At 39.8% G+C, this 63,685-nt stretch overlaps 3 protein-coding genes across 10 annotated transcripts; 2 read left to right on the top strand and 1 right to left on the bottom strand.

The window, feature by feature from the left end:
* Positions 1-7,233: 7,233 nt before the first annotated feature.
* Positions 7,234-9,357, bottom strand: LOC130557144 (inhibin beta B chain). The gene is made up of 2 exons (XM_057338699.1): positions 8,836-9,357; positions 7,234-7,997 (listed from the first exon to the last, which is right to left on the bottom strand). Exons 1-2 carry the CDS (start codon positions 9,251-9,253, stop codon positions 7,234-7,236), a joined length of 1,182 nt encoding a protein of 393 aa, XP_057194682.1. The 5' UTR covers positions 9,254-9,357.
* Positions 9,358-13,800: 4,443 nt separating this feature from the next.
* Positions 13,801-49,463, top strand: LOC130556580 (R3H domain-containing protein 2). Of its 8 annotated transcripts, none has more exons than XM_057337710.1 (26): positions 13,801-14,164; positions 35,477-35,616; positions 36,091-36,282; positions 36,622-36,663; positions 37,153-37,242; positions 37,337-37,460; positions 37,685-37,763; positions 38,153-38,212; positions 38,933-39,073; positions 39,163-39,271; positions 39,417-39,512; positions 39,678-39,709; positions 40,965-41,018; positions 43,242-43,474; positions 43,578-43,792; positions 43,911-44,003; positions 44,143-44,421; positions 44,529-44,658; positions 44,770-44,930; positions 45,008-45,165; positions 45,248-45,348; positions 45,484-45,629; positions 46,704-46,848; positions 47,091-47,185; positions 47,427-47,511; positions 48,269-49,463. In XM_057337710.1, the coding sequence occupies exons 3-26, from the start codon at positions 36,139-36,141 to the stop codon at positions 48,592-48,594; spliced, it is 3,138 nt and encodes a 1,045-aa protein (XP_057193693.1). In that variant the 5' UTR covers positions 13,801-14,164; positions 35,477-35,616; positions 36,091-36,138; the 3' UTR covers positions 48,595-49,463. The 8 variants fall into 8 exon arrangements, with proteins under 8 accessions (XP_057193693.1, XP_057193694.1, XP_057193698.1 ...); XM_057337711.1 differs by having other exon boundaries at positions 35,480-35,616; XM_057337712.1 differs by lacking the exon at positions 13,801-14,164 and adding an exon at positions 22,845-23,100 and having other exon boundaries at positions 35,477-35,625.
* Positions 49,464-51,751: 2,288 nt separating this feature from the next.
* On the top strand, positions 51,752-57,009 carry LOC130556614 (SH3 and cysteine-rich domain-containing protein 3-like). The gene is made up of 12 exons (XM_057337797.1): positions 51,752-51,768; positions 53,634-53,712; positions 53,824-53,980; positions 54,067-54,164; positions 54,397-54,478; positions 55,288-55,385; positions 55,462-55,525; positions 55,620-55,663; positions 55,902-56,005; positions 56,105-56,156; positions 56,389-56,526; positions 56,646-57,009. The coding sequence occupies exons 1-12, from the start codon at positions 51,752-51,754 to the stop codon at positions 56,742-56,744; spliced, it is 1,032 nt and encodes a 343-aa protein (XP_057193780.1). The 3' UTR covers positions 56,745-57,009.
* The last annotated feature ends 6,676 nt before the right edge of the window (positions 57,010-63,685 follow it).

Genomic DNA, 63,685 nt, shown 5'->3' on the forward strand with positions numbered 1-63,685 from the left:
TTTGTTTTGAGTACTTCTACCTAAAAACTATCGACTGTATAGTTTGCAAAACATAAAGCCCTTGGAGACGTACAGAATATTGTGTTGGTTTTTCTGTCCAGGGTCGAAGCTGAGGGCCGGCAGAAGTGTGCATGAGAAGACCGAAGGCCGTTGAAGAAACATACTGGTTTAAAGACGTATAAACAGTGACAATGATGACAGACAAATGCTTGTGTAGCTCTATTCATCAGGTTGTAATGTCAGACCTTGCTTTAGTTCCATGAACTCTGAAATGCACACAAAATGTTGTGTTGTTTCAACCCATGTTTGGGTAAAATATGTACAAACCCAAACGTTGGTTTACGTTAGCCTAGAAAATGTCCATGTTTGACCCAAGTATGTACGGCAGAAGTGAAGTTTTCTTTCTGATCCGAGACCTTGATTGATCGTTCTTGAACATTCTATTGACCAGATGCTTCAGAAATCATTGAGTGATCAACGGGACCACAAGTGTTCAAATGAAATTGAGGTTTTTGACTACAGAAGAGTAGCTGAAGTAGAATTCAACCACACTATATAGATTTTAAGTACTGACGTTTCTCCGGTTTGTCTTCAGTCTCTTTGGCTTGTTTGTATTGGCTCAGAGAGGAGATGATGGTCATGTGTTTCTGTTGTGTAAACACATGTGGACATGCACATCAGAGGTGTGAATATGCTCCTCTAGTGGCAGAAAGTGAGAATTACACGTTTGAAACAGTGCCTCCTTGTGGCAAATGCACTGCACTGAGAGATGCAGGTGTTGTGTTTAAACACTTGCCTACACTGTTCTGTATGTACAAGTAGATGTTTTATCACACCATTTCACGTTCCTGTAGCTTGACTGGTAAAAGGTTGTGCTTGCAAAACCGGAGTCATGATTTTAAGGAATGTATGAACTGATGAAATGTACAGTATATCTTACATGCACTGTACATAGGCTATCTTTCTTTAGATGAAAGCGTCTGCAAAGTGAAATGTGTAAAATATGTAAAGTTTAATATGCTCTTGAAAGCTACACATATATATATATTATATAATATTTATAATATAATTTTTTTTACTTCCAGCCAGGTTTTTCCCTCAAACTTCAAGCATTCAAAAACAATTTATATAGCGTATTGATTGACGACTAACTATCATCAGATGAGTCAAATAATACAGTATTTGTGTCTATTATCCAGCGTCAGAATGATGTTTGTCCTTCTGCAAGTGTCTCCCATCTCCATATATGATCATGGAGCTCAACCAGGGTGATCATCAGCTTCTTGGTCACCGCTCTAACCAAGACCCTTCTCCATCGATGGCTCAGTTTGGACAGGAGGTCAGCTCAAGTAAGAGATCTGGTGGTTCCAAACCTCTTTCATTAAGGATTAATGGAGGCTACATGCTTCTGTGAACCTTCAATACAGCAGATTGTTTTTCAGAAGTCTTCCCCAGATCTGTGCCTTGATACAATCCTGTCTCATAGCTCTACTGGCAGTTCTTTTGACCTCACGTCTTGGTTTTTACTTTGATATGTATTTTCAGCGGTTGCACCTTTATTTGAGAGGTATGTGCCGCTCCAAATCATCCTTATTCAATTGAATTTGCCACAGATTGACTCCACTCGAAGTGTAGAAACATCAACAAGCAAAACGAATGCTCCTGAGCTACATTTCAAGTCCCAGAAAAGCGTATGAATACTTATGCAATGTACTTATTTTATTTTTTTATTTTTAATACATTTGCGAAGCTGTCACAAATCTGTTTTTTGTCATTGTTGTGCATGGAGTGTAGATTACTGTAAAAAAAGTGTTTTTAAGTAGTTTAAGATAAGGCAGCAGCATAACAAAATGTGAATAAAATGAAGATGAATACTTTTTCAAGGCACTGTATGCTGCAGTAGCTGCACCTGATTTGGCATTTATATTTTTTATTTGATAAGCATTTACCTTTATCTTAAATTTGTAGTGGGCACTTGTGTTCATCTTGGTAGCATGTTTGCCCCAGCCCCTGTTCATCTCCAACCCTGATATTATCTGCCTATATGTGTTTGTAATATGTATATGCTTCATAACTTGGTATAAAGGACAAAGTCGTTTGAGGACCAGGATTGAGAACCGCTGACCTAATAAATGTAGTACAGTTAGTTAACAAAAGTAATACATGAAAAAGGTGCAGACTATACTCTTGAAAGGTTTTTCACAGGGATGCCATAGAAGAACCATTTTGGGTTCCACAAAGAGCCACAAATGATCTCTTTTTAAATCTGTTTCTTACCTTTTTATAATCTTTTTTTTTTCACCACAAAGAACGTTTTGGGAATAAGAAAGATTTGTCGGATGTTAAAAGTTTATGGAACCATTTAGACAATAAAGGTTCTTCTGTGGCATCGTGAAGCACCTTTATGTAGGAGTGTATAGAAAACAGTTAAACAAGGCAAAATGTTTGCAGTACAGCTCTTGCACAACACAAATGAAGCCACATTTCATGGTGAAGGGTGCAAAGTCACAGTGAAATTACATCAGTTTTTAAATAAATCTATTAATGTTTCAAACAAAACACATAGTATAGATCAGTTGTACTGTACTGTTCTTAACTCACTTAGAGTTAAATAATACTGAAACTAACGAAACGATCGAAGCATTCATAAGTAAAAAAAAGAAACATTCGAAAATAAACTAAGAGTATTGAACAGAATTTGGCTTCTTTTGCATTGGGCATGTACAGTAGTGGCCAAAAGTTATGTCCGACTTAGAAAAACTGGTGTCGTCCAAACACGTTATTGAATACTTAAATGTATTGAAGTGTAACCTGAAGCCCAGCTTTGAAGAACTTAAGGAGGCTTGGCCAAAAAATATCACGACATCAGGGTTTTTTCCTGGCTCAAAATGAGGCGGAGGTGGTGCCATCCTTATCTTGCACACACACGCACGTGTAGGCCTACCGTACCTTTAAGTGGCTTAAGCAAAAACATAAAAATGAGATGAAAATGACAATTATTAAGTTATATAAAACATTACTTTTCTTCAACCAAACAGTAATGTTTTTAAATCAAATAAAGCTATTTATGCTATCCAACTAACTTTTCAGCCAACTGAATTCACCTGTCGTACTAAATTTGCAAAGCTCATTCACATCCTGCGTTCTCTTGTGGTTTGCAGTTGCAGTAACTGCAGTGTAACTGCAGTTACAAATGTCTCTTGACGAATACACCCAGTTTTTTGTGAAGATCATTTTGGGCGAGAGACTGAGGCGGCACGAAATTTGACAGAGGCGGCCACCTCACATTTTTCTATGCAGGAAAAACCTTGAACACATGAGCAAAGATTGTCATGTCGTAGTCGAAAACAAGACAGGAATGACAAAATATTAAATATTAATAACTGTAAAAACTGTAGTGAATTATTGCTTTATTAACTATGAGTTTTTTCTTAGAAAAAAAACATATTCCTTGATACGATATACACTAGTTTTCATTTTTTACCAAATCATTTTGTTCATAGAGTACTATAACCGATTTTAGTGTTTTCTCCTCTTTATACCTTATATTTGAATGGTTTTAACCTGTAGGGTCTTAAAAAGCAAATATTCAACAAATTTCTCTTTTGGACGTCACTTTTTGTAATATACAGCATTTATTTAGTTTCACATTAATGAAGTAAGCTTAATCTTTGTTGAGTTATGTTCATAGATCAAATAGCCTACAATCACTCTTTGTTTTGAAATGTTATATATCATGAACATCAGACGAATGAAGTTTATTTTGAAGTGTTCTTTAGTGACCGCCGGTCAAGGCTTACAGAAGCATGTGTTCTGAATGTGATGTAACTGAAAGTGTATTTCAGGTAACCGGGGCTACAGTAATAGGATCAGCTTGTGGATTTACAAGTTATTTGAAGTGTTTGACGCAGTGCATTGTGGGAAGGCACACATGCACATAAACATTTTGCATGTGACCTCTTGATACTTTACAAACATTGTTGCCATGCAAAGTATTATCATAGTGCTGTCTTTCCTTTAAATAGGTGGCATGTTTTAATATTTTGTGTAGACATTTTCAAGCGTATATTAAGACTTCTTCAGATGTGCACTAAACACTAAACAGTTGGCTCTGAACTACAGTTGGCTCAGTTTAGTAATGTTGTTGACTGAGAAGGACAAAGCATCTGTCGTTTGGTTTGTCAGGTCTTGAGCCGCTGAGGAATAATGTAGATGCTGTTAAATGCATTAAATCACATCCAGGTCACACTGCGAGTTTTCTTTCGTGAATGAATATTGGGTGAGAAAAACACGCCCGGTGTCCCGTGTGGGTCTTACAGGGTTCATGAAGATGCATCCCGATGAGTTGGGATTACCAGCGCGTGTGTGTGTGTGTGCGTGTTTGTCTCTTCTGGATTACAGTAATTCAGTGTGTCTGTGGGTTAGTGTGTCAGTGGATCAGTAAGTCAGCGTGTCCCCGGAACATACACTTCTTTCCATTAAACACATAAAGTAGCAACTTCCTGTTGTGTGCACATACACACATTTGTGTCACCCATTCATGTTAGGATGTTGTGTATAGTTGCACACGGAAAGGCGAATGTAAAGCTCTGTATATTATTACACTGAAAACATAAACTTGATGTATATTTAGAGAGTATTTAAAGGGACAGTTCACCCAAAAATGCAAATAGTTTCATCGTTTATTCATCCTTGTGTCATTTCAAACCTGTATGACTTACTTTCTTCTGCAGAACACAAAATAAAATATTTTGAAGAATGTTGGTAACCAAACAACACAGAGCCCCTTTCACTTCCATTGAATCGATACAAAACCACGGAGACATTTTTCATTCTCAATATATCTTTATTCGTGTTCGGCAGAAGAAAGAGTCATAAACCCATTTTAAACCACACGAGGGTGAAGAAATGATGACACCATTTTTATTGGGGTGAACTATTCCTTTAAACATCTTGGAGGTATACACCAATGTACCAAGTCTTATCATGAATGAATGGAAGTAATAATTGAAATGTGTTTAGATATCCAGAATGAGAAGTCAGTGAGAGACTGAAATTCTATTTCTGCAATCAGTATCATTTCTTTCATCATTTCAAGTGTTTTTCATGTATTTCATGGGTTAGATATCGCTCTTTTGTGAGTGCACTTTCTGCGAAGTTACTTGTAAAAATCTTTAGAAGTGAAAATTGCTTTAGAGGTCCACGTGGCGATTGAAACGTTTGAAATGGCGAAGTCTGTACAGACGGACAGATGTAATCTCTGTTACATGTTGAGTCACGCATCACAGGTGCACGGACAGTCAGTCAGGGACAAAAATCAACTTTTCTGTTCACAAACTCATGAGATGTTTATATAGTTCTCAACCGGTTGCATCAAGTTATGTCTCTGTCTCTGTACCTGTCAAATGGTCAAATCGTTCCGTTACAATGAGTAAGGCACGTTTGCGTTTGATACGTTGTGATGTTCATGCCAATATCATGCTTGCAGCTACACCTAACAAATGCGCATTTATCACGTGCAGGTCATTCTGTAGTCTTTGTACAGTAAATTCAAATCGTGCCAGATTAACCTGAGGGTTGTTTACTCGACAAATATGGACGTCTATAAAAACCACTTCAATTATTTGCCCAAGAAAAACACGCTCTTTGCCTTTTAGACATTATCGATTGCCTTCATTGAATTCATAGAATTCTGCTGGTTTACTGACTACTGTAATCAATTATTCGACTAACTGATAAGACATTTTCTAGCAATCTCCTATGTACATGATTTTACATTAATGGACTTTTGTAAATATCAGTTGTCATTTAGTTCATTGATGTTGTGTTTGATGCGTTTAAAATGTGTGTCTGGGAATATAATTGAAAGCATCATGACTTGGAAAGAAAGTAAGATGTTTATTTAAAAAAATTACAATGTGTAGATTTCTGAGCCATCGCACATACAGTATAAGAAAATAATCTCTTCATACAAAATTATAGAAATTACTCTGGGTGCGAGCAGATACTCATGTAAAACGCTTTACTGTACAGTGATAATACTGTGGCGTACGTTACTGTATGACTCCTATGACAAAAATAAAAGCAAAATATGACACTTTTAATATATAACAAATAAAGTGCAGCAGCAGATAAACGACTGTCAGGTGACAGCAGCAATGTTTTCAGTTCTAAAAGTTTCAAAACAATGGAAAATAAAGCACAAGAGAATGCTTTCATGAGTCAGAATTTCCATAACTGTAAACGTGCGGAAAAATAGTCATAGCCTGAACATGCAGAAACAAAAGTGGCTGTTATCAAAAGCATGTCTACAGAAGGAAGTGCTTAAAACACAATGAAATAAACAACACAAGACAAAGCTACATCAAGATATGGTTCACGTAGTGAAGAGTAGATTTTCGTACATCACAACACCTTTGAGCATTTGGAAAGGGTTCTAAATAAATATAAATTATTATTTATTATTAAAAAAGTAATCTTTTAAAAGAAGGTTGCATTTGATAGTGCTTAGCATAAACAAACGTTTGAAAGCTTTGAGAACTATGACATATTTTTTCTGCTTAAATACATGAACAGATTCATCTGATTTCTGTTACCTGACAACATTCATTCGTGCCAGTGGACCTTTGTTGGGACGTGTGGCAATATCTAAATGTTTACTGTGGCGTTGGGTAAGCGGTTCAGATCAGTGGCCTCGGCACAGATGACATTAATCGGTACAGTGTGCACGTACAGTGCCTCTGAATTCCCTGAGTATTTCATCATTTACCATGTGGATGCATAGGAGCCTATGGAAAGCCTGGATGAAGTAATATTTGGTGTCTTTTTGACTGCTCACTAAGTTTGGTCATATTTGGTACAAATGCGATGGGGTTCCAAAAGTCCGACAGTATCTAGTGAAATTTAGCACATGTAGCAAAAATGATCTTTTTTGCATTACAACTGAAAAGAGAATTTCAAAATGTCTCTGTATTCGATTTGTCCCCCTCTTTCTATAGGGAACATCGGACCTTCTGTATTAAGCAGATCAGATGCTCAATTTCACACATTTGATGCTCAATTTTTCTTCTTTATTTGACAACTTACATTTTGAAATGTAATGTTCTTTTTATTAATTAGATACTGAATCTCAGATGTGCATGTGGTTTCAGACTTTTGGATCCCACTGTAGGTTTAGGAAATGTTGTATACTGCCAATGTAAAGAAAGTACTGAAACATCTCATGGCTGTCGTTTACGTGCACCCGCAGGACTCCACGATCATGTCCGGGACGTCCATCTTAACAATGATGTGTTGGGAGTCGAAGTACACCATGGAGAGCGGGCGTCTCTGGATGGGCACGCAGCAGGACGAGACCGCCGAGTGAATTCCGTTGGCCTTCAGCTGGCTGAAGACGGTGGCGTGGAAGGACGAGGCGATGCCTGGAGAACCCGACAGGTGCTGCGGACACTGACCCATGCAGTAGTTCATGTGGTAACCCTCGGGTGCAATGATCCAGTCCTGCCAATGTATGTCACGAAACTTGACGTAGAAGTCTTTCTTGCAGCAGACGCTGGCATCCTCGCCACACCTCAGCGAGCGCTTGCTTATGGTGTGCTCGGAGCCGTCGTCACGCTGGCGCACTTGGGCCACCAGGAACGGCTGCTGGGAGGAGTCGCTGAATGCACCGTGGCCGCACAGGTTGCGACCGTCCTCCTCGCAGTGCACGTCTAGGCGGAAACTCGTTTTGTCCTCATCGAGGAAGTGCTGCAGGGAGGTGGTAATGGGAAACGTGTGCCAGCCGCCCCGTGTGGCCTCCATGCTCTTCTGGAGCAGCAGTGTGCGGTTGCCACTGTCCTTCTCTAACAGGTAGATTTCAGCCGTCACGCCGTGGTGAGAACCGTTGGCCGGCTGCACGTACATCCACAGAGACGACTGCAGGACCTGCACGCTGCGACCTTTCTCCTGCAGGAACTGGAATGACAGATGGGTGCTGATACCAGCGGAGACGTCGTCTTCTGAAAGGAAGCCATAAAGAAATGCTCACACTTAGAGGAGGGTGGATGGGTGGCCACAGATGCTGCGTAAGTTCTGTTTGTACTTCTCTAGAATTTAGGTTTTAAAATTTTTTGGACTGTTGGAGAAACAATAGAGGATGTCATGCGAAGCCAATGGAGACTAGAGGTCCAGTACAGATATATACAGCTCTGGAAAATTTTAAGAGACTTTTGCATTTAATTAGGATTTCTGCATGTACCGTGTCCATTTCAGTCAAATGTATATTGAATTCCAACAAAGTCATCCAACAGCAATGTAAAAGACTGACAACATGAAAAGAAGCATGTAAGTTGTGATTTAAAAATCAGGATAATTCCAACAAATATTATGTAAAAACATGAGTATTGTCTCGTTTGAAAAAGTTTTTTTTTTCATTTTCATCAAATATATATATATTTTTTGATAAATGTGGTCAGTAATTCACACACAGAATAAAACAAAATGAATTGTTTACCTAAACACACCTATAAATAAAAATAAATTATAAATTTTGGAGTGGTGTATTCATTTTTCCAGAGCTGTATATACTGTATATTCATTATATTACACAGTATTTTCTCGATATAAAAAAATTGCTTATTATTCATAGAGCAGTTGGTTGCTTTCCAATCATCCTTAAAGGACACTTGATGGGCCTGTCCCATCTGTATTTCTATATAGAAAGCAACTTTCAATAGAATGCAACTCAAAGCAATTTACAGTTAATTCTCAGTTTGTATGGATGCAGTGAGCCTCTCTGACATTAGAAGAGCCGTCAGCTCGTTTCATGAATGAGGACACATTAGTCTGGATACTCACCGACATCAGCAAAACTGACTATCTCGTATGCTTGGTTACCCGCTTGTGGGTTTATAAAGTTATTTTCCAGGTCCAGAGTTCCGTCCTGCCGGACGCGGCCCGCGTGTAACTTGCGCAGCGCAGTCATGAGCGCGGCGCGCGGTAACGGCTGCGTGATGTTCGGCCTCTCCCGCAGTTGAAGCTTGCTTAGGATCTGCTGTTTGGCGATCTCGATCAGGTAACGCTCCTCCTCGCCCTTCTCTATTGCTGGCCGACCGCACGTAGGGCAGGCAGTGGATGCTGCATCCACCGTCAGCGCGCTCAGCATCACCAGCGCGGACACGCACCCGACGCGGCCCCGTTTGGGACACAGGCACACCCAGAGGGTCGAGGAGAGAGACACCCACGAGAATGAAAGAGAGAACATCTTGTCTTGCATGTCTTTCCACGCAAGTTTGTGGTGTCGGCGTTCACTTGGAGACGGTTGGAGAGATGCGCACTAGTGAGTGGACTGAGAGATGTAAGTCGCACCTGAGGACTCAGAAGTGGGGTAATCCATCAAAAGTTGCGACACGTTTAAAAGGTCGCACCGATGATCGCATCAAGTACGCGCGCACTCTTTCTTTAACGCGAGGGGAGGGAGGACGCGAGCGCGCAGGTAAGCGAGTTACTGCGGTGATGCACGTGTTCCCGTCTCAATTAGTCATATAGAGGCGATCTAGGGTTAATCATTAGCGCGAATAAATAAACATATGACACTTTACAGTGCCACGTCGAGTCGCCCTGCCGCGCGCGCCAGAGGTTCAGTGTGCGCATCGCCAAGAGCGGAAAGGGGCGAAGTTCATCGTCTCACCTCTATCCCAGTGACCACAAACACTCTCAAACTAAATCATCCAAACCAAACATGCACTTTACAGATCAAAAGACAACACTGGACTTGTAAATATGATGCAATGGCAGAATTTCTTTAGGGAGAAACCGGTTTGGATCTAAGACCCGCAATATGGTTACTGTAGTGTTTTTTTTTTCTATGGTATGTTGCAAATTAACTGATGGTGTTTACTACAAAAACAATAAATTAATCATGGTATTTGTAGTAAAACCGTAGTTATCACATGTTTTTTACTTTAATAAAATCGTCTGTAGGCTGTACCTAAAGTGTTTCAGAATTACATAAGGACATATTTAGATTAAAAATGTATATTGTGATAGGAAACTCCCTTACACCCCGTTACGCACGTTAACTTCACCCCAAACCCAAGCCATATCTGGCCATTTACTACAATATTCGATTTTAGGCCTATACAGTATACTTATTTTAACAAACAAACAAAACGCAACACAACACAAGCGATTTATAGTCGGTCCAACATTGTGCTGTAACTCAAGTTAAAGAGCTGCTCAGGGATGAACGTGATATTGAAATAGTTGTGTGAATAGTTAAAATTATGTAAGGATAACACCTCTACACTTAGGTTTAATGTATTTTTAAGTTTAAATTAAGTTTAAAAAAATCATTAATTAAAACAAATATGTTTGGCAAGATGAAGCTGCACTGGATGCTGGTGCTCAGTGTCCAGTCGCCGCCTACAGGTGAGGTCTTAATACTGCATCATACACAATGACGTCAGTGTCACAGGTGCACATGCACTGGTCCATATAGATGTGAACTTTGGACCCAACTGCGCGATGCTTAGGCACGTGATGCTGATATGTGTTTTATGATGAACGTAGTTTAAATCCTGACTTCATTATGACATCACCTCCGGCTGCATGAGCTAGATAGTAAACTAGATCGTTTTGCTGTTTAATGAGCTGAAGTCACTTTGTTAGTAGAATTAAAAGCATTCATTTGAATGTGTGAACATTTTCTATGTTTTGTGTTTCTTTTTCATCAGCTTTGACTTAAGTTATTCATTTTGTGCTTTTGTTTTTTGCTGTTTAATTGCTACTGTCTAATCACAACAACCATCATTTCTAAATCACACAACTCTTGAGATGTCAGGTGTACAAATGTGTTGTTTGTCAGAACGGTACAAGATGTGCTGTGATTTGGTTTAATTTAGTTGGGTTTCGTTTACTATCTAGGTTGTTTCGTTTTCTTGTATCTCAAGTAGATTTAAACATGCCATTTGTGTGCATTGATTGATGAAATCTACTAATCTAGACATGTGATGTTTATGTCACAGACCACAGGGCAGTTGTAGACACATTCTGAAAACCATATTGTGATATTTTCACAGGGTACAGAGATAAGAATCCATTATAAATTCTGATCCATCAGATGTAGCCACATCAATACATCTTCAAAAAAGAGATGCACACGTGGTTTGTTTACTTTTTTAATAATACATTATTGAGGTAAATAATTATAATTGTCCTTTTTTTGTTTTAATAGCTTTATTTTGACCTTAATCGGCAATTCTTATACAATATACACGTTTCAAAATACAGTTTGATCTAGTGTGGTCAGTAAGTAGGGTAAAGGTAAAAGTAAACTGAGTTCATGATGTGCCTAATTTGGAATGTTCTTACTCCGACCTTAGAAAATCAACAAGTGATAGGTAGTACACACATTGAAACCAGGCCAATTTAATGTATCTGACCTGCAAGAGGGTATAGTCTAAGATCACACGCAAACACCTGTGCTTCAAAGCTTTAGTCCTCTTTTAAAAACACTGAAATGTTAAAGTAACCCAAAATATATATTTGTTTGTATAAGTGGATGTGATGTGTCATAAAGATTGCTTTTAGATTTTTAGGAGAAAAATATTGGATTCCAAGAGTGAACTTGACAAATAAAGGGAAAATAAAAACAGTGTGACAAAGAGCATGTTTGTATCAAGTATTAAAGCCACTGCAAGTAGCACACATGAATTTAATTCCAACAATTATTGTAAATGAACAGTGGTCAAGTAGGCTACATTAATGTGCAATAGTCTTACATTTACATTTAATCATTTAGCAGACGCTTTTATCCAAAGCGACTTACAGATGAGGGAAACAATGGAAGCAATTGGAACAACATAAGGACAACAAAAAGCATAAGTGCAATAAAAGAAAATTGGTCTCATATAGCCTATCACAGTGTACAGAGCCAAGTTTTTTTTTTTTTTTGAAAGAGTAGGAAAGAGATAGAGGTCAGAGCTGATCAGTCAGGTGCTGATGGAAGAGATGTGTTTTCAGACGGTTCTTAAAGATGGCCACAGAATCTGCTGATCTTGTAGCAGCGGCCAGATCATTCCATAAATGTGGAACCGATCCCGAGAAGGTACGTGAGAGAGATCTTTTACCTTTTTGGGATGGCACCACAAGACGTCGTTCGTTTGCAGAGCGTAGGGATCTGGCGGGTATATAAGTCTGCATTAGCGAGTGAAGGTAAGGGGGTGCCAAATCAGTGGTGGTCTTGTAGGCCAGGAGCAGAGTCTTGAATTTGATTCGGGCGACTATAGGGAGCCAATGAAACTTAGTGAAGAGAGGAGTGACGTGCGCTCTCTTTGGTTCATTAAAGACCACAGAAGTCTTGTGTGTGATGTTGGCATTTCAGATAAAGGCAAAACTATTTAAAACGTTGTAGTGCTGTAATCTAAGTTTATTATAATTTAGTTCTTAATGTTTAAAGGAAATAAGAACGAAGAAGGTTTTGCTGACTTGAAAATTATTCTAAAATTGGAAAATAATAATAAAGAATAAGCAGGTGTGCTCACACTTTTGGCTGGTTGTGTATGATTTGGCAATTAGTTTAAAATCTTGTAACTGGTTTACGTTTTTAGGATTCCCTGCACTGCAAAATATAAGTGTAAAATAACACTGGTTTTAAAGGGATAGTTCACCCAAACATGAAAATTCTGTTATCATTTACTCACCTTCGAGTTGTTTCAAATATAAAGTTCTTTATACAGAGAAAGATATTTGGAAGAATGCTTAAAACCAAACAGATCTTGCCTCCCATATTAGGAAAAAATGTTCTGTTGAACACAAAAGAAGACAATTTGAAGAATGTAGGACAGCAAACAGTTCTGGGGCACTTTTGACCACTGTATTTTTCCCTACCATGATGGGCAACAGGGGCAAAATCTGTCTAGTTAAAAGCATTCTTCCAAATATCTTTCTCTGTGTTCATCAGAACAAAGACACGTATACAGATTTCTCGAAGGTGAGTAAATGATGACAGAATTTGTATTTTTGGGTAAAGTATCCCTTTAAGTCTCAATGCTGTATATGAAAGAGCGACATCTTCTGTTCACTTAAAAGAGAACACGTTGAACAGTGACGTAAAAGAGGTTTTATTGTATCGTTTGAAATATGTATGTTTTCCCTGTTTGTGTTTCTATGTATATTTTATACTGCAATAAATTTTGAAGAGAACAAAAAGAATGTAAGTATAGTCTAGTTGAGATCTCTTTTATTTTGAAGGGAATAGAGAGTAGAAGTGTTGCTTTTAGATTCTCACTGCTTCTGTATATTTTATTTGACAATATAAAGAAAAGAAACAAAAAAGAGGTACCCAGATTCATATAATAATTTATATTGGGTTTAAAGTTCGAGTCGTATTAATAACAACCTAAATAAACCAAATGTATGCAACAAATAAAAGCATTCTCAATTTCCATTCTCCAGTTACAATTAGAATATAGTCTACATTTATGTAAGCCAATATAAAGCTCACAACAAAATATAAACAACATAAAATGAAGTGATGAGAACGAAATAAGAATATGAAAAAGGGAAAACAGGGATTACAAAACAAACTGATTGGCAAATTACGTGTCCGTGGATTAAGGAAAGTATGGCAAACCGATAATGTGTTCAAATCTTTATTAGACAATGTTAGGTATTACTCAAATTTTCTTATTGAAAAAATAAAGGTCTAGAGTTTGAATGTGGCTCTATGACTGTGAAAATAAGTTGCTTCACTGTCTTTATATACGCTTTGCCTGTGACGCCACGGTCCCCGCCCACTTGAGTTCTTGTTTGATCGCCGCGCGCTGTTGACAGTCGTCGGAGTGACGAGAGCTGCGCGCGCACTCGTACTCTGTGGTGATTTAACGGCATTAAGCGGCAGCGGGCTGTCGTTTTTCGGCTACCGGGTGGTCAGTATGTTTGTCCGTTTAAAACATGTTTACACAACCCACCCTGAGCACCAGTAATGCAGTTACGAGCTCGTGAGGCGGCCGTTTGTCATTCTGACTGAGCTCGTGCTCGCCTAGCCGCCACAGGCTAACGTTAGTTCATGAAGCGATATTGTGTCATAAATATTCAGCGTTAATATTCAAGTAAAATCAACGAAAAAACGCCGCGACGCGCGGACAGACGCCCTCCGGATTGAACGAACTCTGAGGATTAAACGGTAAGTGACTCGCGTTTTAAACCCCTCAGGTATCGGTGTTTTTATGTTGGTGTTGAACGCGGCAGAAATGACGCGTCAATTGCAGAATGACGCTCAATGTTCTTTACTTTAAATCCTGATTGAGCGGATGCGATGAAAGCAGAATGCTACTGTCTGTAACCAACGCCATTCGAAGCGTTGAAGTTGGTCGCGTCGCGTGCGGGTTTAAACATCGCGCTTGTTAAAGAGCCTCGCGCTGTTAGCCGACCAGAGCTGCGCTTAGCACAGCCACACAGCAGCGTTTTTACCTGTTTTACTGTCACGGTTGTCGTGAGGTGTTTTAGAGTAAACTCACAGAGAAGTGTCAATATTTATCCAGATAGCAGGTGCTCTAGCCGGGCTGCTAGCTGTGTTTTTACCCATGAACACAAGTGGTATCGTGATGATACCGTAGTGTTTTGACAGGGCAACACCTTTGATCATACTCTGTGGTATTAACAGCCTCAAGCTCGTGTCTGTACTGCGAATCGCGGTATATGTTGACCATATATCACGTGAGGGAAGAAATTAATCTGTCAGTAAAAATTTGCCAGTTTATTCTGTTTTAATGAACGTAATGGATTAACAGTGTTAGCACTTGTTGATGCCATTGCCATTTTTGAAAGAACTCACGTGTAGTGTTGATAACTTAGTAGGCACATTTATAGTTCAAATAAACTTTGACACTGTTTTCTTATGCCAATGTAGGGTTGCACAAAATATTGTGAATGTGTATATCGCAGAGTTTTGCGATATTGTCATATTAGCTTTTATAGCTGTTATACATGGCTGTTCACTTTTAGAAGTTGTATAATGCTTGATTTTCCAAGAAATAATACAGTTATATTATTTTCAGATTTGAATATAATTTGTTTTTTCACAAACTCACCCTCTTGTAATTTCAAACCTGTATGACTTTCTTTGTCAGAAAAAGACTAGAGGATTTTGAGGAATTTTGTTAACCTCTCCCCCAGTGGTTTTGTGTCCATACATTAGAAGTGAATTGGGGCCAGTGCTGTTCGGTTACCAACTTTCTTCACAATATCTTCTTTTGTGTTCTGCGGAAGAAAGTCTGTCATAAAGGTTTGAAATGATAAGAGGATGAGTGAATGATGAGAGAATTTTCACTTTTGGGTGAACTATCACTTTAAATGCCTTGCGGTCAAATAGGCTTCATTTAAATGCTACATTGAGATTCGACTTCTCATTCTACATTTGCCAGTTGAGTGGATAGGTTTGGATAGGTTGTGTTTGAATTATTTCCTTGCCTTATTAGGAGTTTATCTAAATTCAAATAAACTTGTTTATGAAAGTTTGACACATTCTCTGACCCTGGCCTTTTATACGTTCTATTAAATATTGTTTATTTAATATTTTGACCTGTTTGGTCATGCTTTTAGCGACAAAAAATAAAAAAGAGTATAGGATGTGGTTCAAGGACCACAATGGAAATAAGTTGTTGTAACTTTTTTGTGTTATCTTTGACAAGAGTGTGATGCAGATGTATTGCTACGTTATCTCTAATAAATCAATAAAAAAATGCGCTTAAAAACATTTTACTCTTTGTAAATTAATTCTTCAGATTTTTCTTCATGATCATCACAAAATTGTAATTGTATTTATGTGGCAGAAGCTTTTGTCCATAGAAACTTACAAGACATTCAGCCTATACATTTTGTTAGAATGTGCATTCTCTGGGAATCAAACCCATGACCTCGGCCTGGCTAGCACCATCTTACCGGTTGCTCTACAGGTGTCAAATAGAACACTGTACGTTTAACACATGGTAAATGTACTGGTTATACATTACTGCCACTGCTGTAGCAAGACTAGTTAAAATGTTATGCTATTGAATGCAGATGCAGTGCAGATTTTGTGTGGAGAGAGTAGGTTGTTAGATTGTGTTGTTTTATCACACAACATCTATAATGTAGCCATATTTAACAGAAAAAAAGAGTTTGTGTGTTCGAGTATAAAAATGTATCTGATAAAAATTGGCTTTGGATAAAAGCAGTACATAGATGTCAACAACGGGGCCAGATTCACAAAACTGTTCTTAATACAAAATATAAGATTGTTCTTACGATGAATTATATGGCGTTCGAAAGAATGATCCTTCTTACGGAGTTCTTGAATATTTTCTTAAGAACATCTTCATTTTTTTGCATCAGAATAAAATGACTAGGGGTGTAACGATACAACAATGCCACGGTTCGGTTCATACGACGGTTTTGGGACCACGGTTCGGTTCGATTCGATGTGAGGGCAGGGTTCATGCCATGGCAAAAGCAATGCTACAGAACACTAGAATCATTTTAGCTTAATAATAACAGCAACAACAACAACAACAACAATTTAACTTGTTTTCTTGAAGTTTATTGACTTTAGTTTTATATATTTTTTAGAGCAGTAAGCCTCAGTAAACAAAAATGAAATAAATAGTTTTATAATAGATATTGTCTTAAAGTGCACACTCTCAGCTTTATTTAGAGTGTATTCACATCCAGATTAGTTGAAGGATTTAGGAATTACAGCTCTTTAATATGAAGCGCCCCCCTTTTTCAAGGGACCAAAAGTAATTGGACAGTTGAATCAAAAGCGGTTTTATTCACATGTATGGGCTTTTCCTTAAATAATTTTGTCATAAATGAAGCATGTTAAAGGTCTGGAGTTGATTCTACATGTGGTGTTTGCATTTGGAAGCTGTTGCTGTGAACCCACATCATGGGGTTCAGGGAGATCGCCATGCAAGTGAAACAGACCATAGTTAGATGCCAGGAACATTAAGAGAGGCCAAATCAACAATTTGGTACATTCTAAGAAAAAAAAACACACCGCTGAGCTCAGTAACAAAACAATCCTAGGCGTCCATATGAGATAAAAGTGGTGGATGATGACATTATCCTCTCCATGATGAAGAAAAACATCTTCACAACTTCCAGACAGGAAGTTGTAAATCAGGATGTTCTTCCCTGAACCCTCCCCTTAAGCGTAATCATTGTGTTTGTATAGTAATATTATTGGTTCGAAGCAAAAGCGCATTTATGAATATGTTTGGCGCATTCCGCCCACATGTAACGGTGCGTGTAAGATATCAGGCTCACTCGTGTTCAGCTGCAAGGGGTGAAAAATGTGATATTCGTAAGAGTCTTATCCCACTGTCTTTGTGATAACCATGGATGTGGAAATCATGTTTAGCTCTACAAACACACAAAGTTATTCTGCATGTTATGATTGTATTATGATGTGTGCTGTGTGGATTTCGGTCTTCTGGTGTGACTGCAGCAGTGCAGGCAGTATGCTGTGTGTGTTTTTTCTTGAGAGATTTGAAGAGCTATTTATAGACGCCTCCCTCGCGCTTTCGCTCGCTTGCTCAACTCTGCCTCCCAGATCCATGATGCTGTGCGATTTTCTCCTCCTCATCTCACACCTTTCTTCTCATCTCTTCCTCTAATTCCCACTTTTCTCTTCATATGTTGTGTGCTGTTTCTCTCTCATTCGTCCTCATTTGGCGTTGCCGCTACGTGGTTCCTTTTGCTCTGTTTTCTTCCCTTCCCTTTGCATAACCACTCTCCCTCTCTCTCTCTCTCTCAGATCTCTCTCTCTCTCCCTCTCTCTCGCTCTCTCCCTCTCTCTCTCTCTCACATCTCTCTCTCTCTCTCTCTCTCTCGCTCTCTGTCTGTCTCTCTCTCTCCTCTCTCTCTCTCTCCTCTCTCTCTTCTTCTCTCGCTCTCTCTCTTCTGCTCTCTCCTCTCTCTCTTCTTCTCTCTCTCTCTTCTTCTCTCTCTCTCTCTCTCTCTCTCTCCTCTCTCTCTCTCTCTTCTCGTCTCTCTCTCTCTTCTGTCTCTCTCTCTCTCGTCTCGCTCTCTCTCTCTCTCTCTCTCTCGCTCTCTCTCTCTCTCTCTCTCTCTCTCTCTCTCTCTCTCTCTCTCTCTCTCTCTCTCTCTCTCTCTCTCTCTCTCTCTACTCTCTCCTCTCTCTCTCTCTCTCTCTCTCCTCTCTCTCTCTCTCTCTACTCTCTCTCTCCTCTCTCTCTCTCTCTCTCTCTCTCTCTCTCTCTCTCTCTCTCTCTCTCTCTCTCTCTCTCTCTCTCTCTCTCTCTCTCTCTCTCTCTCTCTCTCTCTCTCTCTCTCTCTCTCTCTCTCTCTCTCTCTCTCTCTCTCTCTCTCTCTCTCGCTCTCTCTCTGCTCTCTCTCGCTCTCTCTCTCTCTCTCTCTCTCTCTCTCTCTCTCTCTCTCTCTCTCTCTCTCTCTCGCTCTCTCTCGCTCTCTCTCGCTCTCTCTCGCTCTCTCTCTCGCTCTCTCTCTCTCTCTCTCTCTCTCTCTCTCTCTCTCTCGCTCTCTCTCTGCTCTCTCTCTGCTCTCTCTCGCTCTCTCTCGCTCTCTCGCTCTCTCTCTCTCTCTCTCTCTCTCTCTCTCTCTCTCTCTCTCTCTCTCTCTCTCTCTCTCTCTCTCTCTCTCTCTCTCTCTCTCTCTCTCTCTCTCTCTCTCTCTCTCTCTCTCTCTCTCTCTCTCTCTCTCTCTCTCTCTCTCTCTCTCTCTCTCTCTCTCTCTCTCTCTCTCTCTCTCTCTCTCTCTCTCTCTCTCTCTCTCTCTCTCTCTCTCTCTCTCTCTCTCTCTCTCTCTCTCTCTCTCGCTCTGTGAATTTCTGCGTGTAAATTATTAATGGTTGTTGGATGTCAGTGACTGAGGGAAACACTGAAAATTAAGTCTCTTACGAAGGGAAAACATTTGAGACGTCGTGCTGTGACTGTATGCGATTTATACATTTGAACATTAGAGATGCACGATAAATGATCGGCCATATCGGTATCGGACGATAAATGGTCATTTTTAATGTTATCGGTATCTGCAGATAATGCGGATTAATGGTTAAACCATTTCAGCTGCACGCTGCTCAGTTAAAATCCAGTACAGCGCAGTACTGTCTTTCTGTCATGATAACTCACTTACTGCTATTAGCAAAACATTGTTGATGTAGGTACAGTATGAAGACATTTATGAATGTGTAAATTATAGGAACAAAAGCATGTTGTTTGAATCAGACTGCTGTCTGAATGCTTTCTGTCTTGAGACCTGTGGCTATTAAGAACACTTTTCTGAGTTCCTCTGGAAGAGCATCTATAGTTGGTTTATTAAATAAACATTATACCAGAAACGTTTAAAAGTTAAAAAATCTTGAAATAGTGTAAAGTAGGCTTGTACATGATTTTAAGGGAATAAAAATATGATTAATGGTTACTTTGTTTTCTGCAGTGAATGTTTTCAAATAAAAGCATTTGTCCACTTTTTGCTTTTTGTTTCAGTCTCAGAAAATGTTATATCAATATTTAGTTACTGTATATCGGCCAAAATATTGGTCATCGGCTTCCAATGGTAAAGAATTATCAGTTATCGGCCAAAATTTACATATCAGTGCATCCCTAATTAACATACATGTTTGACTTGTGGTGCTTTCACAACCTTTTGTTTGTTTGAACATCCTGATGTACACTGAAAAAAGGGTTTCATTCAAACAATTAAAATATTTTAGGGTAAGGATTCACATCTAAATTTTATAATTTGAGCCAATTAAAAATATATACCTTTTCTTTATTATTTTTCATTGACTTAAGTTATAAAATATAGATGTGAATCCTTACCCTAAAATTTTTTAATTGGTTGAATGAAACCCTTTTTTTCAGTGTAGTAGAAGTTGTGCCTCAACCAATGGTGCGTTCATGGTAGGTCTGTTCGTGGTCAATGGAAGGTAGGGGAGTGTGGGAAACCTGTTTAATTTTTTTTCGCAATTTGGATGAAGCTTGTGGTGCAGAAAATTCACAATTCACCTTTAGTGAAGATTGGTTTAATTTCTTCTTGGATAGGGTCTTGACGTGCTTGAAATCCTTCAAAACATTGTCTACATTTAGAACACATAAAAATGTAGATCGCCTATAAAGTCACACAGGTGAGGAAGACGAGGCCAACAGAGGAAGAATCTGTCTGTCTGTCTGTCCTGCCCTGTTGTAGATAGTCAGTTGATTCGAGAGGAGCTAACCGTCCCAACACGAACACACGGCTCTAGTTTCTATTGATATTCAATAAAGAGCTACGCAGGCCTGACAACTGTTGTCACGATCAGGATTCCCTGATGCGGGCTAAAGTGTTATTGCATAGGCAGGGTTCCCAGGAAAGCACAGTGTGTTCTTTCTGCATGTTTGTTCTAGTTTTCATATTTTACTCGCTTATGTGTTTATGTGCTTGTATCAGAGTACGTTTTTGTCCTTCTGATAATGGATGGACTACATAAAGCACATGCACTGAAAAAAAACAAATTAAAAACTTATGTTAAAAATTATGTTAGACCTTACATAATGAAGCGTTATGTTTTTATTACTGTAGAATGAGCTATTTCTATCTACACACACCGCGGGTGTATCTACATCCCTTACATGGAATTCGCTAGGGCTGCAACTAACGATTATTCTGATAATCGATTAGTTAGACGATTATTTATCCGATTAATCGGATAAAAAATCTAATTAGATCTGATTTAGAACTAAATCAGAAATGGGAAAAGTATACACAACTGAACTCATTAACCTTCTCCCAAAATGTTGTGGATGACTCCCTAATAAACACACCAAGACTGATGAGTTGATTCAGGTACTGTATGTCATATTAGAAGGAGCTGACAATAGTCTCTCCCAAAGGTGGGAGGGAGGGGACGGTTGGCCAAGGAAATCATTATTTTGTGGCATGAAAAGTGAGATATTTGTCATTCAAATGTAGTGAAGCAGTAAAAAGTAGGCCAACTTAGAAAAAAATATACTTAAGTATAGTACAGATACTCAAAAAGTGTACTTAAAGGCGGGGTGTCCGATTTCCGAATTACGCTTTTTTAGACCAAGTCGGGGCGAGTACCAAAACAAGTAGGCAATCAGCAGTAAGGTGTACTGTAGCCAATCAGCAGTAAGGTGTACTGTAGCCAATCAGCAGTAAGGTGTACTGTAGCCAATCAGCAGTAAGGTGTACTGTAGCCAATCAGCAGTAAGGTGTACTGTAGCCAATCAGCAGTAAGGTGTACTGTAGCCAATCAGCAGTAAGGTGCACAGTGCACAGACGGACATTAGTCGAGCTGAGCGCTGACGAAAGCGAAAGATGGGGGTAGGGGTGTGTCTGTTTTGGTGATTTGGTGAACATCAACAACGGCTAAGAGAAATCGGACACTCGATACACTCCCCCAGCGAATACAGGTTTCGGAAAGGTTTTTTCGAACATATAAAACTGTTTCGTAACAATTTTTCTTTGTCCCTTATTGGACAATTCTCCCCGAAAAGCACGTGGCTGCAAGGAGAGCAGGAGAAGGAGCATGCGCAAGACGTCACTTTCACTTGTGTGCAGGAGAGAGAGAGCATACGTTCGCGAAGTTCAGATGTTTGTTTATTCACTGCATTTGGGTGATGAATGTTATATAAATGGTGGATATTACGCTGGATTTGGAGATCGTTTGAAACTGCTATATGGAGCCGTCCCAGCGCTAAGAGATGCTGGACATGAACCGCATGCGGTGAGTGAAACTGATGTCTGTGTTGTGTTGGCAATGGATGCGCACGTGCTTTAGTTCAGCCTAGCAACAACACCGGAAAAAGTTATAATCATCTTGTGTTGGAATAACAGCAAGGAGACTGCCTGTACATTTAAATAATTTATTAACAAAAATACAAACTATAACGTCAGTTACATGCCAAATGAACTTGCCAACAAAATAACCATAAACATAAAACACCCTTTTGAATAAAATAAACTGAATTTTTTTTCTTTTTTAAAGGGAAAAAATAAATAAAACAAATAAATAAACATACCGCAAACGGCAACTCTTTAAAATATTAGTACAAAATACAGGCCAATGGACAAGTCATAAACGACTTTGTGCAAAGCAAGGCAAACAAAATAAATAAATAGCAAAAACACTTAACTGAAAAATTATATTGAAGAGGGAAATTAACGAAAACGAATGAACGAGCTTTGGATATCGTTCTTCATTTTTTTGCCACCATGTCAACGGTCCCGAATCAACCTTTGTTTTGTCCGCCAAGTACACCGTTATTTCATTCTTCTCTTCTTTCTGCCAGATCCGACACTGTGGAGTATGCATCTTCTCATTTGTCATTGTCAAGGAATGACTAGCTCTTAAAACGTGGGTCTAAGACTGCAGCTTGTGTATAAATGCTGGTCGTGAGATTTCCCGTCAATTCCCATCTCTTGTCAATTTCTTCTGCGAGTCGTTCTGCGCTTTTGTGGTCAGGCTGTCATCATCGCGCAGCACCAAATGGCGTCTCTTCTTATTTATTAACATAGGCACTGTTCACGTTGATCTTGCGTTGTTTCTTTAATGTCATACACTGACCAAGCTGCGCAGCGCCATGCAGTTTTAACGCGCATACAGACTGCGTGAAGTCACGTCACGTGAGTTTTTTTTAATTTTATTTTCGCAACTAACTGACCAATGAAAATGTATTCGACCAAGCCTCCTTCACATCGATTAACGTTTAGTCGACTATTCGGGGGCAGCCTTAGAGATTGGCAGAAACCGCGTGTGTTAGGGCCGCTTTAATAACTATTATTTTGTTATCAGTAAAAGGAATGTTGAGGTCCTCATCAGGTGCCCTGAGAGAGGGAGCCAACGAGGAAAGGAGCTTGGCGGGCGGTCGAGGAAGAGAGGCAAATGAGCGCATGCTCGCTCCGAGAGAGAGAGAGAGATATCGTCTGTGCTTCATTCAGAAAAAGCAGGGGGGCGTCAGGCACGAAGCGAGGGAGGCAGCAGAGTGGAGAGGTGGAGATTTGTCTGTTCTCTGTTAGCGTGGACTGAAACTCGCTTCCCGCGATGCATGTCAGGACCGAATGCAATTGATGCTGGACGGATCATCACTGAATACAGTAAGTGTGTGTGGTGCATATCCGCAGACATGCATGCATGTGAAAGCTGTTAAAGGGCTGTTTTAGCAAAACGGTTCTGCGATGGATTTGTTTTAGATTGATCGATCTCTCACGCAGATGTGTTCTTACTTTATTTGTCTTCTAAGACTGTTATCATTGCAAGTATGACTAAAACTTCCAGTGCATTATGGGAGATGTAGTCATAATCCCTGTGACAGCCAGCAGGGGTAGAAGAAGAGAAAATGGGTCAGAGAGTTGGAAAGAGATGCGCTGAAGTTTGTGTAAGACTGTTTAAAAATGCATTGACGTGTGAACAGGGCTGTTGCATGCGGTTGTGCTTGCATCTGTCTGCGCGCATGTTGTCGACTGCAGCTTTCCGAGTCTCATGTGCCGTGGGTTTTGACATCATTCACTGACGTCAGGTAGAGCTACATGCAAATTGGTGCAATAATTTTTTTGTCGTTTTGATGCAACACATGTTTTGCAATGCAGAAATGGGATTATATAATCTGTTTAAGTATGGCAGATTTGGTTGTGAAATATGAAATGTGGATACTGCTAGGATACTATACTTGATGTAATGTAATTCAGACTGAGTAGTTTCCTCTCTTCGAATCGTTTCCACCCAGTCAACATCATTTCAGATCTCATGTTTAACCTCTGTGGAATCGACTTGTCTTGCATCGTGAGCTTTAACCGTGACTATAGAAATGACTGAATGACAAGCTTTGTTGTGTGTGGGTCAGTCGGTCGTGGGTGGGTGGGTGTGTGCGTGTTTGCAGTATTGTGAGCGGTCGCTGTCTGTCCACTCGTGTGCTGGTCGATACAGAGAGACAGCGGGCGAGCGAGTGAGGCAGGGCGTTTGCTGAGGTAATAAGGAATTCCCTTCCACTGTGTCCTTGTGTTTCATGCCCCCACTCCTAGGGCGGTTCGCTTCAGGAGAGTCTTTCATGTCACACCGCAGATGTGTGTGTGTGTATGTCAGCGTGGGGGTGATGAGAACATGCATGATGGATTGATAACGGACATCAGGAGAAGGCTGGGAAAATGGCACTTGGCGGATATTGTCGAAAACTGCTTATAAAGGAATTCACCTGCAGTCCTCCCTGGGACGTCTCCCCCCTACTAAGGTTGGGCGATGTAGTTCACCAGGACTGGAAATTAGGGCTTAATAATGTATCAAAATTATGATATCTTTTTTTTTCTTTTCAAAAAACTTGAAAATAAAACTTGTATGTTGGTTATATAATTGTTACTTTTTGAATTAATTTGAATGCAGTTTGAATTTGACAAACTTAGTGCTATATGCGATACTGTAATGCTTTATTTAGCAAGGTATCAGCCTTTCTGGAAAATATTGATGCTTTAAAAGCGTTTAACAGCTCAGTATATATTTTACATCGATGCATTTGTTCTTTAAATTTCTCCTTTGACTTTATGCACATTTTTAAGTGACGCAAATAAATATTTGGATCCAAGTGTTGAATTGATTCCTTGAAGCATTTTGAACTGTTTTTGTGAGAATAACACTGTTTGTGCACCTAAAGTTCAGATATAAGTTCAGATGATATTAAAGCATCTGCATTTTGGCGCTTTTAGAGTCGTGAGATGGAAGTCATTCACCACGCAACAGTTCTGCGTTTTAAACCAGGATATAGTTTAAACGTAAAACGGATCACACACTGTAGCCTTAATGACCAATTAACTGATAATCTCTTATCAGTTAATGGCTAACAATGTTGCTTCATTGTTTTTAATTTATTACCAGCAAAACCGTTGTTTTTCGGCCCCCCTCCATTCGTAGATAAATGCGTGTTTTCCCGCAGAGCCCGAGCCACCCCTGTACATTTCCACCTGAGCCTCACACACACGCAAACACACACATGGGTTATTTTTGAACACTGCGTGCTAGAACAGTGTCAGCGAGAGAAACGGAGAGAGGGTGAATTCTCAGCAGAATGAAAGAAATGGAGAGATTGCACAATGGCCCCCCTGAAAAAACTCGGTGTCTATTAATAACACCCTGTTATTTAGACGCATTTCTCCTCATTTGAATCCGTCGCTTTCTATTTACTCGCTTATTTAGAATCTCATTTATTTAGAAATTAAGAGCATGTCGGAAAGCTCAAGTATGTTAATTGATGCTCAGTAGGGATGTGCGAGACTAGTCATTTAAACGATACAGCTTCTACTAGTCGATTGCATGAAAAAATTACACAAAATGTTATAATTGAAATGTCTTTCATTTTAGTGTTTCATGTACATTTTAAATAACATACTAAAACAATTTGCTCTGAAAAATAATTATTAATAGTTTTTAAAAAGTGAATCTGGAACGAAATGTTTTAGGTCAGATCTAGCGTGCGTGTCCTTTGTGCCAATCACAGTGCGCTCAGAAATGACCACTTGAAAGACAAGTTTTGGGGGTGTTTTGAAGGAGGAAAACGGGTAGGATTTACGCAAACTATGTCGCCATATCAAAGTGTAATAATAATAATTTCACTGGAGCCATGCATAACCATATTGTATTGGGTTCTTATTGCCTCGAGGCAGAAAACGCAGACGGAAGCACGGAATGCAGGCATAAAACAGCAAAGTAGATAATGATCTAAAGCTACATACAGTTATGTTAACCAGGGGCGGAGCCAGACGTTGTAGACGTTGGGGGCTTAGCCCAAATCTATGGACATGGTCCCCCTAGGGGATATTTTCCCCATTTATGGCAGCTATATTACTATTTCCTAAGTGTTCTTTGCTTTATCATTTTGAAACCATAACATAACAAATGTTGACAATGTCAAATGTTAACTTTTTCTCTTCTCTTACCTAATTTAGGCAAAATATGTCTGTTGTAAGCCTGTAACTATGAAGATACATAAAAAAGGTGGATTAGGAATTTGAAATAAACAGCATTACTAATCTTGAATCTTGAGGCCTATTAAGTAGTTTGCATCTCTGAAAACTGTTGCCTTTATGTTTGCCTTCTTACGTCTCACTACACAGTCAGTCATCTCCGTGTTGGAATTCACGCATGGTTTCTGTTAAGTGCCCGCCTGCCGATTGGTTGAAAGTATGGTCTTCTTCAGTCTGATTGTCTGACTTTCTGTTTGGTCTCTGTAATTTGATTGCCTGAAATTTCATTAACCCTGTCTTTTCTCATTTGATTGGTCAACCTTTTGACATTGACGAGCACTAGCCGCTGTTACCGCTACTGTAGCTGCACACAGTAGGGCACAGAATTCACGAGAACGGCTAGTAACGAGTGGGCAAAAAATGATTACTCTTATTATTTCTTTATATCCTAACATTGAGCAACGGCCCGCAGACAGACTATTCAGTGTGTTAACATTAGCCATTAACCGATAATCTCTGCATCAATTAACAGTATTTACATCAAATTACTATAAAGAGACACTTTCAAAGTAACAACGACGCCACTGTAATAATGACCGATTTGAAAAGTGTGTTTACTGTCAGAAGATTCAGCATTTTAATTTGCTCACATTTAATTTACCTTTGTTTTAATCTGAACGTCTTCCTCGATTAGGTTAACCTTACTGAAGTGGAGGACTACCGCGTTTAATGCTAAATGCTGCCACCTAGTGTACTGTGTGAATTCATTTTAGAAACCTGAAGAGATTCGGGGCTTTGGAAAAAAACATTTGTGGCATGAGCCCCAAAATCCGCTCCTCCCCTGATGTTAACAAATACTGAATTATAAATATCAATATTTTGATATTTAAAATTCAATGCGTGAATGATGGATTGACGTTATTTGATGGCAGAATGAGCTTTAAATGCGGTGAATGCATCTTGAGCACACAGAATAAAACGGAGATGAGAATGTCTCAGCTTCTAGGTTCACAGAGCTTTGAAATTTCTTTGATTATAATGTCTATGACAAAAAAGCGATTGAATAAACGTGATCACTTAGCACTGTTATTATAATTAAAAAAGCAATGTTTTTTTCATTAAACATCATTTAAATAAACAAATAATGAAACATTCATTTTTAAGCTTTTAATTAATTGTTATATATAAAATAATATATTATAAAATATTTTAAGATTCATGATTTACACACTTTTACTAAAATTTAATTAAATTAAATTTGATTACTAAAATTGAATTGAACTTTTAGAGTCAGAAAAAACAGAATTACAGAAAAAAAAGTTAGAGTTTAGGAGAAAATAAAAATGATTTCATAAGTTCGTATAGGCTACATATTTTAAGCCCAGGCAAACACCATCCAAAGCAAACAAATGCTCATCGCGTCGCTTCTTGCAGCTGCTTAAACGATCCAGTCAGGGTTGGCGCATCAGCAAAAGCTTATAATTTTATTGATCATAACGTAAGGAAAGTGGAACAAATATGCCTGTTTTAGCTACATTAAATATTGGGTTTGACAGTTTGATTCAAATTTAGTCTTTAAAACCTATTACATATAGGCCCTATACAACGTTTTTGGACCGCCTTCTGGGCCATTCTTAGTTTTAGACTAGACGGTTACAAAACTTTCGTTTAAACGACTGTCAAATTAGTCGTAGCGCACATCCCTAATGCTCACTCACCTGTTTGGTTCGTTGAAAATGTGTAAAAAGTGCCTAGATTCTCCGTGCCCCTGCCATCATAAATATAAATGACATGAATGAGCTTTGAATGACGCGTTTAACAGCTGAGCGATTGTGAAGATCTGAATTACTGGACATATTGTCATGACTCACACAGATTATGAGAAATCCAGTGACAGCGCGATGCCAGATGTCAGAGTGCTGAGTCAACATGTTCCGCTCAAAAATAGATATTTATCCTTTCGTTTTGTTGTTATCGAGCTGTAACAGACATAAGCATCTCATTTAGCTCACTTCTGTTTTATTTGTAATGTGCCACACGAACTCAATCCGTTTATAGTCATCACAGTCGCCACTGTAAGTTGTGAATCCATTGCGTGGTATTCATTGCCTAGCTCGCTTTCCATTTAGGGTCTGGTTTAATGAAAGAAAACATGCTGCTGGAGCAAAAATTAGATCAGGTCTGTGTCCTGTCATGTGATCTCTGAGCCAGGGTTTCATTGGCTGCCAGCTGTGCCAATCACAGGTAGCACCTTGTCACAATGCCACTAAATGCCACTAAAAGGTTTTAGAGTTGTTTTTGTTCATCAAGCGTAACGGCACAAGCTAGCATTTAATCAAAGGAAAGCTGTACAGTATAATTCTCATTTTTGAGGCATGAGTGATTTGACATGCAGGTGATTGTGTCTTGTCTCCAGTGAAATAAATGGATTGAGAATGTCATGGTTTGAGTGCGTGACGGTCTTCAGTGATCGGGCAGTTGTGTTTGAGCGTCTGTCTGCACTTGATAGACCATGTCTCCTTTGCATACTGATGAGCAACCGTGGGAAAAACTGTGTAAAGCGTTTGTGTGTTGTTTGGAGAGGTTCATAGGACGTCAAATCAATACCAACCCACGAGAGCAGCTTGCTTCATCTTCGTCTCTTTTACAATCCAAATGTTATAGTCAATGGTATTTTCTTCATGATATGTTGTAGAATTATTAATTGTACATTGATTGCACATCGACGTATATAGAGCACTTTGGAAAACGTAAACAACGGATGTCCAGCGCTGGTCCAGAAGAACGTCCTGATTTAGTTTTTGAACACCGCACAAACATTTGAGCAGAATGCAATCAACAAAACATTTATAACCAAATCAAAATATCAAAGGGATATTTGATATACACCCCCCCACGTTGTTCTAAATCTATATACATTTCTTTGTTCTGATGAACACAAAGAAAGATATTTGGGAGAATGTTAGCAACTGAGGTTTCTGGGACATCATTGGCCACTATAGTAGAAAAAAATCACTTCTATGTTAAAGGTGCCCCAGAACGGTTTGCTTTCCTAAATTCTTCAAAACATCTCCGTTTGTGTTCAATAGAACAGAAAATATGTCACAATTGATGGACTACTATGGTAGTCAATGATGTCCCAGGAATGCCAGTTGCTAACATTTTTCCAAATATCTTTCTTTGTGTTTAAAAAATGATGACAGAATTTTCATTTTTGGTGGAGTATCCCTTCAAACTAATAACTTTAAGGTTTAATTATATATGTAAGATTTATAAGAATAAAATTTGACCTGATGTGCTTCTGGACCAGTGTTTACATCTTGCAAAGTGGTGTTTATGTTGATGTTAGTGTTTAAGAATTTTTAGGCAAGTCTTTGCATTTGTAGTTTATTGGACAATCATGTTGTCAGACTTGTTTTTAGTCTTTTAAACATTCATTTCTTTATTGAAGTTTTTGGTGGTTAAAATACAATGTGAAGAAAAGCTAATTCAAAGCATGCTCTTTTGAGGTTTTGTACTGTTTGTCTGTGTGATATTGAAAAGTTGTAATAATTCTCATCCTAACCAGTCTTTATGAACATAGAGCTTTCAAAACATCACCTGTCATTAAAAATTGGCTATGATGTGTGAACTAGAGATAAAGAAAAGCTCCCGTAATCAGATTGTGTTTGTATCAGACTCTGTGTTGTGATCTCACTGCTTTTCATAAGCCCGTGGATAGATAAACTTTTCAACTTGCAGTCATTGAAATACACAGCTTTGAGTGACACATTATGTAAGGGATAATATACAGGCAACCTGTTGTTATCGCAGATATAAGCCCTGGCAGTGTGATCAGGACCGACGCTAAGCGGAGGGTCTTGTATCACTCTGAAGGGGCTTATTTCGCTATAACAGCCGGCTGCTTGTACATTATCCTGCTTATTACACGGCTACTTGCCACATGAGAAAAAAACTGGACATAAAATTTGAATTTGAAATATTTTATTAGCTCATTTTTACAGAATGCAGACCTTCCGCGAGGAAAAGCCGTTTACTTTCGGTTTTAATGTATAATTAACGACGTTCAGATGTTACGAACAGGCATTTTGGTTTAATCATTTGTAAATTTAATATCATATATGTTATTAAAAGATATATTTACAATTAATTTGTCAAAAAAACTGTCAAAATGATTTGCTGCATCCGGGTTACCGTGTGTTATTAGTTTTGAGAGGTTGTTATATTGTAATAACGAACCTGCAAATGTCGCGACTGGCCAATCAGAATCAAGCATTCCAACGAGACGTGTAATAATAATATTCTTATAAAACAGCTGCTGTTAAAGCAACACTATAGAACATATGCTCACGGGTCCCCCATGTGGTAGATAAGCGCAATTGTCTGTTACCAGTGTTGTAAATAATGTCGCTGTATGCACTGAAACGTTGTTTGGAAACCGTGTCGCACTCTTCCGCAGGCAGGGCATGGGCTGGGCTGTGTGTACCGGTCCCAACACAGAACTTCAGGTAGCAACAGCAGTAGAATTCGTCCGGTTAAGAGTTCTACCACTGAAATCATTTTAGAGACATTATTTTGAGGTCGAAAAACTTCAAAGTGTTGCTTTTAACATCAACTTTCTGGTATCAAAACCTATAAGTGACATTCAACTAAAGACACTTTCCATAGTTTCAGTGATTTTTCTTTATATACACTGTGTTTTTCCTCTGAGGGAATGCGGTTGTAGAATGAGCTTGTCACTTTTGTAAACAATAGCGTCCCGCTGTCAGAGGTGTATTTAGGGATGTAACTTTACACTGGTGCTGATGAGCATCAGTCATTTACTCTAGGCAGCATGGTTGTTGTTGGCTCAGATCCCTCACTAACCCCTCAGTGCCCTTTCATCGTGCCCGGTATGCTGCCATTTTACTGACCCTGATGCTTTAGTAGCACTTAGCTTGCTCTCCTGTGTCTAAAATCCAAGCTTTGCATTCTGTAAAATACTTTGCCCCTCACAGGACCAGTGACGGCCATACAGTCTGTCATGTACCCACAGGATAAGTGACAAGTCAGACGTGTTCACGAGTGTCTGGCCTTAGACTCTTTTAGTGCCAGTTTGAATGCCAGTCTGTGGCATATGGTGAGGTAATACGGTAATCAGAGCGCATGTTTCGGTATCTCTATGCAAAAGGTATGTTAAGCGGTTTTGCTGCTTTCCTCTCTTCACACTCTCTCTCTCTCTCTCTCTCTCTCTCTTGATGAAGCAGTAGGGGGAATGGATGAAAATAGAAGTGTTTTTCCACTGAGTTGGAGGGTGAGCGAGAGAACACGTGTGTGCAGGATGGGCAGCGGTGGATGCGGTGCTGTTCTTTTTGGAGGCGAGCTCTACCTGAGCAGATGGCTCAGCTCAGTGTGAATCGGGCACTGCCAGAGCTGAACACGTCACGGAGGACACCGGTACATTACAGACTGAATGCAGCACATGCACGTTTCAGGCTGCATGATTTGCATCAAAGACATCACGGTGAATTTGTAATTTTAGGGAATGTGCCCTCAGTCTCTCTGAAATAAGTGAATTTGCACGGCAATAGTGAATTTTGCAGGCTGAACTAAAGTGAATCTCAACTTTCTTTGGAATCAGGCAGTCACGCAGGGAAGCTGCTGTGTCGACCTAATGGCTGCCGGTTTTGTACACTAATAGAACACTAGCGTGGGCTGTTAACATCAGTCTGCTCCTTATTTTCCCAAACCAGGACTTTATTTATGGCTTCTAGTGTGACTGTTCAGTAAGGGTAACGGTGCATGTTAATGTTGGGCGTGTGCAGACATATCCTATGTTAGATCTAAGTATGTTACATGTGAAGAATTTCGTGATAATAAAGATGTATTGATGTAGGATATATTGTATCAGTATATAAAAAGAACACAACAATGCACTGATCTGACACCCTAAATGGCATATTTTCAAATCTGCTAAATCCACATTTCTGTGTCTATTTTTGGACCAACACACAAATGTCTCTTGTTGAAAATAGTTATGAATTGTGCCAATATAATTTAATAAAGTTGTAACCAAATTTCAGATTTGATCAATTTTTTTTATAAAGAGTTAAATAAAATAAATTCCAAGTATTTTGCAAATATTTACAATCTTAAAGGAACAGTTCACCCAAAAATGAAAATTCTAATCTCACTAATTTCCTCAAGGATTAACCTTGTTGAGGTTGTCATTTTTATGCGAGACGTTTCAAACATTGATGATGTTAATGATTCTCATCATGCAAACCTTTATCAAATGACTTTTCTGCAACAACATAAATCGTATCCATAGTCAAGCTGTTATATTATAGTCCTGGACTTGCACAAAATACAGTTGTTGGTAATATCTCGAGGCTATATCAGGTGCTCTTCGTGGATCTGTGAATGTTTTCCTCTTGTGTACATCACACGCTGTCTTCAGATGATGCTCTGAATGATGTTGAGCAGGAGGATGCTGGTAAGAATCTGTAATGTGCTTCCTTCACCTGTAGTTAACTGCAAAGCAATTCTGCAGAAAATGACTTCTGGCTTTTTTGTGGTGTTATAGGTGGTTGCTAGCTTGTAATGGGTTACTAGAGGTGTCTAACTGGTTTCTAATGCCGTCTGGGTGGTTGCATATTGGCCCAGGTCACATTTGCAATGGTCATGGGTTTGATCCCAGAAATCACACAAAATGCACTACGTCTTTGGACAAAAGCTTCTGCCAAGTGCATAAATGTAAAATGTATGATGTTCTGGCATGCGGATGGCCTTTTTCTTCCTCTAAAAAAAAGTCCATGGGTCTAATGTAATAGTGATGCTTTAGCAAATGCATTCATCGCTATGACAAATGAAGCGAGATTTCTCAATGTGTTCTGAGCTTTAGACCAACTGCTCAGTCTGGTTCTTGAAGTCTAACCTGCTCTCATGCCTTTCTCTAATGTACAGACGACACACCCTCTGACACTCATTTAGCACCGCTAATGAAACCGGGATCGAGAGATCTAGCATCCAGAAGTCACAAATAGTTCCCTTCGCAGATATTCTGCGCTATTTCTGTATCGCAGCGCAGTGATGTCTCCTGCTACCTGTGTCAGACATAATTGGCATCCTTTTCTGCACGGAGGCGGCACGGGTGACCGAGAGAACGATAGAAGAAAGGATGCGGAGTGGGGGGCAGCAGAGGGGGTAAAGTATGTTGGTTCTGCCCTCTAAACACACGCACAGGTAATTGGGGCGGTTCACAGAAGTGCAAGTGTGTGCATGTAATTGGGGGACGGGACAGATGTGCACCACATGGGGCGGAGGGAAATCTGTTCTCTCTTGGTGACAGAGCCTGTTGCCATGGAGCTCCTCGTCCTATTGGCGGAGGCGTCATCCAATGGCGTGGCGGTTTCATCATTGAGAATTTTCTCTCTCTCTCTTGAACGCGGAACATTGCATAAGGTTTGTAACAGGAGCCAAAACGGGCCCAGAGTTGAACCTGACACTTATTTTCAGAGAATGAAAGATGGAGATGGGCTGAGCGGTTTTGCTCCCACACAGGCTGTGCATCTAATGATCACAGAACCTGGGGCTCTGTTCACAAAACACTTACTAGTGAGGTTGACGATCGAGTCATTCTGAAAAGGACTCATAGAAATTTGAGCAATGGACCTAATTGTCATTTTATGCATTTGAAAGGTGCTTATCCAAAGCAATTTATAATTTAATACTGTATGTGGGAATCATCAAACCCTTGACTTTAGTGTTGATACGCCGTATTATTTACAGGAACACGGTCTCTGCCCTGTGTCATGACATGCAATATTTTGTTGCCGTTATTGGTGTGAAATGTTTCTGTGATGGGACTGTCTCTTCCTCACCGATCATCAGATCCGCTGACGTCATCCTCCTCCTCCTCACATCCACCGACTCCTAAGGGAGCGACTCTGACTCATACCCCCCCACCCCCCATGGGTTCGATCCCTCCTCTGCTGTTCACCCCCCCTCCTCATCTCTCATTACTGGCTGCTTCATGACTCGATCTGTGTGCAGCAGGATGTTCGACAGTCGCTCTTACGTACACCAGCTTTGTGTGTGTGTGTGTGTGTGTGTGTGTGTGTGTGATGGCTGTTTTTAGCAGGGAATCCTTTTGTGACGCACTTTTCCTGCATTAGTGATCTGGCCATCAGTGAGTATTGACTTCACACACACACATGCTAGGAACAGCCCACACACACATATGGTGTTACACAATCACATCCGTCTTTTCCGTCAGACGAGTAGACTGTGGTTTAATCCATTACTTCAGTCTTGTTCCCATAATCATACTAGAGATGGACTGCAGACTGTGTTTCTCATCCGTGTGTTATTTTTGTATCTGATACGTGTGGGTCTGTTATTTTGTAACTTGTAACGCGACGCTGTGAGCCGATTGGCTGTGCGGAAGTCTCGTATTTATTTTTAATCTCTCTCTCTCTGCTCTCCTTTTCTTCTCCAACACAAATGGTAGCAGATGAGGATGACGGTGGCGTCTCCTTGGCAACAGGAGGAGAGAGAACAAGAGAGAGCGCTGTGGCTCATTCATGGGCGCTCCTGTCATTGAGTGTCACTTCATCTTCAGAATGAGTCTCTGTGTCTCTCCTTCATGCGAGTTTTCGAGAACGTCTCATTGCTGCGGCACACTGAGCGTGTGTGTGTGCGTTTTAGTGGCGTGTGTGAGAGCGATTGGTTACTGATGTCATGTGCTCCTGGTGACGTCTTTTCTGCAGTCGGGAATCCCAGCTATTCAAGCACTCTCTCGTTCTCTCTCTCTCCCTCCACCCGTCTGGCTCTGTCTCTGTCTCTCTGCAGTATGACGTCAGTGTTGGAGTTTCCTTTTCTCAATGTCTGTGTGCTTTGGTGCGTGTCGTGTATTTGGATTGGTGCGCTTTATAAGCACTTTCTGTCCGTCTCTTTGTTTTAATAGGGTTTTTTGATGTCAATATTTGTTTGTTTTTCAAGTTTTATCTGAAAACCCGGTGATGAGCAGTACAAAACTTAAAGAGATGTTTTCCATATAAATGTACATACTGCTCTTACTGTATACGCATTATGTATACTGTGCACGGTACGTTTATCTTCTGTATGTATAACATACCCGGATGACCTACATTTACAAAATGTGCAGTACGCGACCAAAGCACACAGATTGAAAAACCGTATCCCACAATGCAATGCGCTTGACCTTTCATTACCAGTGTTATGAACCGGAATATCAACTGCAATTTATACAATTTTCTTTTTTTAGTCATTTGATCGGACAAAGTAAAATGTAAAAAAGCTCAATAATCTTGTTTTCAAGGAGAACCAGACCGAGTTAAACCACGTAATGATGTCATATGTGAATAGCGCGTAGTATTACACTGCACACAGACTTTGCTTCTGTTTGCAGGCATGCATTCTGTCCCACACACACATATGTGCTCATTCTGTGTATTCCTACCCATTTGGTTGTACTGTTATTTGTCCTGAAGCCTCATCAAACCAGTGTTTTTCTCTCCAGCAGGTGGCGCTCTGAGTACATTGTGCAGGATGCAGGAACTCTGAAAACACATGCTTTCATCATGATGTACCCGCCACCCTCTTCTCAGCTGTAGGAGCACTTTAAAGCCCACACACACATACATCACACTACAGCCCCAGGTGAGTCAGGTAAATAATCGTTTTAACAGTTTATAACTGTGTATTTTTCAGTCCATTTTCACACATTCCCATGTATGTTATATGTTTCTATAACTGATCTTAAATTGTCTATCGATTTGGCTTTTTTCCTCTTTACAGCCATTTAGCAAAATTTCAGTAAATACAGTTACTCTTTAATCCTCACATTACGATTCATACCTTTTATTTATATTTTAAAATGCAATCCGATTTTATGTACATATGTGTATTTTTGCCTGTGCATTGTTGCAAAGCAGCATTATAGAAAGCAGTTTGACACTGAAACTTGTTATAGAAAAAAAAATATCAAAGTAATTAAAATAGGAAAATTATATAACAGACGTGGAAATCGTGTCATCTATCCGAATGATACTTTTTAATATAATTTACTGTTTTAATAATTGTGTTTTTATTTAGATTTAAGCCTGTGACCCATTCTTGTTTGTCTTTGATCAGCGTGATCTCTGGGTAAAAGTGGAAAGTGTGCGGCTTTTCTAAGGGAAGATGTCGTTGGTCTTCCCCCCCGACGGGATGGAAGGGGGCGACATCCTGCCTGCTGACGGTCCTACGAGCACCCGTGGCAAAAGCAGCCCACACACCAACACAGACAACACAGAACCCGATGAGAACATTTCACAAGACGCGCAGGTATCGTAACCCACCTGAGGCTTCGAAACATAGAAAGCACAAATAAACATACAGAACGCACACATGACATCTCTTCTTCTGTACTGTTAGAAATGCATAAGGGCAATTTCATTTAACGACTTTAGTTCATTTAACATTAAAAAATAATAATTAACTATATGTCTTCATTAACTATATGGATTATTTTGTTTATTACAACCCCACTTAAGTTTGTGGTCCTCTTTTTGCTTTCATTTACACTCTTCCTTTCTGTATTTAATTTTGTTGTTTGGTTCGTCATTAATCAGTGATTTTAATGGTGTACGTACTGTCAAACAACATTTTCGTTTGTTCTTACAGAAACGATGTCAGAATCACGGCCACACTCGGAAACGAGCCAAGGTAAACGTGCGCTCGCGCACACAAAGCTTTTGGCAAGTGTTAAGAGACGGCTTTAATGAACAGCACAACCACCGTCTATTGACATCTGGATGTTTGAATGTAGTGCATTTGTGTGTTATGGTTCTCATGCAGCCACAGTGCTTGATGGGAAATGGAGTTTTGGCAACAAGTGCTTCTTTTGGCACTAAACAAATGAATCTAAATTTGTCTACATTTCGGAAAACATTAACCAGAAACGCATATGATTAATACCAATTAATTGACACTGTAATAAATGAGATTTTAATAGTTTCTGACTGGTAAATCAGACTTTTGTGATGTTCATGTGCTCTTATCTCCTAAATAATGTCCTTCACACTGAAACAATGTTTCTGCTGACATGAATCTGTGCAGATGTAGTTACATTTCAACTTAATATTTTAACACTTTGTCTGTGATGTTTGGTTTTGTCTGTATCTCTCTAAGCACCCCGTCTGCTTTTTGTCTCAGTCTAATGCAAAGCTGAAGCTGGTGAGAAGTTTGGCAGTGTGTGAGGAGTCCTGTGGTCCGTTTTCAACAGACGGTCCTCCAGAATCACAGGTGACATCTCTCTCTCACACGCACACACAAACGTCATTACAATCTGGTTTGACTTCAGTGCTGTAATTCACATTGAATCTTTGGACATTATCAGGATATTATTCAGCTTCACATAAGTTGTCCGTCTGATAAAGAGGAGGAGAAATCTTCAAAAGACGAGTACGAGAATGAAGAACGGGAGAAGAAGGATAAAACCCCACGCAAGATGCTTTCCCGCGGTAAGACGTCCTCGCTCTTTATCTTGTGTTCTGGTTTGGCACCATGTTTCACTAGCCAGAGCTTTGGACAAATGAGTGTATGACTTGCCGAATAAACCTCCATGGCACCAATCTGTTTGAAGGTAGAAAATGCTAAGGCTCTGGTCATGGGCAGTCTAGATGGTTTATTCATTGTAAATGTGTCCGAATGTGATGATTGAACTTCTGTTTTGTTTTTGCTGCAGATTCCAGTCAAGAATACACTGATTCTACAGGGATTGATGTGCACGAGTTTCTGGTGAACACGCTGAAAAACAACCCCAGGTACAACAATCTTTTTGTCCTGATGCTGTAGATCATCTCACGCTCTAATGGGCATGCTACACATCATAAGTGCTATACTAGATTAGGGCTAGCGCATACGAAAGATCATTCTTTTTGCCCGAGAAAACGGTTAAACATGATTTTTGTGTCAGCTTTTCCTTTTTAACATGAATGAATTTTAATGTAACATTTACACACACATTAAAACTAGTGTGGGATTCTTTGGAGACATTTTTATGAGGTGATAATGGTGTATTGACGTCTTGAGTTTTTAGTGCAGCGCATATTTGATGTGAGGGTTGAATGTGCCGAGTTGACATGTTACAGTGCGTCTGTTTGTTCAACGTTTTACTTGTATTAATTATTTTGATGCCATCTGTCTTTTTTAGAGACAGAATGATGCTGCTGAAGCTGGAACAGGATATACTGGAGTTCATTAATGATGAGAAGTGAGTTTCATACACAAGGACACTAAGAACATATTTAGACATTTGTCTTGCTGTGAAACATCTAAATGTCGTTGCATGAAAAACGAAATGTTAAAACCTTTTTGTTAGAATAAGATGATTGTTAGGCTTGACGTTACAAAACAATATACTTTAAAGTACTGAAGTAGTCGTCAGACATTACTGGATGGTTGGAATGATGGTGAATTTGCTGATTTACACCTCTGGTTCCTCTGTTAAAGGACACGTGTGATTTTGATGTTAACTGAAACAGGATGACATATTTCTTTGTGATTATTTGGACACTAGGATTCACAAGCAGTTGATGTTTGTGGCCCTCTGTTGGTGGCATGAGGGCATTGCAGGAACTGGTTTTCTTATGATTATGAAATGGATTTATATTAACTTCCATATGACCCAGAAGTACACGAGTGTTTTTATTAAAAGTTAATTTATTCAACATGTATTGTCTTTTAATCTATTGCTCAGCTTGTAAATAACAGTAAGCCTCCTAATTCCAAATGTTTTACAGTGATTTTACTACGGTTAAGTGTTATGCGTGTGTTTGACAGACATTTATCCAAAACGACTTTGAAGTTATTCACAGTTCTTGTATAAATGGTCAGATCACCTTTTTTTTGGAATGTTCATGCGGTTTTGTTTCTGTGGCGCTGCGGTAGATGTTTTTGTTGTTTGAAGTTGGATTTGTGTGTATGTTTTCAGTAATCAGTACAAGAAGTTTCCTCAGATGACCTCATATCATCGCATGCTGCTGCATCGAGTCGCTGCGTATTTCGGCATGGACCACAACGTGGACCAGACAGGCAAAGCCGTCATCATCAACAAGACCAGCAACACGCGCATGTAAGATGAACTTTCAATGGCCGTCCCCCACAGGATCGATCGTGACGTATCTGCTGTGATAAATCTCAGACCCTGTCTGTGTGTTTCAGACCAGAGCAAAGGTTTTCTGAGCACATTAAAGACGAGAGGAGCATGGATTTCCAGAAGAAGTTCATCCTGAAGAGAGATGATGCCAGCATGGATAAAGATGATAATCAGGTCTGTGTGCTGTTGCGTTCCAGATGTTCCTTCGGCCTTTCTGTACACTTGTTTCCAATAGATTCTACTCTAGATCTCAAAATATGAAGCGACAACGTTGCTACGCTTCTTTCTTATATTTGTGAAATCTCTGTACTCTGCTCAGATCCGCGTGCCACTGCAGGACGGCCGTCGCAGTAAATCCATCGAGGAGAGAGAGGAAGAGTATCAGCGCGTCAGAGATCGCATTTTTGCACGAGAAGTAAGTGCCAACATCTCAGCGGGCTAGCTTGTAGAAATCTACTTCAGCCACAGTTTTTATGAGACGAATGTGCCACTCTTTTTATTGGGTTTGTTGTTTCTAATCATGTTGATTCTGTAGTTTTCCAATCAGTTGTATTTATTGTGTGTGTCTTTTTCTCTTTAGTCCTCACAGAACGGATACATAATTGAGAACAGGTGAGACACCAGCTTCACTGAATCTGTCTTTGTCTAACCCGGCCATGACTGACCTCCACTACTAATGTATTACACAACTCCATCACTGTTTGATTTACAAAAATAAACAGGATTGTTTGCGCCTAATATTTCTCATTAAACGATCTTTTTTTCGTAATGGTTATTAACCCATCAGTCTGCAAATGTTGCCAAAAAATGTCATTGTTATGTTTAACTATAGAATTACTCTTTAATGGTAAGCATCGAAACACGTAAAAAAGATTAAACTAATGAAACACTCTCTTCTATAGAGATCATGTTGTTTTTATTGCATTTCTGTTTTTTAACATAAGGACTCAAATAGATTTAAGTTTAAGCGTTTAGATCAGTGGTTCTCAAACTTTTTAGATCAAGTACCACCTTTATTAAAATGAGTTGTTCCAAGTACCACCTAATGACCGCCATAGAAAACCACATGAATAAAGACTCAAATTAATAGTAGTGATGTGAATCTTTATCCTGACACCTCGTCCTCCAATTCTAATGTATTATTAATACTACAAACACTTTTACCAGCTGTTTTCAAACTAAAGAACACGTGTTTCAAGTTGGTCAGCAGTAATAGTGGACACAAAACACTTTTCTGTAGTGCACTGTAAACGGGCTCTGTAAATGACTTTACAATGGGGACTTGCAGAAAGACTACAAACTTATATTAAAGACAAACAATGTGGAAAGAATATTCAACACAGAAGATAAATAAATATATACGTATACTTAAACATCAAGAGCTGTATATTTGACAAACAGAGACGGCTTTTGTCAAAACTAAATCATCGATTTAACCTCGAGTAGATGCAGACATAAGAAATACACAAGAAACTTAATTTGCACGCAGCTCGTCGGAAGAGAGAGAGAGAGGGACTCACAAGTGCTGTCTGCTCCCGCTCTGTGTTTGAGCTGCCCGTCACGCACCCGAGTTACATCCACCAACTATTTTAAAAATTGCACATGTATTCTGTATTTATCAATCGTGTATTAAACATTTGAAATTGTATTTAAAACATGAAATGTAAATGAATATATCGATTTTTCTGTCGCGTCACGCACCACCGGGGTCAAGTACCACTAGTGGTACGCGCACCACAGCTTGACAACCACTGGTCTAGATGATAATTGTAGTTTTTATTAACGTCCCTCCCACACACACACTCGCACACAAACAAACACTTTCTGTAACCGACGGCTGCTGTTTTCTTCAATGTGACCCCTGCAGACTGTCCACTGAAGGCTACTCCTCATCCTCACAAAAGAGGAGGCAGATCTTTAGGTACTCTCTCTGCTGTGTGTTGCCATGCGCGTCTCCGTGGTGACCGTGTGTTGCTTTGCGTTGGCTCAGTGCACGGTTGGGGTTGCTAGGGGCCCGTGCATGGCTGTTGTGTGGTTCAGTCTCTCTGGAAATGGACAAACCATCTTTGCACTCTCTGATATGCAACTGCATTTTGATGTGAGTGTGTGTTTGTATGCGAGGACCCGGTTGGCTCGGTTTCTTGGGTTGGGTGGTATGACTCATTTTATATCACTGAAGCATTCTATGTTATGATTGGTTGGTAATCGTTTTAAGTTGAGTTAAAAATGGTCTATTTTCCCATCAGTTACGCCTTGGGTTACCTTATAAATGAAAGGCACTTCATCTCATGTAGTTTTTCTTTTATAACTTAATAGATATTAATTAGAAGATAAGATAAATGACAATTGTCCCACGTTACTAATGCAGCGAGTAACATTTCTCAACAACGATAAACTAAACTGAACCCTGTTTTATCTGTATTATCCTCATCTCTTAGTCTTATATTTATGTGTAGATAACATAAAGCACTGTCCACTGATATCTGTGTGGATAAATCAACAACAATAAACGCTACAGCAAAATCTATTACATCTATATATATATATATACAGTATATATGTGTGTGACCCTGGACAACAAAACCAGTCTTATGGGTCAATTTTTCGAAATTGAGATTTTTACATAATCTGAAAGTTGAATAAATAATCTTTCTATTGATATATGAGTTGTTAGAATAGGACAATATCTGGCTGAGATACAACCGTTTAAAACTCTGGAATCTGAGAGCGCAAAACAATCAAAATATTGAGAAAATCGCCTTTGAAGTTGATAATCAGGGGAACTGTGGCAGACCATCCACTCACAAAAATAAAGTTTTTATATATTTAAGGTAGGAAATTTACAAAATATCTTCATGGAACATGATCTTTACTTAATATCCTAATGATTTTTGGCATAAAAGAAAAATCAATAATTTTGACCCACACAATGTATTTTTGTCTTTTACTAAAAATGTTCCCGTGCTACTTAAGATTGGTTTTGTGATCCAGGGTCACATATCGTCATACCGCCCAGCCCGACCTGTTGCTATGGTTACAAAATAGGATGTTACCGATTTGTCAGTCGCCATGCTGAGCTGGAACACAGTGTGTGATGTTTCCTCATGTTACCTTTGAAACAATATAACGCTGTGTGTTTTAGTGGTCTAGAGATTGGATTCGTGAGCTCATGAGATGCAGATTTGTGTCGCTTGCGTTTAGATTCATTACACGAACACACACACATCACAGGGGTTTGATCGGTGTTCTGGTCAAATCTTCGACAGTCCTTATGTTTGCGTGTTGATAACAGACATGTGTGTGTCAGCTCAGTGTTTACTAGCAGGAGATGTTCCTGAGTTCTGTGGTAGGCTGTAATACTCGCTGCTTCATTGAGAAAACGTGTTTGATGTTTGGTTTGTAAGTAAATACGATGGCATGGAATAAACATCGTATTTTTGCGGTTTTGCCCAATCAGAAATATTTTAAGAAGCCTTTGACCTTCTGTCTGCTTACGTTGAGCTTGAATAGATTGAATTTAGTATTTCTGCTGGTGTAGCAACTTTGTTAACTTTTTCCATATGCTGTATATCTGCTCAGAGAAAAACTGATGGCCTTGTGAAAAAACGTTTTCTATTCGGTAGATTTTCGTTTTCTACACACAGAATGCTAATGTCATTTAAAACAGCCTTCAGTTTCAGTATCGTCTTTTGTTCATTTTACATGTATAATCTATTTGTCATGATTCATTTTTTTTATTTGAGAAGTTTAAATTCACATAAAACTCTTCTGGGGGATTTTGTGGAACGGATTTTTGCCCGGTCAGATCTGTTAAACAGAGCGGAAAGTAACATATTTATTTGTAACAGAGTTTGGGGAATGTGTAGATGTTTATGAACGATAGTATTGAACTCCACTTCTACTTTGACTCCAACTTCTCGGAACGGTATGTGTGTGATAGTTTAAAATTGAAGCCCCGCTCTGTGTTTCTGTTTGTGTGTTTGGTCAAAGCACTTTGTCTCATCAGGATGTTGTTAGTTGTGTCAGGTTATCGTGTTTTATTGGTACGTGTCTGTGTGGAGCTCCCGTGATGATACATGCATGTTTGCGTGTCTCTCGGTTTGTTTCCTTCAGAAATAGCATTAGTGTCTCCTCTCGTCCTCAGGGGGAACAGGGAGAGCTCCAGCCGGGCGTCCAGCAGTCGGCAGAGCAGCACGGACTCCGATATGAAGAGTTTGGAGCCGCGGCCGTGGAGCAGCACAGACTCGGACAGCTCCAACCGCACGCTGAGACCTCCGGTCACCAAGGCCAGCAGCTTCAGTGGAATCTCCATCCTCACCCGAGGAGACAGTCTGGGCAGCCGGGGGTCACAGGGCAGCACCCGGGGCTCCCGCACATGTGAGAAGTCAAGCACAAATGGATTCGTCCGACCACAGCAGAGCATTTTTCACTTCATAAAGAAGCCGATCTTACATGTGCGAATGTGTTGTGTGTCTCGCAGGTCTTCCTACAGTAACTCAAGATGTCTGTGCAACAGTTCAGCCGCCCCAGCAGAGCCGCGGCCTCTTGCCGTGCCCCCCTAACTGCCCATCCAGTGCCCCTCAGACCCAGAACCAGCCACCCCCGCCGCCGCAAACCGCCCTGCTGCCCACCCCGACTCACGCACACGCTCACACGCAGCACGCCATCAGCGGCCACAATCACATGCTGCCTCAGGTGAGTGCCGCACACTCCTAAACTACTGGATTATAAATATTCACTGTACTGCCGTTTCCCCTCAAACATGCTTCCGTTTTCTTCCTTCGAAATGTCTTTTCCTGTCTGTGCTCTGCAGCCGGTGGCGTCTCTGCAGCCGTCTGTGTCTTATTCGAACCCTTCGTGCCCTCAGGTCATCCTGCCCGTTTCTCCTTCCCAGCAGTACAACATGGTACTACTACACTGCTCTCAGTACATTTCCTCTTTTACCTCGTTCCTTACCTGCGTTTAACCTCACGCTTGAGTTTGACCTCTCAAGCATTTTGTTATTTCTTTTAAAGCTGTCTCTCTTTGCCCTTCTCTCTCTTCAGGGAGATGAGTTGACTCCAGGTTTCGGGCAGATGTCTCTCAGTCGTCAGGGCTCCAGCGAGGCCCCGGAGCCTCCCAGCCTGTACCCGCCTCCGCCAGCCGTGCTATCCCAGCATGCCCCACCACAGCCCAGTTACATCATGCCCCCTCCACCCGCCGGATACCAGCCTGCTGCCCCCCACCCGCACCCTCCTCCTCCCCCACCCCCTCCCACGCAGCCCATCCTGCAGACAGCGCCACCTGCGCAGGGCTACATGCAGCCTCCTCCGCCCCCACAGCAGGTAGGATATCTAACACCTGTTGTGCGGTGTGACAGTTTTCAGCATCTCTGGATGTCTCCTGGTTTTTAAATGGACAGAATAAAAAAAATCATCTCTCTGTTGCTCAGATCCAGGTGCAGTATTATTCCACAGGTGCTCAGTATCCTAATTCGGGCCAGCAGTACCGCTCCATATCTCATCAGGTGTCGTACCCCGCTCAGCGCTCTCAGCCTCTGCCCCCACCAGCACAGCCCTCCGGTCAGCATCAATACAAACATTCGATCTCATGTCGAAACCTTTTATTGTTAACGTCATGCTAACATTCAGACACTACTTTTACACACGTGCTCACTGTGTTTGTTTGTTCAGCTCCTCTGCAGCCTATGATGACCAATCAGCAGCCTGCGTATCAGGGCATGATGGGAGTTCAGCAGCCACAGAGCAGCAGTATGATGAACACGCAGCGCGCGGGCATGAACGGACAGATAACAGGGATGATGGTCCAGTATCCCCCCATGCCCTCCTATCAGGTGTGTGTGTCTGACATCAGGTGTGTGTGCGCGCGCACGCGTGTGTGCCACTCACACAAGCTGTGTGCTCTTCTCAGGTGCCTGTAGCCAATGAGAGTCAGTCTGTGGTGCAGCCGCAGTATCAGCAGCAAGTGATTGTTTCGGCGGGTCAGTCGGTTCAGGGTGCGATGCCAACCGCTGCGCCCATGCCTGTTTACTACGGCGTCCTGACCCCCACACAACAGAACAGCACAAGGTAGACACGAACACGATCACTTTTATATGACAAAAGTCTGTGTAGATCTAAGCCTTAAGATCCGTCCGTGCGTGTGTTTCAGCCCATCTGTGGGTTACCTGCAGCCGCCCAGTTCAGACCAGTACCAGATGACCCAGTCCACTTCACCCTGCAGCCCTCAGCCAATACAACAGCAGTATTCAGGTAATCCCATTATATTAAATACAGCCGGATGAATTCCAAATCGATTGAAGGATCAACGCAGTGACATCACCGAAGTCTTACTGCACACTTCCTGTGCAGTTTTTGCTGCTAAGCTTTTATTTTGATGCGTTGTAGGAGTCCCGCCCCCCGGGCCTGGTGTGATGGTGATGCAGCTCAGTGTTCCAAATGGACCACAGCCTACCCAGAATCCCCCACTGGTGCAATGGAACCCGTGCAAATACTACAGCATGGAGCAGAGACCCAGCAAACCAGAGACACAGGTGTGACACACACACACGCACGCATCGTCTCAGACTGTGTGTCAAAAAAACTATTTCCAGGGATTAATTTAAAGTTTGGAGGTGGCTCTTAAGCACCCCTGTGAATTTCCACTTTGCTTTTAGGATAATGTCGAGCAGTGGGATTCATGATGCAAAGCACCCCCAAATAAGATCAACCTTTTATTCTAAAATAAATACCCATCTATAATTTTTATGTGTCAAGAAACATTTCGACTTCGTTTTTTTCAGTTCAAATGTGTTTTTACTCGAGCAACTTTCACTTTGAATGTGAATAAAGGAACTATGGTGAGCAAAACTCACTAGAAAGTAGGGTTGTCACGGTACCATAAACATATCTTACGATACTTATACCTTATGAAATATCACGATACCAAGTAGTATTGCGATGCTGTGTCATGTTCATAATTAAAATCTACAAAATAGACCAAAATTCCTTAATACACAGATCTAAATAAAACACGGTGTATTTAGTGAACTGTATTATACTGCACACTACAATAGTATTAACTGGAGTAATTGGATGAGTTTTAGCAAAAACTGTAGGATACTTTAATATTTACTGTGCTTACGCTCATGTCTAGTCATTTTAGCGACGTTTACTGTAGTGACTACTAAAGATTTTTTTTAACATTGAAACTAATTCAATCAGTGTGCGACAAATTGCATTTATAGAGGATTATAAAGGAAAATGTTAGGCTTACTTTAAATGTGACTACAAAAAACGGCCAGTAGGTGGCGGTACACCATGCAACCCTAATAGAAAGATACAAATTTAAACAATTCTGGAAACTTTGCATGTATCAAAAAGCAGATCGACACTACGGTTAGGAGAACATTTTTGCTTTATCTTTTCGTTGACATTCACTGGGGACCCCTTGCAACTTTCTGGAGGCTGCGGGGGTCCCCAGATCCCAGTTTGAAAACCCCTGATGTAGAGATTCAGGTTAACCTGCCACTGAACTTCATGTAAATATGCAAAAGTGGAGCAGATGTAGTGGTTTACACTTAACACTATTAGTCATTACCCCTGTATGTTTGTATATGTGTGTGTAGGTCAGCACTCAGATCAGCAGTCCGCTGGCGTCTCCCACACAGTCTCCTGCTCCGTCTCCCTCTGGCAGTGTGAACAGTGTGTGTCCGGGTCTCGGTCCGCTGCCTCTCATCTCTCAGTTCCCTCGGCCCGGTGGGCCAGCACAAGGTGTGTGCTGCAGTTTTTGGTTACACCTGCTTTGATGCGATTTGTGGCCTTTTTTAAATCTATTTGTTGTACTGACTGACAGGTGCTTTATGTTGTTTTTGTTTGGAAGTAAATGTTTAAGCTACACCATGCACACAGTATGTGGTTGTGTTTGCATGCGGTGAGGACATGATCTCATATCATCAAGAAAGTGCGTTCGGGACTGCTGATGTGTTAATGACAGAATGTTTGTGTGTCTGCAGATGCACGTTATTCTTTACTGGGACAGCCTCTACAGTACAGTCTGTGTACTCCAACCATCATGCACAACCACAGCCAGTCCTACAGCTCCCATCAGGTGCGATCCTGTGTGCGTCTGTATGGGATTTCCTTTTCTATTACTGGTGATAAAGATGTTGATCAGAAGCGCGATAAACGTATTTCCACCTCTCGAACACTGTGTTTGCTTTCGCTGGATGGTACATTTACTTATCCAAAGAACATATTCTGTCTTGATTTAGGATCTGCCGAATTGAATCTGTCCGTTTACATTATTTTATTGACGGTGTGTCAAAACATTGTTTTGTGTGTTTGCTCAGAGTCAAGGTGGAATGAAACACGGGGCTCGAGGTAAAAGACAAACACTTAAATCCGCCTCTACTGATCTAGGAACTACTGACGTGGGTAAGACACGCTGTTTATACACATTAGGGATGTAATGATTCACTTAGCTCACGATACGGTTCGTTTTGACAAAATGAGTTGAGACGAATTAGAAATGAATTTTCTGCCATTTTATTATTTCTCAAATGCTGCACACTTCTTTGTGAAATAAAAATATCTTTCAGGTCAAATAACAAAACTAAACTGCAATTTTAAAACAAATTCCATATCAGATAAAAAAGGAATAAAACAGTATCTTTAATATAAACAAACTAAGAGTTTGTCTGTGCTTTTCTTGGATTTTTGCATTTAAGAAATATCCGCATATCCACGTTTTCCAAGTTTGCAGTAAACACAGCTGCCCCTGCTGTTCAAAACATGCATTGCGATTCTTATAACATCTCAACCGGCTTGAATCGTCACCTATTATTGGCTCACGGTGAATCGTTATATCCCTAATACACATACAACCTCATGAGGTTAAATCACAATTCTCCCGCTTTACTTATTAAATGCATGATTCATCGCTTTAGGTTCATATTTGTTTTCATAATCTTTCTTTTTAACAAGTCATATTTCTGCCTCACAAACAAGACAAATGACCAATGATATCAGAGGCACTGTCCAATCAAAGTCTATCTGTTTTGAACCCTCTGCTCGTAATGCACCTGATTCACGATACAAATGACGTCATCAAACCCCTTGAATTTCCTGTGCATGAAATCAGGTCCAGTCTACATTTTAGTCATCAGTTCATCTCTTCTGTGTCTCCTTGCAGTGGTGAGTCGCGTGTTGGAGGTGACCGACCTCCCTGAAGGAATTTCACGTCCGGAGGCGGAAAAGCTCTTCAACCAGCTTTTCCTCTGTGGTGCCAAGATACAGTGGCTTAAAGATCCGCAGTGTTCCCGGGGTCCCGGAGGAGGGAGAGGTGATAACAACGACCCCGCGCACCTCTACACCGTAGTGGCCGTGTTCCCCAACACCATGGCCGCCCAGAGCGCCTCCTTCAAACTCAACAACAGCGGCGGGAGTTTCTTCAAACTGCGCGCCACGAAAAAGAACTATGACCTGCGCGGCGTGCTGGAGAGAGCGAGCTCGCAGTGAGTCCGGAGAGAGAGCGGGAGATGAAGATGTCAAAGGGATGAGATCGTACTGATGTTCTTTATGGATTTTTTAAATTATTTTATATCATTACCAGAAGAGCACACATAGCACAGAGACGTGTGGCGTCACACGCGTTAAAGAGACAGTTTACTCAAAAAGGATTTCATCGTTTAATTGTCGGATCAAATCTTGGACGGCTTTCTTCAGTGGAACACGTTTTGTTTGTAAAATATTTTGGCCTGTTTTTAAAAAAAATAATGAAAGTAAATGGGAACTCTGATTATGTGGAAAAGAACGGCATGAATTTTCAGAACGTCTCTGAAGAAAGCCGTTCATCTCTCCCAAACATGAGATTTGTTTTTGGGTTAACTGTTTCTTTAATATTCGCACCGAGACGACAACCCACTCCACTTCCAGCTCAGAGCTTCATCTAGATCTCCGTCTGTCTCTCTACCTCTGGCTCTCTCTCTCCTCATAACCTCTCTTACGCCTGCTCAACTTCTCTTTCTTCCTCCTTCACTTTCTTTCTATCATTTCTTGCTTTCTGTTTAGCCTTAACGCTGTTGTGGACTTCTGTATTGCGCTCTTTACCCCCTCTTCGCTCAGACGAAAGCTTCTTTTCTCGGTTCAGTATATTTATATAAGTGATGTAAGGTTTATAAGGAATAATCTATATATTCAGTGATTATTTTCCCGTGGATAAGTTGACCCCCCACCTCTTCTCGTTGTGTTTGCGTTTTTCGTTGAGCTGTGCAGAAAGTATCGAGGTATTTAAAAAGTGCACAATGATTGCGAATGTCTACTGTAAATTCCATTTAATCTGTTATTTTTTGTTTGTTTTTAAAAATATAAAAGATTACTGAAAGATATCCAGAGAGTCTGCTGTTTGGACTTGTGTTGTGTGCGAGATGATGTGCTTTTGTACAATGTTGTTCTAGTGTGCAAAATGTGTGTTATTCATGTTTTCTGGATGTTGTGCGTGTCTTCTCCTTAGAAGTGTTGTGCTAAATTGCTCCGAGCATAAATGTGTAAAGGAAAAATGTGTGAAGGGAAAAAACTGTTGAATATAATTCAGTCTTTCTAAAATATTGCATAATTGGCAATACAGTAACTTTGTAACTTTTACGAGTAACTTCGTAACTCGTACATTTTTTACGAGGTGGCTTTTTCGTATTAATTTGTATGTTGTGAACAGTGTTGGGCAAGTTACTCTGGAAAAGTAATTAATTACTAGTTACTAACTGCATATTCAATAGTGTAATTAGATTACTGTACAAATGACTCTCCAAAAAGTATTTAATTACTTATTACTAATTACTTTCTATATCCTATATCAACCTTGATTAGAATTGATTCAAGGACGGACATGAAACGACTCTTTTAATTCATTATAATAAATAACTACAGAAATTATTCTTATTAACTGAGCAAAGTATACAAATGTGAGAAGGATACATTAAACCATGCATTTTAAAGTTAGACTCATAATTTTGATGTCATTTCCACTATTGAATATATTACACTGTATTTAGTTCAATTACATCAGAAGTAACTAATTAAATTACAGAAAAATAAGATTAATCCCTTACTTTACTTTTTCCAAGGGAAAAGTAATTAAATTACAGTAACTAATTACTTAGTTACTAGTTACACCCAATTCACTGGTTGTGAATCGTACGATTACTAGAAGTAATACTGAAGCCCCACCCCTAACCCAAACGTCACTAGTGCGAAACCAAATCGTACAAAAATGTACGAATGAGATCGTACAAATTCATACGAATTAGCAAAAGATCGTAAAATTGTTTGGTTTTGCCGTGAGGTTGTGTTGAAAGAACACTAGGTTTGGGACACGTGGAGATGCTGTTCGACCTTCACATCTGAGTCAAATGCCTCATAAACTGGTGCTGATGGTCTTTCAGGAATGTCTGATTATCTTGCGTCGATTCCACCCTCAATGTGTCACGCTGAAATACAACGTGTTACAGTGTTTTTTGAGATGAAAATTAAAAACCCATTACACTTTTTTTATAAAGTGACATGCTCTGAACATTATGACACGTTACTGTAGTTTATGAGGTTTGAGGTCCAGAGAGAGTTCAAACGGTCATCTGTACGGCTCTGACAGGTGCAACTGCCCGAAATTCCCTCAAATCCACACACGACTGCTGATGGACTCCATCAGCTGCTGCCGGCTGTCCCCCGGTGACCACCCAACACTGGCGGGTCTTCTAAACTGGATCTCTTCCATTCTAACCAGCATGACTTGGTGGTTTGATTTGAAGAGGAGTTCAAGCTTCCAGTAAAGATCTCAAACAGAACATCAGTGTTCTCACAGGTAAGAGCCATCAGGTGAACTCGTAAAGCTTCTGGATCCATTTACAGGTATGAATTCATCTTTAAAGAGTCTTCAGCTGTTTCTCAGACACGTGCTTCACTTGAAATGAAGACGGATACTTTGAAAGAATTCATTGTTGTGCTGTTGTTGTTTTGGTATTTGGAAATGTGTGTTCAAAATGATCAGACAAAACCTGTTGCTTCAAACGCAATTCATCTGCTGTGTCTTGATTCTAATTTTATGAATATGATGTAATCAAACAGCTGATGCCTTACTTTGAGTTTGACCTTCATTAACGTGTATCTTTCACTTGTACTTTAAGAAACACAAATTAGTAAATAAATACGCTAAATGCAATGTTGTATTATTTAGGACAAACATTTCTAATAACTTTGCAACAAGGTTAATGCATTAGCAATATATTTTTTCAGCATTCATTAATCTTTGTTAATGTACAAATACAATCGTTCATTGTTTTATTTACAGTGCACTCCCTAATGTAACATGTGCAACTTTTGACTTTAAAAAAGTGAGAGTAATTGTTGGAATTAACATGTAGAAAGTTAAAGAAATGCCGTAGAAGTTTTGTTTATTGTTAGTTTTTGTTAAATAATGTAGTGATGTTGACAAATGGAACCTTATTGTAAAAAGTGACCTATAATTGTTTATTAAAAAAATAAACTGGTAATATTCATAGGCACAAACGAAGAATGCAGAATATTAACAATACATACATAGTTGATGTCGAGCACTATCAGATGAATGTGTGTTGTTGTCTTCTCTGCTAGTGAGCAGTACTGCAGGTGTCCACTGTCAGTCATGGACCAGTTTGATTCGTGAGTGTTACAGTCATTCATAAAACTGCTCAGTAAAACAGGCTTCTCATACTTTTCCATGGTTGGATTTTCCACATGCATTTCAGGGTCTCGCAGGGGTTATTATCATCAATTATTTTTTTAATTAATACAATATACAACATTACATGTACATATTAATACAGTTTACAACAAACATGTTCATTGTGAAGAACGCATATAATACATAGCCTATTTATATTAATGCATTACATATTAACATGTACATCCAAGAACAAAAAGCCAGAGTTGAATGTTCATTATTCAAATATTAGATTTTCATAAAAATATAAGTCTTCATTTCTTTTACGGGTTATTCTCATCACGTGACATTTATTCTTAACCAGCGTGACGTCATGACCTGCTGCTTGCGCGATTCATTTACTGACAAATGGTACTTAATAATAGCGAAATGAGCTCTGAACCCGTGACAGCCCATTGAACCACATTACAATCTGAAGACGTTTGGGGATATTTGGACTGCTTACCAAAACATGCTCACATTTCACTGTAACAGACCGTTAAATCATATTGCGTCAAGAAATTAAAGCACGTTTTTAGACCATTAAAGCTTTCTTGCATTGTAATGTTCATGACATTAAAACACATTTCCCTCGTAGCCTCGATGGACCTTTTTCACAAGACAATGATGGCGAGTTTAACGGTCATCAGCGGTGTAAATCCTCCAAAGTTTTTTATATTTTCTTTCAAGTCCCCGTGAACCAGAAGTTGCGATCGTTTTTACTTCCGTATTTTGACGCAATTCCGAGTGAAATGGAATTTTAGAACGAGAACAAATAATGGGCGTGGCTTTCGTCTTTCTCTGCGATTTGACTTGATTTATAAAACAGTTGCATTTTGAAATGGAACTGGCAGCAGACTGACAGTTGAAGAGGAGGAGTTAACGGATGCTCCACCTAAGCCGTCTAACATACGTCATTGAAGATGGATAGTCATTACAGGGCGGAAGTGCATTTTCACATTCTAACTGAAGATTATGAGGGCATACAAATTTTAAAAATAAAATGACCCACATTGATAAACTATTTACAATAAACGCTGCAATATTTCCTGAAAAAATAGGCATTGTAATTTTTTATTTCACTGGGACTTAAAAAATATGTACATGTATGTTTATAACACTATAATTTGTATTATATTACCTTTGCGGCAAATTACAAAAAAATGTTAGTTAACTCTAATGCGTAGGTGTTTCTTATGGAAGTCACAGTAAATTTGACATTATCTCTTTTGACTGCCGTTATCAGACTCTATCTTTTTATTTTTATTTTGTTGAAAGTAGTGAAAACTGTGGAACCCTTTTGCTATTTGAGCCAATGAGAATGCAAAAAATGTTTTTTGTGGTAATCTCCCATTCACCGAAGTTTACCTCAACTATTACAACTTAGTTCCGCTGCTGAGAAACCCGGAAACGTGAAAAAGGTTAATCTTATACTAAAAATGTTGGTGTTTAAATATCTTTACACAGGTTTGATCTTAAAATCGGTAATGTCTTTAGCTAAAATGACTTCAATTAAAAATTATTCACCTCAGCTCAACGTTTTCTAGTGACTAATTTTTTTAGTTTTTAGAACTTTAACTGAGCCAACTGGAAATTTAGATGCAACAAGTTACAAGAAATTGTTTCTAAACGAAAGAAGTGAAGAGGTCTGAAGTTTTTAGTGTACTTTTGTCAAATTCACACATGCCAAAAAAAATGTGGAATCAATTCATGGACAAAAAACCCCCTCGTCTATAACTGTGGGAGCTCTGTGATCTGTTTGTGTTCAGGTCCAGACACATTCTGTTTATTAACACTGTTAGCTCTGTCTTTATGTGTTTTACAGTAAGGATGACAAAGACTCGCTGGATATTCACGACAATCCTCCTGCACCAGACAATGTGCTCAGAGAAGAAGACCACACAGTAGGTTCTGACATCATCCATACCTTACAGTAATGTAATCTGTTCTGTTCTGTAATGAATTTAATGAATCTGTAATTCTGAGTTACAGATACTGTGTGTGTGTGTGTTCAGGTGTATTTTATCTATGATGAAGAGGTTGAAGAGGAGGAAAAGGAGGAGCCGCCTCCCCCAGAACCGGTTCAGCCCGTAAACGACAGACCGCACAAGTTTAAAGATCACTACTGCAAGGAACCCAAATTCTGCGATGTGTGCGCGAGGATGATCGTGCGTAAGTTCACAGGTCATGTGAGGCCGAGCTCATGCGTGATGTGTTTGTGAAGGTGTAAACGTTTCTTTGTCTCTCTGTGTCTTCAGTCAATAATAAATTCGCTCTGCGCTGTAAGAACTGTAAGAGCAGCATCCATCATCAGTGTGTGAGTTACGTGCAGTTCCAGCGCTGCTTTGGCAAAATAGTGAGTGACGAACATTAAACATCTCTGACACAATTGTGTTTTTGTCGTAAACAAATCGTAAACATTCCAACAGCGGTGTGTATTTTATTTCATCTTTATCCGATATACATTTTTAGGCAGTTTGGCATCTTGTTATTTTGCTGTATGGATTAAGCAGCTTTTTTTGCTGTGTAGCGTAGAAACTCATTAAAACTCTCAATGCGTGAACGTCATCAGCTCTCTTTCTCTTCAGCCTCCAGGTTTTAGGCGAGCGTACAGTTCTCCTCTCTACAGCAGTCAACAGAACTCCACAATTAAAGAGCTGCTTCCATTCTGTGAGTCACACATATGCAAACTTTACTGCTGCATCTGCAAAAAACATTCAGTCAAACTCTAACAAGACCACCATGAGTCATACATCTGCTACTCATCTCTCTCCATTCACTCTTTAAAGGTCCAGTGTGTAGTTTTTTAGAGGATCTATTGACAGAAATGCAATATAATCAGAAGTTACTCTGGAAAGTAATGAATTACTAGTTACTAATTACATATTAAATTGTGTAATTAGACTGTACAAATTACTCTCTCCAAAAAGTATTTAATTACTTATTACTTTCTATATCCTATATCAACCTTGATTAGTTAAGTGATTCAAGGATAGACACGAAACGACTTCTTCGGGAAAGAAGTGAAAACGTGACGACATCTTAGTCCCGTGTCAGTCGCTATAGTGCTTGAAAAGAGAGCAGTGGAAGGAGCCATTGGTTGCAATTCACAACCTCACCACTAGATGCCGCTAAATTTCATTCACTGGACGTTTACATTTATGCATTTTGCAGACGCTTTTATCCAAAGCGACTTACATTGCATTGTATTGTACATTTGTTTCTGACTATGTGCAATCCCCTGGGATCCAACCCATGACCTTGGCATTGCTAGTGCCATGCTCTTACCACTGAGCTACAGGAAAGCTGTCCATGAATATATGTAGAATGAGCCAGTAAACATACAAAAGTGCTATCTCAACATTCAACTTCACAAGTTTTTGCATCGGCGCTGTGAGTTTTAATTTCACAGTGCAAATATTTATTTACCCAATTCAAATCTACAAGCTCTCGTGTATTGTTTTTGCGTTCGTGTGTAGCTCAGTCGAATCGCACTGATCCCGTGTACGAGACGCTGCGTGTCGGTGTCATCATGGCCAACAAGGAGCGGAAGAAGAACTCTGAAGACAAGAAACACGTGAGCAGGAGAGCCAATCAGGTTCATGAGTAACTGATGATGTCACACTCTGAGCTCTGTGTTCTTTCTTCTCCAGATGATGATGATGATGGAGGAAGAGGAGTCTCAGCCTAAAGCAGAAGGGGGCGCTGGAGAGCGAGGTCAGATTACAAACATTCATAATCCCTTAACTGCTGGAAAACTCATGTTCAGAATACTTTTCTTTTGACATGTTTGTTGTTTTCCTGTCCGTAGCAAATCCAGAAGTGGAGAAAAAAGACAAAGCAGCAGATGACAGGGTTAGAGAGTAGAGATGCTTTGTGTATCATTTTAGTGACGCTGTATCTCCCTCATGAAACAAAAATGCATGGAAAAATAATGTAATGTATTAAATAATACATTTCTATATTTAGAAATTAAGGAATTTTTGAAAATGAATTGCATTCCTTGTGTAACAATATGTATGACTTAATATGTTGACAGTTATGAAAATATATGGATAAGGGCTGTCGACTTTATGGTTTGCGTTTCTTTCAGAACAAAAAGCATCAACCGGGCAAACTGGGCGTCTTCTCTCAATCTCATTATTATCTCGCCCTGTATCGCTTCAAAGCCATAGAGAAAGATGACCTAGATGCGCAGTGAGTGTTTACTAGCACAAATACATCTATCACACACAATGTTGTCCTGTTTAAACTCCTTTGTTGTCTTCGGCTGTCTTTATATCTGTGTGTCATCAGGCCAGGTGATCGTATAACGGTACTCGATGATTCCAATGAGGAGTGGTGGAGAGTAAGTCAAAACACATGTCTAGACACTTAAAAAGTCTGAATGTCATTGAATTTGATACTAAAAGATGATTAATGGGAAAATGATGATTGGTTGGGAAGCGTGTAGAAAAGAATGAAAGTTGCCCAAAATCTGTATTAAAAATTGTATCGAGATGAATCTTCTATAGTGTGAACCTGGCAAGATATTCTCCGTATGAATAGTACATTGAATGCTGATTAAATCTGTATTTCAGGGCAAGGTTGGCGACAAATCCGGCTTCGTACCTGCCAACTACATCATCCGTGTGCGCTCGGGAGAGACTGTGTACAAGGTCACGAGATCCTTCGTCGGAAACCGAGAAATGGGTCAGATAACGCTGAAAAAAGACCAGGTACACACACACACACACACACACGCACGCACGCACACACACACACGCACGCACGCACGCACACACACACACACACACACACACACAATATTCAGTGTGATTTCTCTTGTTTTGTGCAGATTGTCGTGAAGAAGGGAGAAGAGGTGAACGGATATTTAAAGGTCAGCACTGGACGCAAGCTCGGCTTCTTCCCTGCTGACATCTTACAGGAGATCTGAATCTGTTTGTGCTTTTCTGGCTGTACTTTGATTTCCGAATCGTCCCCAGAGATGAATCTGACACGAGCTCCCTGTGGACACGATGATTCATAATACATTTGTCATGATTAGAATCAGCTTTGTGTAAAACCTCGAGATCTTGTGATGCGTCTTCATTTAGATGATTGTGTTTGTGTGTGTCCTGTTCAGTTATTCATCAAGTGTGAAAACGTGTGGTGCAAACACACTGTCCAGTGAAATTCATGATGTCAAAAACGCTGTTGAATTCATAACAGACAGAAACAAATACAGTCAAAACAAGTAACAACTGTGTGTGTGTTTCATGTCATTTTAAAGGGATACTTTACTACCAAATCAAAACTTCCCCATGTTTTACTCCCCCTCGCATCGGCATCCTAACTGAATATGGTTTTCTTCTTGAAGAATAATGCAGTTGGAGTTATAATACCACGTATCATTTTACTTCCAAGCGGCAGAATGGGAGTGAACGGGTGTTGACTTTTTGAAGCTCCAAAAAGTGCATCCATCAATCACAGAACTGCTCGACACGGCTCCGCGGTCTTAACACAGGTCTTCTGAAGCCAATCCATGCGTTTGTTTAAGTGCTTTTACCGTTGATGTCTAGCTTCCGTCATCTCTCGAATGCACGTGAACCAACCGGCAGATGACGCAGGCATGTCGTAAGTTCCGGTGACGAATGCTGCATTTTTCGTTGTGTTCCAATAGGAAAGCGTTTACTCTGGCGGGAGCTTTCGTCGCCGTCATTGCTGGAAAATATCATGCCTTTCTGTCTCTGTCTGTCTGTCTGTTTCTCATCCATGTCTTTCTCACTCTCTTCCTCTCCTGTTTGTCTGTCTCCCCAAGTATGTGTGTCTGTCTCTCTCCCCTGTCTTTGTTTCTACCTGTCTGTCTCGCTGTCTTTGCTTCTGTATATCTGTCTGTCTCTCTCTCGTCCTGTCTCTCTTCCTTTGTCTGTCTATCTTTCTCCCCATATATCTCTCACTGTCTGTCTCCCTTTCTGTCTGTCTCTGTCCACTTGCTTTTCCGTTTGTCTCATTCTGTCTTTCTTTCCCAGTTGTCTCTCTGTTTCTCTCTCAAGATTCAAAGAAGCTTTATTGGCATGATTAAACAAATTTTTACATTGCCAAAGCACAGGAAAATCAAATATAAACATGCACAAATACAGATGAAGTTTCTCTCTCCCTGTCTGTCTGTGCCCTCCCTGTCTCTGTCTCCTTGTCTGTCTGCGTTTCTCTCCCCTCTCTGTCTGTCTGTCTGTCTGTCTGTCTGCTGTCACTGTGATGTGGATGTGGTTTATAAGTATGTGCGACACGCTGTAGCTGTCATTGCGGTGGCTGATGCCGGTACAGGTACCCGCTAAGCTTCAGCGGTCACATGATCAGCCAACAGCAGCCCCCGTCAGACACGGGTCACTTCCTGTTGACGGCAGACGTCTCAGCTCTCTGGACAGGGGTGGTGTGACACGGATCAGACGTGTCACAGTTCACTTCAGACCTCTGTCATCATCAGACTGCTCATGAAGTCAGAGAGAAGAGAAACAAAAGTGAGACAAAACGAATCTGTTCATCAGCTCAATATTTGTGTGTATTAAAAACAACAAACTATACATCAGAATGTGGAAACGTTGACGTTTTTTTTAATTATCTGTACCACAGGAGATACGGGCCGCTTTATAAGTGTCACACTTATACGAGTATGTTTCATTTTAAACATTTGTCAAGAATTTACTCTGTGAATCAAACCAACCAGATGAATTAGACCATTACAACATTTCCATTTCCATATTAGACTATGGAGTAAATAAATTATATTTCAACTCAATTGTGCTCTATTACAAACGGACACAGTTTGCCAGACAACCAGCAGGTGTCACTAAAGCTCCTTATTTCAGGCACTAATCTCTCGCTCTCTCTCTCTCTCTCTCTCTCTCTCTCTCTCTCTGTCTCTCCCTCAGCATCAATACATTAATGCTGGCTTTTGTTTGAAATCTGACCGTAACATATCCCATCATGCAGTGGAGAGACACGTGTTTACATGAAACATGTACTTGATCAGTTTTCTAAAATCTTAAACAAAATGGAATAGCTGGCTACATTGTGAAAGTTATTGCTATTCATAGAAAGGTATTTTGCATCCCCTCCCGTTGCTGTTGCTGTTATATTTGAGTTGCTGTTATATTGAGTCCAGTCCTACAGGCAGTTCTTTGATGAGTTTCACCTTCTTTTGGTGGTAAAATACAGTGTGTAATGTGTAGAGTCATTTATAAGTCATTAGTACTCATCCTTTCTAAGGAGAGTAAATACATTCATATGCTTTTAAAGCGTTTTTATAACGTTCTTCTGTTTGTTCGAGCAGTCATTCGTATTTCTTTGGCTCATCCAGTGGGAGTTAAAACATTGTTTTTGCTGTCCAGTTTGGTGCCATTAGAAACATCCTCATAAGATTATGAAATGCCTCTTGCAGTCCAAAATGCACCAGAACAACGTTCTTAATGCCATGTAAAATGCAACGTTACTGTAAAATATCTCTTACAGGTCGACTACTGTTACGGTTTGAAGAGAGCTGCTTTTGTTAAAGTCCCAGTGAAATAAAATATGGCAATTCTTATTTTTTCATGAAATATTGCAGCGTTTATAGTAAATAGCTTATCATTTTCTTTTTTGAATTCATGTACCCTCATAATCTTCAGTTAAAATCTGAAAATGCACTTCCGCCCTGAAATGATTATCCATCCCCTTCAACTGTCATTAAGTTGCCAGTTTCATGTCAAAATGCAACAGCTGTTTTATACATCCAATCAATTCGCTGTGAAAAACGCAAGCCACGCCCACTAATTTCCTCCTTTGAAATTCCTTTTCACTCGGAAATGTGTCAGAATACGGAAGTAAAAACGATCGCAACTTCCAGTTCACAGGGATGTTAAAGCCACAATATGAAATAATTTTGTTATGAAATATCTAAAAATCACTTGCACAGTGTGATATATTTCATACAGTTGTGTACTTACATTATCCCAAATGTTCCCAAGGATGTGCTCCTATTTAAAATAATGGCCCGTCCCTCGTCTCCCTTGTATTTGTCGCATATCAGTGACTTAATATCCGGTGCTCCGCACAACCCTCCGTTTCCGGTTATAGAAACTACGGCAACACGCAAATGCTGAAATGGTTATACAGCATCTGGGACGCAGCATCTGTTGTTCTGTTATTATGGATCACGATTACTCTTTTGCTAGTAAAGGAAACCCCAAAAAAGTGTAAACGTAGGCCAAATGAGGCAAGCAGGCTTATGGACAAACGAAGAAATAAAACAAGATTTAATATCGGTGTGGCGTTTTCTAAATGGAGAGAGTTTCGCGACAAACTCTCGCATGTGTTTTAATAGACAGGTAAGCATTTATTTTTTGTACACGAAATACTCATGCACAGATTATTTGAATAGTTATGAATGCAGTTACCCTGTGAAATACAGTATATGTCGCACAAAAATATGTAGCCAGTAACGTTACTTGTAAATGCTGTGGGTTCGTTCCAATTTACTTTTTAAACAACGGCTGTGTGACTGTTTTAAACACGTAAAACTGTGTAGCATTACGCTACCAAATCAATTGACAAAGTCCAATATCAGTCGCGGGCTAACGTAGCATTACATTCCACGTTTCTTGCAAGCTAATTCATTTCTATGACATAAAATAAAATTCATTCATTACCTCGTCCGTGAACATGATGGGCGATCTCCATACGCCTCTGGATGGTGAAAACGACATGTCCCATAATTCCACTCTCCTACATAACGTCATTTAGCTTCTCATTTTGTTGTTGTTTCGAAAGTGCGCCATCTAGCGGTCCAAATATTCCATATTGTGGCTTTAAGTTATGTTTTTAAACTGTCGGGATGTTAGCAGGTACTGATGTTAGTTATATCACCACCACTTACACTAATATGAGCTATATGTGAGTTTTATATACAGAACAGTCAAAACAGACTCCGGCTACTGCTCTTAAAGGGTTAAACACATTTTCCTCTTTCAGGCGGCGTATTTATTGACTCAAAACCCCATATTTCATCTTATTTGTGTAACACAAATTTACCCCAGTGCATGATGGGTAACATTTTTTATAGCAATCTGCCTCCTGATTGCATTCAGGGCTTCATCTGTCCTCTGATGCTCCAAATCACATTAGGGTTTGGAAGTAGACTCATCCATCTCCACCTTTAGACTTTGAGAAATGCTGTAAATGTGGTTAAAAATAATGGATTAAGTGTATTTCAGTGGCAGTGCGTGATCGAGCAGATATTGATTGAACACATTGTTTCTGCCTCTCATCTGGACCATTACGTTGTTTTTTTTCTTCGCTTCCCTCTCTGAAAGACATGAAATACATTATAACATTAAGGCAGGAAATGAGAGGTTTTGACGTGTGTTTTTAGGGGCCGCGGTGTTATCGCTCGGCTTTGTGGGAGCGTGTACGTGTTTGTCTGTTTTTTGATAGGCCCTATTTCTCCTGCTATCTTTTCTTTATACTCTTTGTTTCACTCTCTCTGTCCCTCGTTTTTTTTGTGTGTCTGTTTTGCAGAGCTCGACTGTAATGGTTTAATCTGTGAGGCATAATATTGTATCTCTGACGGGACTCTTTGAGAATCGTGGAAGAATAATTCTTCTCTCATTTTTCACCAGCGCCGAATTGAATTATCTAATGTGATTTGTATGCTTATTAATCTTCATTATTCATAGATTCTCAATGGTTTTGCTGGGGAACGATATTTCCGTGGTTTTTATGTAGTGAAGTAATGAAATTGAGTTTTATGAAATGATGGTGAAGGTGGACGGGTGCTCTCGGCTGTTGTCTGGTCTGTGTGTCAGCGATGTGACTGCACCTGAAGTTCAAACTGACAGTCAAAACAATATGATGAAGAGCTGTCATACCAGTCAGGGGCGGCCGGCAAAGAAAAATCTCTCTCTCTTTTCTCATCCTTTCTCTTTGCGAATTCATACGGCTTTTTTGACCTGACACACTTTAGCTCGGTTTAGACCTGGATTGAAATGATTTATCGTGAAAAATGTTCTAATTCAAACAATGAAATGTGTAAATATTACCAGTAACAACACTGGCCTCAAGCAAAATCATAAACTTTTTTGAGTTTGGTCTTTAAATGTTACATGAACGAATTAGCATCCAAATTATGTTGTCTAGCATCAATTTGTTGTTTTAATTTCAAAAGCAGGACAAGAATCCTTTTGAATTGACCTTCTGTCGCCTGGTTTTGCTATTGAACACTGATGTTAAAATCCTGCAAATATAGTTTAGAGATTTTGCCTCATTAGCTGTGGTTTGTTATTGATCATTTATTAGTTGAATTTCCCTGTCCAAAATTCTCAGTTGAGAATGGATAAAGTTGCGTGTGTGTTGTGTTACGAAATAAGATATGAGAAGTTATGTGTACAGTTAGTTTGTGTCCACTGGTACCAGAGAATGCATGTTTCAAACGTGAAAGTTTTGTTTATTATCTTATTTTTGTTGTTTAGTGTTTTGTTTGTCTTCAATTTCAAAAACAGGACAAGAATCCTTTTGAATTTAGCTCATATCGCCCGTTTTCGCTATTGAACACTGATGTTAAAATCCTAAAAATATCGCTTGAGGGAACAAATGGCAGATGAAGAACAAAACAATTTTTCCTCATTTAAAATATTTTTTCTATATTAACTGTGGTCCGTTATTTATAATTTATTACTTGAATTTGCCTATCAAAACTGTTTTTAGTTAAGCTTGACTAACGTTGTCTATATTAATAATTAATAATAATAATTTGTTACATCTTTTTTCTGGGCACTCAAAGTGAGTTACATGGAAGGGGGAATCTCCTCAATATATCAATATTGACTATACATTCTCTCTCTCAAACACAAAGAGAGTGACGCACACACGTGCTGTGATGTTCTGGGATATTTAAGATATTACAGAGGTATATAATTAAACAAAGTGACACACACACACACACGCACGCACGCACGCACGCACGCACGCACGCACGCACGCACACACGCACACACACACACACACACACACACACACACACACACACACACACACACAGACGCTCAGATGGCCTTTAGGGATGGAGGACTGCTAAAAGAGCTTCAGGGTTGGGAGCAATTAGAGTGTCAGACTCTGGAATGCACACACACCTGCGCGTGTTCAGGGCCCGTGGCCCCTGGGGAGAGCCGTTGAGAGTGTGTGTGACAGTGTGAGCGATCATCATCATTAGCATTATTTATTCGCTAAGCACAGGCTTACTGCAGGGCTCACACTAATAGAATTCACAAATTACAATGAGTGTGTGTGTGTGTGTGTGTGTGCAACCTCGCTCATTCTGTTGTGTTTTGACTTGTGTTGTACCTGTCTGTTGTAAGGTCGCAGATGTTTATTTGGCCCGTTTGAACCATTTTCAGAACGTTTGATTTTGTGCGATCTGTTTTTCTTCTGCAATAACTCAAAATACTCGAAACACTCGTATCCCCGCAGCTTTGATCTTGACCGATCCTGATATAAAATCCTGACTTAGTCTTAGTCCGAGGTGGAAACAAGACCGAGTACAAATGTGGCTGAGACCTTCAAAAATAGTCTTGAGTGGTTTCAAGTAATACAACGTCACGGTTCATGGTAATGCAGACTGAGAATGACACACGTGTCTTTGTTGTGTTAAGATATTAAGATATATGAGAAATTATATACGTGTAGTCAGTTTGCATCCACTAGTCTGTGTAAAGAATGTGTTTCAAACCCGAAAGTTCACAAAACATTCTTAAGAAGAATATTCTTCTTAACTGCCATATTTTTTCTTCAATTCTAATTTCAGGAAAAAGTGAGTTATGTAATGTATTCCCGAAAATAACTTCTTAAGACAGTTCTTGAAATTTT

The sequence above is a fragment of the Triplophysa rosa genome, linkage group LG7 (assembly GCF_024868665.1).
Source record: "Triplophysa rosa linkage group LG7, Trosa_1v2, whole genome shotgun sequence".
NCBI classification, from domain to species: domain Eukaryota; kingdom Metazoa; phylum Chordata; class Actinopteri; order Cypriniformes; family Nemacheilidae; genus Triplophysa; species Triplophysa rosa.

Bases quoted from the DNA above. Each gene is read 5' to 3' on its own strand.
- LOC130556580 (XM_057337710.1), top strand. From the start codon at position 36,139: ATGTCGTTGGTCTTCCCCCCCGACGGGATGGAAGGGGGCGACATCCTG. The intron at 45,630-46,703 runs GTGTGACACACA...ATGTGTGTGTAG, and splicing joins CCAGCAAACCAGAGACACAG to GTCAGCACTCAGATCAGCAG. The intron at 47,186-47,426 runs GTGCGATCCTGT...GTGTTTGCTCAG, and splicing joins AGTCCTACAGCTCCCATCAG to AGTCAAGGTGGAATGAAACA.
- LOC130557144 (XM_057338699.1), bottom strand. From the start codon at position 9,253: ATGCAAGACAAGATGTTCTCTCTTTCATTCTCGTGGGTGTCTCTCTCC. The intron at 7,998-8,835 runs GTGAGTATCCAG...GCTTCCTTTCAG, and splicing joins AGTCAGTTTTGCTGATGTCG to AAGACGACGTCTCCGCTGGT.
- LOC130556614 (XM_057337797.1), top strand. The intron at 54,165-54,396 runs GTGAGTGACGAA...CTTTCTCTTCAG, and splicing joins AGCGCTGCTTTGGCAAAATA to CCTCCAGGTTTTAGGCGAGC. The intron at 54,479-55,287 runs GTGAGTCACACA...GTTCGTGTGTAG, and splicing joins TAAAGAGCTGCTTCCATTCT to CTCAGTCGAATCGCACTGAT.